General features: G+C 34.2%; 2 protein-coding genes across 2 annotated transcripts; both read right to left on the reverse strand.

The window, feature by feature from the left end:
* Positions 1 to 1,623: 1,623 nt before the first annotated feature.
* LOC129216293 (cytochrome P450 4c3-like) lies at positions 1,624 to 29,704 on the reverse strand. Its single transcript, XM_054850502.1, has 10 exons — positions 29,606 to 29,704; positions 26,923 to 27,008; positions 25,749 to 25,939; positions 16,843 to 16,891; positions 12,226 to 12,352; positions 9,778 to 9,966; positions 6,849 to 7,022; positions 4,205 to 4,271; positions 3,494 to 3,673; positions 1,624 to 1,784 (listed from the first exon to the last, which is right to left on the reverse strand). The coding sequence occupies exons 1-10, from the start codon at positions 29,702 to 29,704 to the stop codon at positions 1,624 to 1,626; spliced, it is 1,323 nt and encodes a 440-aa protein (XP_054706477.1).
* A 3,301-nt stretch (positions 29,705 to 33,005) lies between these two features.
* LOC129235109 (cytochrome P450 4c3-like) lies at positions 33,006 to 56,279 on the reverse strand. Its single transcript, XM_054868797.1, has 11 exons — positions 56,006 to 56,279; positions 54,921 to 55,033; positions 54,357 to 54,442; positions 48,185 to 48,375; positions 46,008 to 46,077; positions 44,151 to 44,277; positions 42,715 to 42,903; positions 41,271 to 41,444; positions 39,261 to 39,327; positions 35,888 to 36,067; positions 33,006 to 33,604 (listed from the first exon to the last, which is right to left on the reverse strand). Exons 1-11 carry the CDS (start codon positions 56,193 to 56,195, stop codon positions 33,444 to 33,446), a joined length of 1,548 nt encoding a protein of 515 aa, XP_054724772.1. The 5' UTR covers positions 56,196 to 56,279; the 3' UTR covers positions 33,006 to 33,443.
* Between the last annotated feature and the right edge of the window lie 15,810 nt (positions 56,280 to 72,089).

Here is a 72,089-nt window from a genome sequence, read left to right on the forward strand (position 1 = left end):
CAAGCAATCAATCTGTTTCGAATATTTGTGAAACATTAATGCCCCAAAAACTTTTCGAAAAATGGAAATGCTAAAAATCCAAATATTTATCTGGTAAAATATTATCCTACTAGATAAAAAACAAACAATTAAAACTGAGTTGGTTAATCATATTGATCAAACTAAGAACACGAATAAATAATTTGCTGATTATAAATAGAAAATGTATTTATCGAAGTAAATTACATCAAAATCAAATTTCGATCTAGATTCATCCAATGACTTTTTTCAAGAGTTTTTTGGTTTTACTTGTACCAACTTAATACCAGCTTTCATATATGTTATAAACAAAGATCTTATTCTTTTGTTCAAACATTTGTAAGTTTTAGGGAGAAGCCCACAAATACTCAACAACATCGAGCATCGCTCAGAATAGCGTTTTTGGAGCTCTAATATCGAAAAATCACTGTCCTTAATGATACAAAATATGGCCTTACAAATTGCATTTTAAGACTTAAGTTAAAGAAAATATTCGTGCAGGGGTCCTTATGCCGCCTTTCTTTAATATCACAAGCAATGGGTTTTGAAAACGACAGTTACAAAAAAATTAAGTTGAATAGCCCTTGAATGTAAAACATTGCTTAATTTTTTTGAACAATCATTTTGAACAATTTTCCTGTGAAATGCTCCAGATCCTCCTATCCATAAAATCTTCAGCGTTTGTCTAAAGTTGCGTTTTTGAAACTTCAACTTCGAAAACTTGCAGGGGGGAAGGAATTGATTTCAATATTTAAAAAATAATAATAATCGATCTGAAACAGTCTCTAAGTTTCCTCCCTTACCATAACGTCAATAAACATGGCCTATAATCGCGTTTTTAAGGCTAAAATTGCGTTTTTTAAAACTAAAGGTTTCAAAATTTTGACCGGACAGCTTTTGACCTTTTTTCCTAACCGATCAAAAAGATTGTTTTTTTTTTTTGAATGAGCCCCCTTAAAACGTTTTTCTAGTTACGTCACTTGCCCGCAGGGACAGAATTCAAGCAAATTTGGTGAGAACTAAACAAAGGAGAAGTGCCTTTTGTTTGAATCTAAATAGTTATATTCTCAGAAATTGTATCTGCTTCAATGATACAAAGGAAACGAATGCTTTGGAGAGGAATATTTTCGTGTACTAGAAAAATAGAGAATGATTGCAATGATTCTCTATTTTGTGTGTCTATGACTGTGTATCTATGATTCACGAAATGAGGGGGCTCCGCAAGGTGACCCTAATTTTATACAATTGGGGCATTTTATACAATGAGGGGCGCCGCAAGTCGCCCCTCGGGAACATGTCGTTTTCGTGTGAATGTCGCCGTGTTCCGTCGAAACGAGGGGCGCCTTGAGGCACCCCTTCATTTCGTGGCGCCCGGGGCGATTGCCCTGCTCGCCCCCCTCTTGGGACGGCTCTGGGTACGAGTTGCTGTTGTTAAATGTATATGAAACTTTTTTAACAATTGTTTTGATCTAAAAGGAAAAATATAAGAGGGTGTAAAATTTGAAAAATCGACTTTCGTTTTTGTTTGGGACACCCTAGTGTATACTCATACAAGAGTCCTTTGAAAGGAACATTTAAAGTTGCTGAATCCAAATGAAGCATATACTATTTCTTGGGAATGAACTTCAGTCTTACAGGATTGGCTGCTCTTAAAGTGAATTCAATAATAAGTTGAAGCTTGTCCCTGGGATCAATGGAACTGACTTCAAAATTTCTTAAGATATTGCTTATTATAATTTTTTCCTCCAGCATAGCAAACTTTTGTCCTGGAAAAAAAAAACATTGAGAAGTTAGAATATTAACTAAGTTTCACTGAAAAATGAACGTTTTTTCTGTGATAAGAATTATATATGCATCGATGTTTTTTTTTTTTTGACAATCTTTTTGTTTAGCAATACTCTTGCATATATGTATACTTTTTGGAAGTAAGGAAAAAATGAGTGCCTAAAACATTATTTAGAAAACGACGAATGCATTTATAATGAGAGAACTTGTGGGTTGTAACATAGTGCACTGCACTTGATCGTTTGCCTTAACTTACTGATGATGTTTGCACTGGATAGCCAACTACAGAATGGTTAAAAAAAAAAAAAAAAGCCCCGTCCTCTGTAAAAAAAAAAAAAAAAAAAAACTCTATCGGTTTTTCCGCTGAACTAGTCAAACCTAAATTTTAGACATGGTTGTTTGAAGGTATATTCTCACGATTGTGATGGTTTAAAAATACACGGAACTCACGGTTATAGTGGGAGAATTTCAAAATTTTCGAAAGGCAACACTTACTTTTCTTCTTGCTCAAATTGATCAGCGTATGGAAAAATCATGCGTGGTATTGTATGAAAAACTTTTGAAATGTCAGGACAGCAAAATTTGTCACACAACTGTGGCAAAAACTTCTCACCATTGTGCATTGTCATACATTATTATCGCTACATTAAGGAATATGTACTAGCGTGCGCTTTTACGCGGATTCATCTGTTTTTATTATTTTCATTTTTTTATTGCATGTCGGTTGAACTCTTAGTGCATGCATGATTATTTCATACCGAAAATCTTTTTGTTGTCAGAGTTGAGGTTCGTTCCAGATGTTAGTACTGTTCCTAGGGAACACACGTAGTGCTTTAAAATGGTTGTTATAACGTGATATGTGATTGAATGGCGTATTCTTATTTAATACCTTTTCCTAGCTGTTCAGCTTTTTTACAATGAGATACGACCTTTTTGGCAAAGTGTATTTTTTAAATACATAATGGATAAGCTAAAAGTATTTTCTATTCACCAAGCCTATTTTATAAATATTCACCTATCTCAAAGGAATTTTAATAAACTTCGAATACATTCCCGGGAGTTCTTGTCGATGTTTTTGGTAACTGTTTATAAATTTGTGCTCGTTTGATTTTGGTCGGAACTGAAACTACATTCGCATTACGTTACATTTGCAGTTGTGCCGGGGAGAGATGACGGATGAACTGGAAGCGGAAACAGGACACTTCATTTTGTATTAAGTAGGATTAGCAAGAACGCGAAACGGTAATTTTTACTTAGAGAAGAAAAAAACCCCTAAAATTTTAGATTCAGTTAACGAGGATTATAACGTATTTCTGAGACATAATCCACAGGCATCGTGTACTTCTAGTTTTTATGATTTTAGCATTGCATTTTAAGCATTTCTCGGTGCTGATATAACTTTGACGAGTAATCTTGTCGATTTATCTTGCAGACTGGTTTTGAACTTTCAATTTTTGTCGCACTCTGCTGGATTCTTTTGTCGGTCTCACGCGTTCTCACTGATCCTACCCGCTAAAAAATGAAGCGTTTTGTTTCCGTTTCCAGTTCATCCACCCTCTCCCCGTGGCATAACTACTAAACTACTGAGTACATTAACAGAATCTATCACAATACATTTTGCATTTAAAATATATGTAATTGTAATAATATTGTTTTCGTTATAGCTTTATTTTCAGTGTTGTTAACTTACCAATGCAATTTCGTGGTCCTGCTGAGAACGGGATGTACGCGTACGGATGTCTGTTGAGAGAATTTTCAGGAAGAAATCTATCTGGATCAAATTTTTCCGGGTTAGGGAAAACTTCCGGATTTCGGTGCAAAACATAGAAGTTCAGATGGAGTGTTGTACCTTTTGGAATTGTGTATCCATCTGTGTATGAAAAAAATAATTTATAAAAGGTGCATTCGATAGTTTCTAGTCATACAGATTTCTTCGTGTTTGTTATGACACTGAAATACACTGCCGTGTTAAGCCCGGAAATTGTATCTGTACTTGTTTACAAAATTAAGTTATTGTTACCAGGTGATTCTTTGCAATGTACTTCACGATGGTCTATTGTCATCTAAAAGTGAGAAACATTTTTTAAAAAGTCTGCAAAAGTGGCATGCGAATCAAATATAAGAAGGGGGAAAACTTTAAAAAACAATTTCTCATTTTGAGCTCGACTGCAGATACCACTTTTGTGCTCAGCACGGAAGTGCAATGCTCAAGCTCTCAGTTAAAGTTAAAAATGGAAATTTTTTTTAGTAGCCAATTCTCGGTAGTAGCAATTTTATCAGTAGCCACTTTCTTTTTTAACACACCTATAATTTGTATAATTAGTATAATTTGTTAATTTTTATAATTAGTATAATTTGTATGAACATGAATGATGTTTGTAAAACACTTGAAATAATTTACCGAAATTGATGTCTTCATTCAAATGTCTTCCAATCATGGGAACAGAAGGAAATAATCTTTGACTTTCCTGAAAGGCAATAAAAATGGCTTAAACTCTTTTTCCCCCACATATCGTCACCTCAGAGCAACAGTACGATATGTAATCCCATAAGTAATAGTACGATATCAGACTGTTGCTTTGAGGCGACGATATATCGCATACGCGCACACACACCATTCTTTCACATAGGTATGGTACAGCAAATCCTTAAAAATACAGTAGTGGTAAACAAAATTGCATCACTCGCACCGCAAAGAAGAGGAATTCCATCCCGACTGCATTCAACACACAGTCAAGCATCCCGTATCCTAGATGATTTGAAGATGTATTTCTGATCAAGAAGTTGGTGGGCTTCACTTTGTGCAAGGAACAGTAAACGCTCAGGTGTATATTGGCATTTTGGAGAAGAAATTGCTTCCTACTATCCGGGATCACTTTACTTTAGTTCCAAACGTCATTTTCCAGGATGATTCTGCTCCGTGCCATAGGGAAAAACTGGTAAGTAACAATTTAAAAACCATTATCCTGCCATGGAGTTAAGTAATTTTTTTTCTCTAAACTCACACGCAGGTTCAGAAATGGAAAAATGAGCATGGGGTCAGCAGTTTGCCTTGGCCCGGAAACAGCCTCGATCTACGTAAACAATTATCGGATTTCTGCTGTTAAATGTTTATTTCATACGTGTTGCAGAATTTCACATACATTCATCGTTAATCGGTCGACCAAAACTTCTCACATAATCCCATTGTTGTGAAAATGCGACGGTGATGCAATTTTTTTTTACCAGCACTGTACGTTGGATACTCAGGTCACAGACATAACGTTTAAACGTAGTAAAATGATTGTCAGAACATTGACAACCATTTAAAACGTTTATGAAACGAAATGCATTACCTGGGTGCGGATGCGGAGGTGACATCCACGCCAATGCTTTTGTTAAATGAATAACCTTTGATTGTTCCATTTTTGTTTTTATTTTATTAGTAGTATTGTCTAATTATTAATAGGTAAACATATTTCGTACAGGTTTGAGATAAATCGCGACTTTTTTTTGTCGTTTTCTTTTTAAACTCTAATTAAATTCATGTGGTATCTCAATTTTATATCATGTATTACCTTGTAAACGAAAAAAAAGTGAGTTGAATTTGCAATTTATTGTAAAAATGTTGTCGATGCTAACCGGTGTTATTTTACAATGGAATCAGGTCTTGTTCACACGAGGCAACATTGTTGAATTAACTTTGGAACGAGCAGTAATCCGGATTTGCATCAGGCAGAACGTGAAGGGATCGCCAGGCATCCTTCACTCTACAATCAACTCATCAGGCACGCCAGGCAATGTGCCGCTACCAGTGGCGGCTCGTGCCTTGAAAAAGTAAGGGAGTTAATTCATGGGTGCACTGGCACTCCCCCCCCCCCCCCCGCCCTTTCCCTGGTTAAAAAAAAGATTTTTCAACAAATATATTTTTAAATATTTAAACTTTCTTAAAATAATTATTTGTATTAAATAAATGAAATTAAATTCATTTTAAACGCAGGACAAGCTACAAAATACTTAAACTACCTAGTAAATCACGAAATATATCAATCTCAATGTTTATGTCCATGATTGCCGGCAGGGTGGTCCACTCCACCTGCCCCTGACTTTCAAAAATAAAACTTAATTAATCAGAAAGGGAAAAGTTACAAAAATGATTAATCTCACGTTTGTGTCGAGCACGCTTTCCGGCGCTGCAGTACGCCTCCCTTGCAGTACCGGTAAGGGGCTGCAAGGGAGGCACTTTCACCCCCTGGCTTTTCAAAATAAATGCATAAATACATTTTTAAAAGCAATATTAATCTAATATTTTTAATAGTAATATTATTTTAATTTTTTATTAAGTAATTATTTTGAATTAGTAAAATTAATTTTATTTTAATCAAGGCCAAATTAGAAAAGTGCAGAAATATTATGATCAGAGAAATGTGTAAAGATGATAAATTAATTAACTTTAACAAAGATAAAAATACATCTCAGTATTCGCTTCAAAATAAATAAAATTAAAATAGATAAATTGAATTTTTAAAAACTAATAATAAATAAATAAAAAAATAGCAAAAAAAAAAAAAATTCTTTGCGATTTACATGCGGGGGTACCTTTCTGCATATGAATCCGCCGTCGCCCATGGACCAGATTCAGAATTTTTATGCAGACAAACGCTGTGAAAAGTACATCGAGCTCAATTCTACCGTTAAAATGCTGTCAGGTTAGGCTTGCCTCAACTATAGTTGATTCAACTCGGCTCCGTTTTAACAGAACTGTGGAACAGCTGCTCGAATAAATTCGGCTTATTAGACAACTTAAAACGTCAGTCAACTAGTAAACAGGCAACTTTTTCGAAAAGTTTGTTCAACTAACTGCCTCGTATGCGTAAAAGGCCTCACAGATTCAGCTGGTTTTGAAATAAAACCAGTTTTCTGCAGAGGTTTTCGATGGATTAAGAAGTATTCCAGGTCACTTTGTAGCGTGGTAGCATCGACCAAGAAGAAGTATCAAATTAAGTACGGAAATTAAAAAAAAAATTGAGTTGGCTTTAATACTAATCGCCTCTTTTATTTTTTACCTTTAAAACGCATTCTAAATACTTCATATTTCGCAGCTCATCTTGCGTAGCTTGTCGATTTTTGTCACTTCCGAATATGTCATGCAGCTCTGCGTCGATCTTTTCCTGAACATGTGGATGCAAGCCAATGCAGTACAGCGCAAAAATAATTCCCATAGCTGTAGTGTCATGGCCCTGAAAAGTTTAAATATAGAGTGTTTGATTAGAATTTTAAACAAGTATAATATATAATGCAGCTCTGGTTAGTTGAGCTGTGACTTCGACTTTGTTTACCTGTTTTTAGGGGAGCTTAGTGAAAAATAGACGTGTTATTGGCTTGGATTTTAGTTTGAATATTTTTGAAAAACTACTAAGAAAGTTTATCAACTCAACTTAGCGCCAATTACCGCTCCCTATTTTTCGAAGCAGAGGTAAACATTGTCAGAGTCGGAGCTCAACTTCTCAGAGCCTCACAATATGAACTTTCAGTATATTTACGAAACTTCATTTGAAAATGCTTAACATTTTCACGGTGTTAAGTACTTAAGAAATTAAAAGCAACATCAATTTGTTTTCTATTATATGCTATAGTTAGTTTATAACTCCTTTCTTTCATTTTACATTTAAAAGTAAAATCTGTGCCAATATAGCTATCGTATTAGAAAAAGTTTCTTCTACTACTTGCACAAAAACGGACACTTTAAGGCTATTCGTGTTAATTTACTAAATGTATGGAACTATCAAGCTGAAAACAAAATCCTCATCTAAATAATAGCCGATGATCGAGTAACCCGCGTGTTTCAACAATGAAACTCGCGCTACGGCATGATAATTTGATAATTTGTTTTGGTAATGTTTAACATGCAGGGAAAGGCTTTATCGTGACAAGGCTGAACTCGATCCGGTAACTTAACTGTTTTACTGGTAAGACTGTCATTTCAGGGGAATTAAGAAACGAAAAGCGGATGAACGTTATCTAATGGAGTTAGGTTTAAAACTTCAACAGTCAAAATATCACCAAACAGGCAATTGCTTCCTTCAAAGGTAGAAGAAGAGAAGCAAACAGAGAGTGTTAGTACTGATATTTGGATCTTGAGTGATAGCCGAAGCTCTATTCAGCATCTGTCTGAATGGTGGAAACAAGGTGACAAAACGACTCTGAACATAATCCAACATCTAAAACACTTGAGTAAATGTCTCACCATTACTTTTCAATGGATACCGTCACATGTGGATGTATTTGGAAATGAGATTGCTGATGGGCTGGCTCGTCAGGGGAGCCGAGAGATTTCTCCTCATAACGGATGCCTTTCTTTTTCAGAAATTGCAACCCGTGTTAAGCAAAGCATCAGTTCCTCTTGGAGACAGCCCCCTATTCATGAATAGTACAAAGCATCCCGCCCTGGTGCTGCTTTACTTCGGGCAAGTAGTAGAGAACATCAAGTCGTCCTAGCCCGACTGAGAAGTGGACCCACTCGAGCACAGCGACATGTGGCTGGTATTAAGGTTTTCCCCTTGTGCCCAAAATGCAATTTGACTCAGGCTGCTCCCGCCCATATTTTCTCTTGCATCGGCTGTGACCTGAATCAGCTGTATTCCGACCCTTCTGCTGTTTTGGAGGGACTTCGTTCGCACGGCTTCATGGACTTGGTATGATGTTTCTGTCTGCCAAGTGGGACAAGCAACAACAACAACAGAGAAGCAATTCTCACCAGTCATACATTGACGGGCAACTTTCTAGTTTTACAGAAAAAGAAGGTATACAATGCAAGAGTATGAGCAAATCATATGAATTCGCAAAAATGGGGAGCAAAGAACTGTTACACATCTTAAATTAAAACATCATTTAAAAGTTTTTTTTTGTTTTTTCTTTTGCAAAAGATGAACTTCGCTCGGAACTTTTCATTTAATTTGAAAAACAACTGGTAATTGTTTTTCTGATCTAAAAAATCATGGGGTGCTCTTCATGCAAATTGTACATGTTATATGCATTCCATGGTAATGAATAGCTAGCAATAAGAAAATTAAGACTGCCTGATTCCTTTACATTAAAGTTAAACTGAAATGAAAGTTAAAATTGGAAATGCGGTTAAAATCGGGCTAAAAGTACTTGTTGCTCCTGTTCTAATTAGTCTGGAAACGTCAAACAAATTTTATTAAGAAAAGAAAAATCTTCGATTTTTGCCGTTATATTAGGGAATTTATGTCAAAATTTTCCTTAAAATTAAAATACATATGTATATTAATTGTGGTTAATTATTGAATGTGATTACAAAATATTGAATTGCTATCATGTGTAAGGACACATGCACTATTTCATCTGAAGCTAAGCAAAAGAAGAGGATTAAAGTTGAATTGAAAAATTCCATTACTCACTATTTATGTGCAGCTTGTGAGTAAAAATGGAAGATACATGGAATTTAAGCTTATTTTGATGCTAGAAATGATGTTTTTTGGTTTACTTTTATTGTTATAAACTAGAAAATCGCTCGTCAAGGTTAACGGGTGAAAATTGCTTCTAGTACATTTGGACGAAGCAATTGCCTGTTTGATGTTTTTTTGATAGTTGAAATTTTTACCCTAACTCCAGTGGATTAACCCTTAACTCCAGTAGATAGCGTTACTTGTTGACCACATTTTCGTTTCTTCATTCTCTTAAAATTGCAGTCTTGCCAGTAAAACAGTTAAGTTACCGGATCCAGTTCAGCGTCGTCAAAATTAAGCATTTCCCTGCCTGTCAAACATTACCGAAAAAATATCAAATTATCGTGATATGGCGAGAGTTTCATTGTTGATGACGTTAGAACGTTGCTCGATCAGTGAATTCGTTATAATATATATGAGGATTTGTGACAATGATTACTGAACGGAGAAACCAACATAGTTTGCTGGTCTTTATGCTTCCATAGTCACGCGTAGAATAACCTAAATAAGAAATCCACTTCGATACCTCAAACATGAAAGTATCCACCTCTTCTCTGATGTCTTCTTCACTCAAACTTTCACCGTCGATGTGGAGATTAAGAAGCAAGTCCATGAATGTTTCTCGCTTTTTTCCGAAGTAACCTTCATCTTTATTCTCATTTTTATTTGCGATAGAACGCTCCTTTAAAAGCCTTTCCTTTTTTTCTTTTATTACCTTAATATAGAAAAGAAACATACAACAATTATGTTAGACAATAAGCAGTTTATGAATATATGTGAGTAGAACTAAATATATTTCACAGGAATGACGAAATAAAATTTTGATTACGGATAATATATCTGCACCTTAGAATGGCAACAATCAATGTCAGATTTTTACCAAATTTAATCTATGAAACTGGGCGACGTTAAATATACTCGTGGTCACAATGTCCTCCAAGTGAAACGATACCTCTGTGGGTGCCAGACCAGAAAGTTATTCGGCTCCTGGCCTGATTCTAAATTCTCAAACTGTCCATAGATGGCACCACCATCTATTGTGTTGTCTTCTGAAGGCAAGGCGCCTGGCACACAGTCCTTCATAGTTTGAGGGCCAAAGGTCCCTTTGATAGTTGATAGTTGAGAATTTATGATAAAAATGTGTTCCAGAATTAGTAAACTTTTTACTCGAATTGTTCGCAAAAGTTTGGTCTAGATAAAACTTCTCTGTTTTAGAGGTTTTTCAAATTTCTAAACGCGGTTTTTGATCTCTCCAAAACTCAAATCAATTCGAACTTTAATAAAACTTAATATTTTTAATGAAGACTTATTTACAAATAATATGTGTTTACACAATGATAAACGAATAATATTTCTTAAATATAACAAGTTGCACCGTATTCGTGAGGGTTCAAGACTTAGAGCAAGAATTAGTACCTGGAGGGAACAAGTTCAATCACTGTGTAAGGAAAAGCTGAGACAAACATCCCAAGCCACATGGTTCAAATACGAGTCATGGGAGGCGCACCCGTTTTGCGTGAAACTAGTGAAAGAAAACTGATTTCTTCCAATACTTTACTTCGAAATACAGGATGTCCGAAAAGTCGTTGGTACACTTCAAAAATTTGTAGAAAGACAACAAATAGTCGTAGGAATGTATGAAAAAAAAAAGTATAATTAAAAGTAATCGCAGTATCGTCACAGCAACAAAATCAAACGTCATGTGAGATGTTCAATCATTTTATTGAACCGAAAGCAATGCCTTTTATTACCAGAGTTCAATGTGTGCACCGAATGTTGCTCGAACCACATCGAAACGGTACTCAAGTTCGTCCCATGTCCAAAAACGGTACACACTCTGGCAACGAAAGGCATTGCTTTCTGTTGTTGTTGTTGTTGTTGTCGTGTACCAATCAAGCTGACTTTTCGGGGGGTGCGCTGCTTCGCTTTTCCAACAGTATCGTAATTTGGTGTGAGGTCCGACTTCCACAGTACACGCATGCCATAAGAAGCCGTTTATAGGGTAGGTAACCATTCACAGCATAACAACGCATTCACACCAAGAAAGGACAAGAACAGGAGAGAGAAAGTTTATCCGTGCTTGAGCCGGGATTCGAACCCGGGACCTCCCTCTCGCAGTGAAACTACTCTTACCCCTAAACAAGCAGGGCGGCTAGCTTTCTGTTCAATAAAATGATTAAACACCTCACATGACGTTTGTTTTTTGTTACTGTGCTGGTACAGCGATTTCATATTACTACACTTTTTTGAGCCATCACATTGCTTATTGTTCTCATTTGACTGTTTTGAATTCCTATGATTTTATTTTCCCTCGGCCTCCCTCTGCAGCACCACCGTCGGCCGGCCCCTCCCGCTGCTGCTCCGCCAGAGAAAACAGTCTCCAGGTTGCGTCCATATCCTGCACTCACGCGCGTAAATACACACACACGCGCGTACATACACATACAGGCGCGTACACACACACACGCGCGTACATACACATACACGCGCGTACATACACACACGCGTACATACACACAGACACAAACATACACATACATACACACATACACATACATACACACACCTACACACATATGCACACACGCACCCACACATACCCACACAATCATGCCTGTACACAAACACACACATGCATGCACGCACACACATACAAACACACACGCCTACATACACACACACACACTCGTGATTGCGAAAAACGTAATTTGAAATCAAGATGTTAAAATTCAAATTATTTTTTTTTCTCTTTTTTTCTTTTCTTTCTTACGAAACTCAAGCTTGAAAATCCAAGCTCAGGCTAGAGTGTTTTTTTCCTTTTAGAAGCATTTTTAAACATTTTGTTATTCTTCCTCATACGACACCTAATGATGTGAAGGATACCATTGGGTGAACCCGTTAAGGGGGATACAGTGAGCATCTATTTCGGAAAATGAAAATATGCGATGACATTGACATTTTCTCTTATATGTACCTTTTCCGTGAAGTCGTGTAAGATTTTAATATCTTTGGCAAAATCCCTTCCCGTTCTGGAGAACTGGAAAATGAAATCTGACTGCAACCACGGGTGAACAATACGTTCAGTAAAAAGGCCTCCCAAGCTGGAAGATATAAATAATGTTTAAATATAATAATGTATAATAAATAATGTTTAATAAATATAAGTAATAATTAATAAAAGGAAATCCAGAAGTTCATAAATAAGAAACTACATAGATGCAGTTTATTTTGTTAGTAGATTTAGTTTCTTTGTTGTAGCTTTTGTAAGAAGAACTGCCTTTGTATGGGTTACAGATAAATAGAATGGCAATAAATAAACATTAAAGATTAGTACAGGCATTAAGGATATCTTCGAGTTACACTGGTTTCATATGAGCGGATTAAAACTTTTTAGAGCATTTGACTATTGAAAAAAAAAAGAACTTGAACTCCCTTGATTATTGACCCTTTAGGTGACACATTGATCAGTAAAGATGAGCTTCCCTGAAACGCTTGATAGCTCGTAACAACAGGGGCGCCCCGAAATAAAACTTTTGGGTGGTAGAAATTCCCAATTTGTTGAATGGAACTACAAATGTTGGCGAATGTGATGATAGTTTTGCCAAATGGAACTCCACCTTTCATCGAATGATGATAATTTTTCCGAATGAAACAAAATTTACCGTCAGACAAAATTTACCAAATAAGGACATTTTTGGATGGTCACTGTGATTTCCTGTAATTAGCCCTGCTTAACCCATAAACGTTGTACGGATCGTTTAGAATATGCAGGAGGCACCACGAGCAGGCGATCTTTCTACGTGCAATATTATAAATGATAGAAATTTGTTGATGTTGTACAGTTCAAAACAGGAGTTCTTAAACAGTTTAGAAAATCGATTTTCTACATTAAAGTTGCCCTACTTTTATCAAAATAATCCACTTGAAATATCATGTCTGAAGTGGCGAACAGTTGCCCCCCTAAATGGCAGGATAGCTTTGAACTGGACTAGCAATTCACTTTTAATGAATTTAATAATTATTATTTTTAAATGTTTGATACTTATACACTAGTTTAGTTAGAAATGTTCCTGAATGTGGCTATTTCTGCCAATAGATATCTAAAAAAAAAAAAAAACCAGTAAAGTATTCCGCTAAAAATTAGTGTAAGACACTTGTTTGATCCCGTGAGTTTACAGTCACTTAGTAATTTATCGAATAAGATGAAATCCGGTAAATATGAAATAATTACTATGGTTTGTTTTGGTGAATTTACGTTAACAGAGTTCGACCGTATATAATGGTGATTTCAATTGCTTAGGTTTTATTTTATATCCTACTGACGAAAGACAACCGTAATCCTCGACCATCAACAAACTGGAATTTTAACCAGTCAGTTGCAATGGTTGTCAAAGAGCACTAAATTCATAGATCTTGAAATAAAATAGATGTGCCTTCTCCCCACTTTTCTCCTCAGAGCGCGCGTCAACATCCCCCGTTGGACATCACGTGATCAAGGGACTCCCCTCTAGGGTGCGTCTTATTTTTAAAGGTGTTAATTTTTCATGAGGCACCCTCTCATTTTGTTCCTTTGGATGAAAAAAAAATTCTCATATATGAAAAATAAAAATTGAATAATATTTAGAGGGTGCTACCATTGCTGCAAAATTTGTCAATTCTCTCTCTTTTTATTTTTTTTAAATTTATTTATTTAGTAGCAATCAGTGAAAAGTTTGTATTGTCACATGGAAGTAACTAAGAGAAAAATTACAATATTGCTGAATGTAAAAGACCGAAAGTGTAAACTTGTGATGTGAATGGCATTACCGAACTTTCAAATGCTTTTTCGACATTATTACATAAAATGACAACCCTGAAATGCTCATTATTTTCTAGTATATATAAGAAATAGGTATTGGTGTTATGTTAAACCCAACCAACCTAATTTCATGTTGATTAAAAATATGTCAAGAGTTGATTTTTACATCATATTTTTCACTATGGATGTAATTTTAATCACTGGTAGCACCCCCTAAATTATGTTCAAATTCTATGAAACTTTTATGTGTGTATTTTTTCATCAAAAGGAAGCAATTAAAGGGGTGCCCCATTAGAAATTCAAAACTTTTTTAAAAAGTGCATTATAAGACACACCCTACTCCCCTCACAAGAAACTGTTTCCCTTATCGAAGAGAATCACTTTGCGCCGCGATCATTTGCACAATTAAGGGAAATTAAAGCATTTAACCCATGGGTTAAATGCTTTAAGCATGGGTTAAACCCCCCTTTAAGCATGGGTTAAATTAAAGCATTTTACCCATTATTAAAGAAAAACGGAACACTCTGTCCCTCACGTAACACCTCATATTTTTCACTAAAAGTAATAATTAAAAAAGGTAACTTTTTTTTTTCATTACGAAATCGCAAATGTATTTGTTGTACTTTTACAAAAAATGTTTTTTGTTACCTTTTTAAGTTATTACTTTTTAATGAAATGCGGGACAAAATGACAGCTTTTTCATGGAATGGTCCATTAGATATTTTCCCATCATAACTTTTGAAGCAGGCGCACAAGCTATTTAAACTTTTTTTCAAGTGCTTTAAATACTGAGTAGAAAAAGACGTCTTCAAAAATCTTAAACAAAAATTGACCATATGAATTTTCTTTTATTTCAATCAAATTTTTCAAATACAGATAAATAGTTTCAATGCGTGCTTTTTCCCACAACTTTTGAAGCCAGTGCAACAATTTAACATAAAACCCGATCTAAAACCATAAACCAATTAGAAATACAAATGTAAATAGTATCGAATATCAACTCAATTAAATAATATTCTAATATTCGCATGCATTTCGCACCAACACTATATTAGCCAAACCAATAACTTTGGTTTGTTCCTAATTTTTAAGCAACTTCAGTGTTTTATCTTAAGTACTCAGAAAATAAATTATTTGCAATTATAAATTACATGAATGGTCATTTGACTTCCGCCCCCTCCCCAATTTTTCTTTTCTTCTTTTTTTTTTCGTCCTACAGACTATGATAATTTTGACAATTTGAACTCGAGGGTGAAGAAAACTAGTGATTATTGTAACTTAGCAATATTAATTTTGTTACTTTCCTACTTATTGGTCCTTGTGAATTATTTTCATTGTTTGAATTGACTGCGCGATACATTCTAACGCTTAAATATTTAGTAACGATTATTTTTATAAACTTTTTAACGAGAAAATCTGCTGCTTCTGTTTCCAACATATGCTTATTTAAACTTAGAAAAACGGAATTTGAAATTTTTCGCATAACTCTTGTGGTCTCATGAGTAACATTATATTTCTTTGTTTTACTCCCAAAACTTTTTCACATTCTCGCTCAGTTGTTCTTCACAAATGTACATATTTCAATGGCTGCAATCTTGCAATAAGTTATCATACTTGAATGTGTCCCAAAATTCTTAAATATTATTAGGTCATTTTTTGATTTGTTGTAGTTAAGACTGCGTTGCAGTCGTCGCAGTTCACAACAGAGTGCACTTGCCGGACAAAAAATCCAGCGTAGTCAGAAACATCATTAATATACTGCGTCATGTTAATTGAGATGATTTCTGAATTTTCCAAATCGTCGTCAAAGGAATCGGAAGAAAAGGCTTTCTTTCAAAGCATTTTTGTTACGCTTAAAATTTAATCTTATCATTTGAAGATTGTCAAAATTAGCGCAATTTGAAGAACTGGACTCTTTAATTTCCGTATGAATGAATAATCTTTTTTCTTTTCTTTTTTTTTTTTTTTGCACTTCGAAATTATCCGACGATTATTGTTGAATCCCCCCCCTCACAACCTGATCGCACTAAAAAAAGTTTCAAGGTGGTCCTTTCCTGAGTAAGCTTATAAGTCATTCCGCAGTTTAGAACTGGAAATTCGGGCACCTACATACTTTTCATATGTTACCAGCACTTTTCATAGAAATTAGGAAACCTAAAAATTCAGTTTTTCGCGGACATACTATAACTAATTTTCCATCGCTTGTTTTTAGTAATTTAATATAATGCTCGGTATCTATAGTAAATTGCTTAAAATATTCTTAATTTCGACTCTGCATGGGGACTTTTTTTGCCTTTAAGAGAAAGAAAGATTTCTGTTACTATGTCTTTATTTTTTAATAAAATTCATCAAACCCTCTTTCGCTAGAAAATCTCAGATTCACACATATAGAGATTTCTCACATAAGTATAATGAAAATCTTCAGACAATCCTAGACTTCTAACGACGCTTCGCATTGTTATATCACTGCTGCCCGAGAAGAGGGAGACACGATGTCCCTTGATCACGTGATTCTCGGAAGAATCATGATGACCCCACTTTCTCCGGGCGAAATGCGCTGCGCTGTAGGAGAAAGACCTATCTATCCCTTTTAAAGATCTATGACTAAATTGCGGCCGTAATCTCGCTTTACTCAATCCCATTTACTTTACTCCTCAGTGCAGACAAAATCGGTAATCTCCTGTTCACTAGGAAACTCTGTGTTCCACACACACATACACATGTAAACGTATAATAGAATATTTATATAAAAAAAAATATTTAAATACTTGCTTGTGAACAGCATTAACATACTCCGAATTGCTTCCTTTTTGGGCCCCAATTGAAACTCCCATCACAGTCTCTATAAAGGTAAGATAATGAGAAACTATTAATTCATCTATTCAAGGGTTCACTTGCTTCTAAATTAATACAGATCAAAGTTCGTAATATCAAATAAAACCATAAGACTTGCAAAGATTAACAGTTCCTGGTATTCATTTTAACCTTGATCCCCCGATGATCGTATGCACCAGATGATTTGATCCTCGGTCGGTGAATACGACCTTATTGTTCACGGCACTACCAGGGTTGCCAGGCTCGGTTAATATTAGCGATTTTGGCTATTTTTGATTACACTTGACTGGGGAAAATTCAAAAGCATTAGCCAAACTGATCCTCATTTCGCATCATATTTAACATACAAAACATGATTAATTCTAAGAAACGTAAAATTTATTGATCAGAATATTTTTAAAGAATATTAAAGGAGTTATTAAAACAATAGATTTGGAAAAGTATTAAAGTATTTAAATCTAGAATCAATAAATCTTTCACATAAAACACAGGAAATGTCTCATAAGTATTTTAGTATGGTTGCGATTGAAGATCTAGAATGGAGAGCGGTTTTTTTAATACAGGTTGACTATTTTTGGCTGATTTTACGAAGCCGTTTAGCTATTTTAATGAATTTTCACCTGGAAACCCTAGGCACTATAGCAAATAAGGACCTCAATCTGCATTTTGATTTGATTCTAACATATTCTCGGAAAACGGCACACATTTTTTAGTTTTCTGTTCATTCTTTCTTTATATTGTTACAAATTCTGTAAATAGTAATCAGAGTAGGAACGTAACCTGTAAATAGTTTCCTGTAATGAATATACAGCCCCTATACGTTCGGCTGAAGTATACGGTCCCCTATTTTTCATTGATTAGGTTTGTGAATGAAAGAAATAAAATAACGGTCTACGATTTTCGAGAAGCCTTTGGAATCTTGTGAAATATTTGAGAGCTCTCTTTTCGGTGTGTATAAAAAGCCGTTACGCATGATAAAAAGTTCAGTTTCGAGTTAGTTTTTGCTTGTGAATCGTTGCAGCAGAACGCTGGAGAGCATTTATTGCTCTGTTTTGTGAAGCCTTTTGAGCTGTATTTTTGCGTATTTGGAAGTAAATACGTGTGTAACCGTTGAGTTTATGGTGTTGAGAGATATTTGCTTAATTGCTGATGATTAATTTAGCAGTTGTTGACGATCTTTCCTGTACATAGTGTAAACAAATTTCCTGTATTTTTCTCACGAACTGTGTCGTCCTTTCAAGAAAGTCGCTCCGGATCCGTTACAATATATTTCTTTATGGACCTTTTCTTTTTAACTTTTTATTCTTCTTTAGACCTGTACTGTTTATAATACACCCAAACCTGTTTTTATGCGGTGGATACGGACCGCATAAAAAATCGCATAAAAAAATTGTACGAAACTTCACTAGTAGCTATAAAAAGTTGTTTTCGCAACAGTTAAAAAATATTTTTTTATACAGTGGATAGAGACCGCATAAAAAAAGTCTCACGTAGAAAATAACCCAAAATTTTATATTTAAAAGAAATCAAAATAAACAAAATGATGATAATTTTGCTGACAAAAACGCATATAAAAACACCGCACAAAAACAGGTTTGGGTGTACTTGTTATTGTTTCGTTATCCATTAGCGTAGTGAAAGTGTCAACCTATAATCTTCAATCGGTCTCAACTCAGTTCTTGTTTCAACCTCACCCGTCTACGATAAGAAAAGCAGACAAGCGAAACAATACAAATGTGACGAAAGCAACAGGTTCTGAACCCAGCATAACCTAAGCCCATAGCTGGGCCCAATACAGCCCAAATATGTAGCGATACAACGGATTACAAGTCATTCCAGTTTCACCGTTTATGAATTGGTTAACAAAATAGAAGTTTTTAGCAGCGATTGCTTATCCACGACGTTTATTTTATAGCAAGAATAGAACAGGCAATAGGGGTACATTGGAAACTTGGCGACCGGTTTACTATCAACTTTGGCGAAATTAGAAAATATCACTTATGTCACCATCATATTTACCCCTAATGCCTTAATTTTACATTTTAGCCTAATTTTACCCCACCCGTCTACGATAATAAGGGCAGGCAAGCAAAATAATACAAACACACGTTTTCTATTCCATTCTTTCTTTATATCGTCGCCTCAGAGCAACACTAAGACATCTAATCCCAGGAATAACACTAAGATATCCTACTGTTGCTCTGAGGCGACGATATGATCTTTCTTTATGAACCTTTTCTTTTTAGCTTTTCATACTTCTTATTCATAAATACCTACTTTTTACTGTTCCGTTATCCATTAGCGGAGTTAAAGTGTCAACCTATAATCTTCAATCGATCTACTCAGTTGATGTTTCCACCCCACCCGTCTACGATAATAAGAGCAGGCAAGCGAAGTAATACAAAAACAAATGTGATGACAGCAACAGTAGTCCAGTCAATAGGTAGAAAAAAACGGGCTTGCCTTACAAAAAATGGGGTCAAAGATTTTATTTTTTAAATTTGTGTATACTAGTGCCAATATGAAAAAACCAAGTTATCCAACACGAAAGACCTTGGAAGAAGTTTTGGGGGCCGAAAACCCCCAAAAATTTGTGACTTTTTGTAGTATTTTCAAAATATCTCAAAAATGGTTAAAATTACAAAAAAACTTCCAATGCAAATGTTAAAGGGGATTAAATTTCCTTCAACTTTTGTCATTACAACATTTTTGTAGCATGAAAAGCAAGCGAGTTACAGCTTCTTGAAAGTCACACTTTTTCTGAACCCCCCCGCGAAGTGCGTGAAAGCGCATCGGATAACGGAGGAAAAAAGGAGAAACGCCGGCAGTCTGACCTTGGAAATCATTTGTCTTTCACAGTTGAGGGTAAATGCCTCCGTTCCCTTTAACTTAAACAAAACACTCCCATTCCATCCCCCCCCCTTTTTTTTCTCCATATGAGATGAATCGACTCAATAGCTACTCATGTTGGTCACTTCAGGGTTTCAGCGAGAGTATGTTTTATCAATTTGTGTGTTCTGTATTATAATTTTTTTCCCTAGAAATGATTACGCCTGACCAAGGTGTTTTTTTTTAATTGTTATAATTATTATTTGCGAAATCAGTTTGCATGAATGCGAAATAAAGATTGTGAAGGAGAAGGGAATAGAAAATCTTCAAAGATGCTGCGCAAAACGGCAAAATGAAGAACATCAGCGTTTTTTGAAGTTCTTAAAAGAAGTGACAATTCACACTGCCTGTCACAAATGCTATATCAATGAGCAATCAATCTCTTCCCTTGAAGTAATGGTTGAACCTAACATGTTAACTAAATTCCTCAAGAAAGAATACTGGCAAATTATAACAACAAGAATTGTCTTATTCAACTTCTTGAGACATATTTCGAAGAGTGGCATTGAAGTCAGGCAGACTCAAGACGATGCCGACTTACTTACTCCTCTTTCAAAGGCAAAAGAAATTGAAAAGGTTGTTATAGTGGGCGAGAGGATATAGATCTGTTGGTGCTGATGACAGCTTTAGGACAGCCTTTCAGCAACTTGTTCTTTTTAAAACCTGGAAGAGGGAATGCTTGTGATTTGTTTTTTTTCCCCACTATATCTTTTAAGTTTGACCCCAGCAATATTCTTTTCATCCATGCGTTTAGTGGGTGTGATACGATTTCGGCAATCTTTGGCCAAGGCAAAATTAAGTTGTACAAAATAGTCAAAAAAAAAAAAAAAACTCCTGAAATTAAGGAAGCTATTGAAGTATTTATGAACCCAATCTGTCATCATGATGCCTTAGCTGCAGCTGGAGAAAACCTTTTACAAATATTATACACAGGTGAAGTAAAGTATTTGAACCTATCTTTGGATACTTTGCAATTTAATCTTTTTATGAAACTAGTATACAGGGCTAAGATAAATCTTGCAGGGCTACCTCCAATGTACGGGGAGGGGGGGGGGGGGATGCTGGACGTTATCACTCATATTGGTTCTACCACCAAAATCAAAGTTGGTTGGGCAACATAATTGAACCAGAGAAATGGGGTTGGGAACGCAGAAAGCAAGGTCTAATGCATGTTGACACGAAAAGAGATTCAGTTACTCAGAATCTTTTGAAGATTGTGCCTTGTACCTGCAAGAAAAATTGTACTGGAGCCTGTTCTTGTCGCAAGGCAGGTTTAAAATGCTCCAGCACGCGCAAACACTGCAGTGGCACAAATTGTGAAAATGTTGCAGAAATTTCATCTTTGGATGAGACTGCTGAAGAAGATGATTTGTTCCAGGAGCTTTTGGAATTACTGCAACAAGGAGATGAACAATTAAAGGACCACAGCTTCTTTCTACCCCCTACAGATTCTGAACCGGGCGAACCTGGACCTTCAAAACGGCTTCGAAGAAGATACACAGCGTATTCTGTTGTCCTTTCTCTATTTGCTTTAAGGTCGAGAGAATCTCTCTGCAATTTAGATCTGTATTATTCTGTCTGTAATTAATCTGTATTAAGCTTCTACATCTTGATTTTTATTTTGAAAGGTAATTCTTTTGGGTTTTTCATGCCTCAAAAAGTCAGTTTCTGCAGAATTTTTTCAAAGTGTTCATTACGTATTACTATTGTACCTTTATTTACGCATTATTATATCTATTGTTTGCTTATTATCACCCTAATATTTATTCATTCACATTTATATTCGAATATTGCATTTTCGCTTGTAATAGAATAGATGGTACGAATTATGTGCTTTAAATGAATGAGAAGATTATGTAATTCAATTACAAACTGCAATATAAATCATATGTTATTGGGGTCTGACTGAAGACTACCTCTGTCAGACTAGAAATATTAGTTCGTGAGCGGTGGGGGAGGGTTTATTATTATTATTGTATCAGAGCATAGGATGCATGACTGTGTTGATTATTTGCTTATTAGCTGCCTAATATTCATTCCTTCACATTAATATTTAAAAATCGCATCTCTGTTTGCAATAATTAGACTAGAATGTACGAATTATATCCCTCAAATGAACGTATATATTGTGTAATCCAGTTACAATTAGCAATATATCATCTAAAATTGGAGTCTGATGAAGACTACCTCTGTCAGATCAGAAAAGTTAGTTCGTGAGCAGTGGGAAAGGGTTTTTTTTTTATTATTGCATCGTCGTATGTGCTTTAAATGAATGTGTATATATGTATTTCAGTTTCATAATACATCGTTTGTTTTTGGAGTCTAGTGGGAACTAATCTGTCAGCCAGAATTGCTACTCTGTGTCCAGGGGGGGGGGGAGCAAGAAACTCAAACTACTCTAACTGTCAATAAATTCTCTGAAACTAAAGTTTCTATTCAAGTTCTAATAGTTATGACGCCTTGCTTTCGGTGCGAAAGCTTTTTTTTTTCGGAGTGGAGGAAAACTGCCTATTTTCAAAGAGCTATAGCAAGCTTGTTATTTGTGCTACAAAAAAGTTGTAAATGCAAAAGTTGTAGGAAATTTTATGTTCTTTAAACTTTACATTTAAAACTTTTTCTAAGTTGAACCATTTCAGAGATATTTTGGAAAAAAACAAAAAAAGTCATAAATTTTTGTGGTTTTTCGGTCCCTAAAAGTTCTTCCGGGGTCTTTCGTGTTGGATAACTTGGTTTTTCCATGTCGGCAACAATATGTACAAATTAAAAAAATAAAATCTTTGACCCCATTTTTTGCAAGGTAAAATGTATCTATTGACTGGACTACAGGTTCTGGGCCCAGCATAACCTAAGGCCCCTATATATACGAGTCGGCGCATCAGCTTAAGATCAGCCATTTTGGACCGGAGCGCATGTTTGAGTGGTTGTCTTTTCTGGCGAGTAATCGCGTTTGGTGATAGTTCACTGCGAGAGATTATTAGCAGCACATGAATAGGGAAGTTCTCGATTTTTCAATTTTATTTTTATATGATAGAGTAACATGTATGAACATCATAGGTGAAAAAAATTTTGCGATACGATAAGTAGATTTTTTTAAATTAAGTTTTAAAGTTCAAGCGATTATGACGTCAAATGGCACAGGAAGTGACGTCATGCTCTCTTCCGCCTCGAAAGAAGCCGAAGGACGTGCAGTTGGCTTCGAAGGCGAAACGTAAGGCTTACCTCCTCGCACTTAACTCCTCGCGTTTCTGGAACATTAAACCTCTCATCCTCTCGGAAATATTCGAATACCATCATTGATGTTACTTGAGGAAGATTATTAGATTGTGCTTTAACGAATTCGGCCTCCATACACTGTTACAACCAGAGGTTCCAGACGAGTGAATATGTTCCCCCTAAGGTGAAAGCATGGGGCCCAAGGGTGCAATACTAGCCAGGAAGTAGAGCAGGGGTGCCAAAACAGCAGACAATCGTAGACAGGGGTGCCAAAACAGCAAGCAATCGCAAACTGACTTGCTAGTGCATGCGCTTCCGGCATACATTCACCATTCAACCACTTCAATATGGCGGATGAATGATAGGTTGCATCTAAGCGTGGCTTCAATGTCTTTCACATTAAATGAATTACACTATTGGATTAAATCTCAACTTTTCTAGGATAATTCTTTAAAATAACAAGTAAGTACAGCTTTTGATCACTTTGTAGGTTTTAGGGCTTTCAAACATAGTTAAAAGTACGTTTAATGCTTTTCAGTTACCGGTAGTTCGTTACGATACCGTAGTACCGTTAGTTGTTGATTTTCAGTTGACCGTTATTGTCGTGAAATTTCCATCATTCAAAACGCTACTAAATATATCTATCATTATTTTCTTGAGTACTCGATAAGCAACATTTAATCACCAAAATAATAACCGCAATTCATCACTAATCAACAAGTGAGAACCTAAATAAAAATGATTCTTGTGCTTCATAGATTACTACACAACAGCGAGTGCAAAAAAATAAAAAGGAAATCTCTCTCCGTCTAGCTTTTTTTTTTTTCTTTTTCGTTCAAGTGTTTGAATCATTTCCTGCTAGCGTTTAATGTTTCGTTAGCGTTAGGAATTTCTTATTTCTTTACGTTTTTCAACTGTCGAAAAATTTCATATGCATTTTATTTTATTGTTACTCTTGATTGAAATTTTTAACGTTCGAGAAAGGATTTTGTTTTTCCGTAACTTTAATATCCCAGAATATTTTTGGCTCTTCATGTAAATAATTCATAAGTACATCTACATTTTACTTTCGGTGCGGTTATTTCTCACAAATAATCATTAACTTAACTATGATATTGAAATAATTACTCCTCTTTAACTTTAAATATATTTGTGACAACTCTTTGATACCAAATAAAGTCTGTAGATATTTATTGTTTTATTCATTTTTAATATTACTTTGTAAAAAAAAAAAACTTATCAGTACGCAGAGTTTTTTCACAAGTTTTTTTTACCGCCCCGAGAGTTATTATAATTATTATTATTTATTTTTAAGAAAAGGATAAAAATTTCACTGATCCGCAATGTTTTTCATTTGCTTTTACCGACCCGTGGGTCAAAAGAGGTTGAGAAACACTGATATAGAGAATGATCAGATGAATTAAAGCAATGAGCACTCCTTAACTATGTTGAAAACTCTGAAATATGATCAAATGCTGTAATTACAAGTTTTAATCATTTCCAGTACTGAATTCATGCAATGTGAAAAGTGTGCAAAACGTAGACTGTCATGAATCAAAACAAAACTATTAAAAAAAACAAAACAAAACACAATTATATTCAAAAAAGCACACAATACGGGGGAGGGGGGAGGAGGATCTACAGTAAGGGTGCCATTTCTCTCTCCGTAGGTTCATTCTTTTCACCCCGGCTGCCTACTTTTTGAAAGGTGCCTGTTTTTCACCCTAGTTAGAGGTGCAATTTCGGCTCCGTAATGGGTGCCGCTGGTGAACAAGCGTTTCACCCTGAAAGGTGCCGAATGCAACCTGTAGTTTTAACAGTGTAGTGTGTTCAAAAGGATTATTAAATTTCTAAAAAATAAAAATATCAGCGCGCTCAAAATGTCCGCAGCGAAAACAAGGGATCTTCGGCGGAAGACTGCCCATTAGTACCCTGTGACGTAAGCTCGTGACGTTTCAGAAGAGCGCATTCTTGCGCGTGGATTTTTAAAAATTCATTAAAAATCAATCACGGTGTTTTAAAATTCGGCGATGGTGAATTTTTTAGTTTTGAGGGTGAATTAACGATATCCAATAGTCAAAATATGAACATTTAATAGGTTGCAACTTCCCTTTGGCAAATTTGGCGAAACCCGAAACTTTGCTGTGGTAATCCTAGCAGTGCAACAATGAAAAATACAATCCAAAATGGCTAAACTTAAGCTGATGCGTCGGCCTATCTATATAGCGGCTCTAGCATAACCTAAGCCCATAGCTGGGCCCAGCACAGCCCAAATAGGTAGCAATCCACCTGATTAGAAGCCATTCCATGCTCACCGTTTATGAATTAGCGAACAAATTGGAAGCTTTCAGTAGCGATTGCCTATCCACGATGTTTATTTTATAGCAAGAATAGAACAGACAATAGAGGTACATTGGCACTTGGCGACTGTTTTAGTATCAACTTTGGCGAAAGTAGAAAATATCACTTATGTCGCCATCATATTTACTCGTAATGCTTTAATTTTACATTTAAACATAATTTTGCATGTTAATTCATTTTTCATATCTTTTTTTGACTGGCATTATATTAAAAGTGATGTAAAAGACAAAATTGTGTTTGATTAGTTTCCATGAAGCATGACGGAAAATACTACGGTTACCATACAGTTGCGGAATGTCGCCAACTAGAAGATCGTTAGTTTCCAATAACGATAAATGCATTATATCGCCAATATACCTCTAATCCTCCCCTTTAAAAGAAAAAAAGGTTTAAGTACTTACCACACACAATATCTAGAGTGCATAGAATAATGTGGGGTTTTATATCAATCCAATCTTCATTTGATATTGATTTAATTTTTTCTATCAGAATCATCGATTGATTGTGGAACACACCCATGTAGTTTTCCAAAATGCGAAAATGTAAAGTAGGAGTTAGAAGACGTCTTCTTGTTTTCCATTTTGATCCATGGCTGGAGGGAAAAAAAAAAAAAAAAAAGAAGAGAGAAATAATTTTATTGAAAAGTGAAAAAATAATTTTATTGAAAAGTGAAATCAGTAATTTATAAATATTTAGGAAAACGAATTGTAATTGTAGAAACGGGAGAAAATCTTAACTTCATAGAGTATTTTCTTATTAGAAGATAATCCAAATTAAGGATGCTTCTAAATTTTTAAAACAACAGCATAAACTGGAAAGTTTTTATTGTCTTTGCAAGCGGGGAAATTTCCATAGAGACGTTTATAGAAGACGAATGTAGCTAATGCACCACTTGTAAACAAAAAGCAAACTGAAATGAACTTCAAAACATTTTTGAATAATGTAGGTATTTTATTATTAGGTTACTAGGTATTAGGAAGAAATGCAATTATTCTTTATACGCTCACACAGTAAAATTACTATTATTGACTCTTAAAATGAAAAAGACATAGAGCTTCTGACACCATTCTTACTTATTCTTAAGTAAAGTGATTCCTTGAAAACAAATATAACCACCGTTTTCCTCCATTACGTCCCAATTTAGAAATGCTGCCCCCTAACTTTCTTTTTTTTCCCCAGTTTTTGACTGACTCGTTCTGAAACTCGTTTTATTTTTATTTGGAGAGAAAGAGAACATTGTATTAACAATTACCATTATTGACTGCTGAGGTGCCAAGTTAAAAAGCATGAACATTCAGATCGATTTGGAAAACTCATGGAGGTATTTCTCCTAAAATAGTTTTAAAAATCATCAAAAACGATATTTTTTCTCCAGGGGTTTTACAATTTTTTCGCTTATCTTACATAAGAATCAGTAAGAATGGTGTTAGAAGTATTTTGAAGTTTTTTTTTTTGTCGTGCAGTGATATTTAACTGCTATGCAAATTCAGTTAATAAAACTTCATATTTTTTGCTGTGTTCAGAACAAAATAAAAACGTTTTCTGGGTCTTCACTAAAAAATTATAAAATCTTACCTGGTTAGTAAACCTAACCCTAGCCACTGTTGCAAAAATCGGTATTCGAACGACTTTTCCAGTGACACATTGCTGCTCAACACAGCCTGAAATAGAACATTAAAAAGAGATTTACCATTTGTTCTATAAACGAAAGCAAAATGTAAGAAATTTCAAAAACATTGATCTTTCCCACAACTTTAAACTTTATTCATCAGAATATCTTAACAGTTTGACCAACTACTACTCGTCCTGGTGGTTTCAGATGAATTACTATCTTTTCTTACTAATTAATAAAGCTGAAAGTCTCTCTGTCTGTCAGGATCTCTGTCGGATCCTTGTCAGGATCTCTGTGACGCGCATAGCGCCTAGACCGTTCTGCTGATTTTCATGAAATTTGGCACAAAGTTAGTTTGTAGCATGGGGGTGTGCACCTCGAAGCGATTTTTCGAAAATTCGATGTGGTTCTTTTTCTATTCCAATTTTAAGAACAAAATTATCATAAGATGGACGAGTAAATTACGAGATTATCATAACGTGGAACCGTAACATGGGCACAAGCCAATTGGCGAGATACGAAATTATCATAACGTGGAGCCGTAACATGGGTACAAGCCAATTGGCGAGAAAATTCACCATACATTATTTGTACATATACAGGCGAACCAAAAGACCTTTTAATTTTTCTATTACGGGCAAAGCCGTGCGGGTACCACTAGTACAAATATAAAAATAGTAAGGCCTTCTACACACGAGGCGGTTAGTTGAATCAACTTTTAGATAAAGTAGCCTGTCAACTAGCTGTCCGGCGTTTTTCGTTGTGTTCACGTGAGGCAACTTAATCGAATCAACTTTTCTTGTAATAAGTCGAATTTATTCGAGCAGCTGTTCAACAACGTTGTTAAAACTGAACCGAATTGATTTGTCACATCCTCATCGTCATCATGGTCGTCGTCATCGTTTTCTCTTCATCATTATTGCTATTGTGCTGCTGTTATTGAGCAACCGTGATTGCTTATTGTTCTCATGTGACTGTCTTTGAGGTCCGGTTCCTTTTTCAGCTTGGACCGCCGGCCTCTGCAGGCACGGCCCCTCTGGTCCTGAACACTTTCCCCCGGAATCTGCTTCTCCTGGTCGGAGGCGTCCATGTCCCGCACACACGCACGCTCACACATACACACTCACACAAATACGCCTTTACACACATATCCACACGCCTACGTGCATACACGCAGGTCTACGCACACATACAAGCTTACACAACACGCACGCGCGCCTACACACGCAACCATACACACATAACCGCCCATGTCCCACACACACACGCACGCTCACACAAACACACTCACACAAACATGCCTTTACACACATATTCACACGCCTACGTGCATACACACAGGTTTACGCACACATACAAGCTTACAAACCACGTACGCGCGCCTACATACGCGCACACACAACTATACACGCATAACCGCCCAGGAGGAGGGGCCATCTTGGGAGGACAGGAGCTGTTTCTAGAAAAATAACTTCAATGAGTAGGGTCCTGTCGCAACTCATGATTGTGAAACACATAATTTGAATTCAAAATTTCAGAATTCAAATTATTATTATTATTTTTTCATCTACGAGAACTAAGCCTAATATAATGCTTTTGATTTGCGTGAATAAATTTCCAGCGTCAGAGTGCAGTAGAACCTCGTTTATTAATATTTTGTTATCATTATCTAAAAAATTATACCTGAATCGTTGCTACATGTTCCTTAAAACTGTTCACAAAACTAATTTTGTTGCAAGACAGGTATAAATTTAAGCGAGACATTGAGGGAGAAATAGAGGGGGCTATTGTACTCCTTCTAAACAGGAAAAAAAAATCATAATTGAGATTTTTTATTCATTGAGACAAGTTTCACTATTGACATTTCTGCAAATATTCCCTGAAATTTGTTTTAAAATCCCAATTAATTCATACTTTACTGCAGTTTTTTTTCACACAGTAAAATAGATGAATTATTTAAAAATATTTAAAAATGAGTTAGAATGAACAATTCTAAATGATTGCTATTGTAAAGTGTATGTAAAAATTCGATCCGATTAAGTGTTCGTATAATTAGAAGCAGTTCTTTACCAGCTATCATTTTCAAGATATTGGTGCTCTAAAAATAAAGATTGAATTTTGAAATAGATACTTTCAAATGAACATTCGTTTATCCATTTCCAAAACTTCAATTGAAAAAGAAAAAAAAATCACTCATGGACTTGGTATATCAGAAAATTCTTACTGTTATTCTATTCTGAGAAGAAAAAAGGTCGACAAAGATCTTGGTACTTAGTACTAACATTTACTTAAAATGAGCACTAAGTTCGTCCGACAATTACAATCGCTCTTAACGATTTGATCGCCTACTGTAGTGACGTCATGTTTCCAGCGCGTTGGCTTTTCTTGTCTAGAAGGCAGTGGCGATTCTACCCCTGGCTTTGAGAAATTAATGTATTCAGATAAAAGTGGGCGTGGTTTTTGTTGATTTTCGATATAATTTTCATTGTATTCGCACCTTTTACGACCCCCGAAAAAATTTGAAATAACGAACCTGTACAAATTGTACTGAAACACAAACTTGAAAGTACGTAGCTAAAAAAATATTTTTATTTTATTCTTTTCAAAGATAAAGATTTAAAAAATGAGGAAAGTAAATGTTCTTACTTCTAATATTTCTGCACGAAATAAATTGACAATTGGCTTCGTGCCAAACCAAAACACTCTTGCTCCAACTTTCATCTCAATTAAAAAGCATCCAATCATTCTCTCAAAAAGATCTGTTCAGTAAAGAGCGAAAACGAACAGAAAATTATTTTTAATCCATTTTTAATAAGAAAATACAATTCACAAAATACATAGATAACCAAGTTGTTAAACATAACCCTGAGGTAAATTAATGAAAGAGAGTTGAACACAAATTTTCTTTGATTTACTGCAGATGATTAAAATAAATAAATCAACAAACAAATAGAAATAAAGTTAAAAATAGCTATATATGGGATTTCCTATTCACAGTAAATAAAATTGAACAGCTTAAAAGCATCCTCATGTGTATATAATAGCGTATTTATTGATTGAGTAACGCTCCTGACGCCATTCACAATGAACCTTGCTCCACGGCGTGATAATTTTATAATTTTTTTTGGTAATATTTGACATGCAGGGAAATGCTTTATTTTGACAAGGCTAAACTGGATCCGGTAACTTAACTTTTTTATTGGTAAGACTGTCATTTTAGGAGAATGAAGAGACAAAAAAGTGGTTAACAATGAAAGCTATCTACTGGAGTTTAGGGTTAATCCACTGGAATTAAGGTTTAAAGTTTCAACCACCAAAATTTCACCAAACATGCAATTGCTTCGTTCAAATGTAGAAGCAATTTTCACCCGTCATACCTTAACGAGTGATTATCTAGTTTGGAAATAATTAAAAAAATATATATATATATGAGGAATGAACGTAATTACAAGGTTTATATTAAAAGGCAATTATAAAATAGCTCACGGGTTTGCGTTTTAGAAAAAGTTTTCAATTTTTAAAACTAAAATGCATGGCAAGAAAGTGAAATTTTTGGTTGGAAGGTTGAAAGTGATTTTTGACCACTACCAATTTACCATCAGGCGAGCGAGGTTTGACCAGTCATGGTCCCACTCGCTTAATTATGGACATACTAGAAACTATTAACGGTTATGCAAGCTAAAATAAAACTTAAATCGAATTATTGGTTTAAATAAATGTTACTTACAAACAGGAGGAAGAAAAGGCAGTTTCTTAGTATACAGTTTCATCATCCAAAGTACGTTTCCAATTAGAAATGTTGGTGGTGTTCCAGGTAGCTCCATTAGCTTTGATACAAATGCACGCCGTTTCCAGTACCATTGAAAGATGAAGAGAAAAAGCAACGCTGCTGCTGTCCACCAGAAAAGCATTTTTAATTATATTCCGTGGCAAAACGTATTGGGGGGGGGGGGGGGGCTGGGGGGGATTCACAGTTTGTGAGACTTTACGTTTTGAAAGGGCGTACGATTGTTGTTACCTTGAATGGTAAAACCCTTTTGCAATACTATGTATCATCTGATACATACAATTTAGAGCGCACTTTTAACACTTGCGATCTAAAATTAACTTCTGATGTTCTAATACGATGATATGAAATCAGTTAAAATAACAAGTATAAAGTAAAGCGTTTTGCCTCTGTAAACTCGTTTTGATGAACAACAAATATTTAATTACAGGATTTTGATAGCAATTTCTGTTCATATGTTTGACATAAAACTTCTCATAAGCTTCTTCCTTTGCAGATAAAAACAAAGGAAGTTGAGATCGTTTGTAAAAGTAGTAAGAAAAAAAAATTACTCATCTGTCATAAAGTTTTATCCATCTCTTAAATATTCGGTAGAATTCGTCAGAAAGACAAACGCGTTGATTGAAAGCTAAAATATCTTGATTATTTTTCTTCTTTAGGAAAAGAGAAAACTATTTCAAACTCTGTCACCATTTAAACTGCGACTGTACCCAACAGTAAAACATCTCAAAACAACTTGAAAAAACAATGGATTGACTCCTACACAAGAATAATAAAAGGAGGTAACATGCACTGCTTCAAGTTTTAATTTATCGTAAAATTTCCTCTGATAATTATTTTCAAGGTTCTTTATTTACTTGTTTTATCAGCTCTCGAGATAAATGTATTTGACAAAGGTTTCAAACGCTTCAGGAATATTATCTCTATTTGGCAGGGCCATTTTAATAGCTTCAAGAAGTTAATTATTAATCTATATTTACAATCGGGTCGTTTCCAAAATTTTAAGAGTATTTTTTCTGAAAGAGCATGCTCAAAAACATAGAATCTGACCATTTTTTAAATAATTCCTTTAAGTTTAATATTTTTAAAAAATTACTTAAACCGGTGCTCTTTCATCGTTTAACGCTTCTGCCGATGACATCACAAATGATGAAATGACATTCAGTGTTGCCATTCATGGTTCAAAATATTTAATTCGCATCTTTACTCACGCGTATTGGCAACGATATGGTTGATAGCAAGCGTAGAGCGCAATTGTAATTCGCTTCTTGATTATCATAACGTGGAAATGCGGTAGAAAGATGCGCCACATAGTGCATCATTTGTGACGTCATAAAGACCACGCCTTGTATGAAGAATCGGACATTTAAAAAAATAATTAAAAAATGACTGTTGGGAAAATGAAAGTGTTTTCTGAGTCCATGTTATTTTTTTTTTTTTTTTGCTTATTCTATCAATTTCAGTGACAAAAAGTACTACTTTTGACTGAAGGAAACAACCCCATTAAAATGATGAATTATTCAGAGCAACTTTAAGCCACTATTTCTTTCACTCACTTCTCTCACTCTGCTTCACTCATATTTTAATATTTTTACTAAAGGGCTCCGCCACCTTTTCGCTTCACTTACCAACTATACTTTTGTATGATGAGTTACAAATAAATAACAATGTTAAAATTGTTCAAGTAACAATAAGAATTTCTGATGCATATTTCGCCGTTACTAATGACCCCGTTTTAAATGTAAACAAACAAGCTTATGGGCAAAATGGTCCCGGAAATGTCCTTTTAGAATAGACCATTACCATTTTTCAATGGTTAAGAAATGTTTTTTTTGTGTGTGTGTGCGCGTGATGTGTGTGTGTTTTGAATGTTTTTTCGCCCATTAGCACATTTGTTTTGCATTGAAAAAAGAATTCCTCGCAACCCCGAAATACATGCCAGCAATTTTAACCCGAATGTATGCAGTTTTAACGTCGTTATTTTCTATACATCAAGTGATTTTTTAAAGTCATTTTATGTTCTACTTTTGTTTGAAAAGAATTAAAAAAAAAAAAAAGTCGAAAACTTTTCCATGAATTTCAGAACTGCAGGCCAGAAAATTTGCCCTAGATAATTGTAAGTATTTGTAATATCGCTTTTTGTCTTTCGACTTGTTTCAAAACAAATGTAAAAACAATGAAAGACTTCTTAAAATTAAAAACTGTTTTGAAATAAAGCCACATAGTTATTTGACAGGAAACAATAAATACATTAAAATACTTTAATAAAAACTCTACAACAATAAGATGTGTTGCAGTTACTGCACTGTAACAGATCTTCATATTTGCATGAAAAAGTATTAAATGCATGCCTCAGCGTATAGTTGAGTTATTACCATAACAATGCTTAACCTCTTGTTAGAGGTTCAAAGAAATGGAGAGGGGCAATTAGGTCAGATTTGAGTTGGAATACTTTTGCAAAACTTCAACAAAGCTAACTCAACCCAGCTCAGCACCAATTACTAGCCTCTATTACCCCAAAAAGAGACGTATTAGTATTAGTAACGGTCATACTCTTCTCTATTACCCAGCCCATACATTGTAAAGGACATGTCTCAACTTATCCGATATAAGTATGTACTGTTAGGTTCATTTATTACAAAGTCTTTCAAAATGCAATCACAAAATGCTTTCACGTTGCACATCTTTAAACATCTTTCATGTCCTTGGTATGAATTTCATTTTCACTGCCTGAGCTGGCCTTAAAGTGAATTCCACTTTGGTGTGGAAACGATCTCTAGGATCAAGAGATACAATGGAGTAGTTACGGAGGATGTTGCTTATGATCACTTTCTCTTCCAGCATTGCGAATTTCTGTCCTGTAGAAGAAATGGAGTAAAAGAAATCAGTTCCCAGAAATGTAACTCATAAGTAACCCTACACAACGTTACTTACCGATCGGAATAAAACTTATTACATAGCTAGAATACTTAAAAATATTGTATCCATTTTTTGCATTTTTTATTGGCAATAATTACTTTTAATGGGATGAAATACACCCTGCCCATATTAAAAGATTCAATATAATCCCCCTTTAATAAGTTTTAACGACACAAAGTCAAGTATTCATTAAAATTTCGAAAGCATTTTATTTTACAATAAAAAAAAACAACTAAAGTTGACGTTTTGTAGGATTTTTCTGAAACATTATTTTATATTCATTCGAAATGGTTCAATGCAAGGAATGGTTTATCCCTATAAGCAGTGTTTTAAGAAAAATCCCAAAACACGTTAATTTTAGATTTTTTTTACTAAGATTTTTTTTTGGAAATTTTATCATTACTTGAACATTTTTAGGTAAAATTAAAAATAGAAGAATATATTGCAGCCTCTGATATTCTAATAACTTAATATTTAGGGCTTAATTTCACCAAGTTAAAAGTGTTTATAGTCGATAAAGACAGGGGTTCAATTTTCTTAAGTGTTCTTTCGATGTGCAAAGTTTTATTTTGATCGATGAATGACACTTAAATAGGGTTACTAGTTAGTGAAATGGGTGTCTTGATTGAATAAAAGATAAATTCATATGTTACAAAGTTTTGAATTAATCATAAATCTTATTTATGCAATTGAGTTTAGTTCAAATTTGAAGCAAAGGAAATATTATGATATTTTGATTTAAGACTAAATTTTTGAGTTTTGAAGCAAAAAAATTGTTTTAAAAGTGGCATAAATACTTCAGTTTCTTTCATTTTTCTTAAAAAAGTTTAAAATTCTTCTTTTTTGATCGAAAAAAGACTAACATTAATCATGTCCCTGCTCCCAAAATTCAACTTTATCCGCCTTCGATTTTCGTCTCTGGCTACACCACTGTGAAGAGCTTAGAAGGAAAAGATGTTACGTTGCAAATAAGTAAACTAAAAAAAAATCGTTTTCAAGCTTTTGGCATTAAAAAAAAATATATATATATTAATAGTGTTAGTAAACAAAGGTTGCTACTGTAAATCCTTGGAATTTTTTTCTGATATTTTCAATCCCCAGTTATTTCAATGTTTTCTAATTTAACTTCTTGAAGTTGATCAAAATTTCTGCACCGCAAAAAATAGTGAATTCGAACATCCAACGAAAAAGAGAAACACTATATTCAAAAGAGACTATAATATATTAATTCAATGCAAAAATCTGCGTGTCTGAAAATACTGCGGTCAGCCATCTGTTGTTACCATGATTACAGCGTTCGTGGATACTTTCCCTCACCTTCAGAGGCATGTCTAAATTACAGAAGTGGAGGTAAATGCTGCTGTCTTCCATTGATCGGGGTTAAAAATAGGATTCCTGCTATTACGGGGGGCCTTATTTCACAAGAGTCATTTTCTTAGAAATTAACTCGCACGAGCGTCCTTCTGGAAGGTCTCTGTGGTCTCCTAAATTATTTTCTAGAAACATTTGGACACATATTGCAATTTTGCAGTTTTTTTTTTAAATTGTTCTTTAATGATTCCGAATGTTTCTTCTCATTAGATGTAGTAGGTATGATGCATGCAAGATTCTCAACACTCCTATACTTCTGCAAAATTTGGAGTTCCATTTGGTAAATTGAATGTCCCTCTCTTCCAAAAATTTAGATTTGGGGCTTTCCTGCCTAATCGCCACAGGAGGGGGGGGGGGGGTCTTCTAAGTGGAATTACTAACAAAAATAATAACAACATCAAAATTACGGATATCAAGCCCAGTGGCTCAGTGGTAGCGTTTCGCGTGACCACGCCTTATCCCCGGGTTCGATTCTCGACTTGGAAACGGTTTTGCTCAGTCTTTCATTCAGTGAGTTTCTTCATTGGGTCGATAAAATGAGTACCAAGCGTGCTTGAGGACTAAACCCTTTAGGTTCCGCGTTCGGTTCACCTCCTATCTGGAGCATTTGTCTTTCACCACAGAACCCATGGTCTCGTAAACTCAGATGGGCTTAATATGCCTTGGCTCCCCATGGGCTGTTGAGCCAATGATTTTTGTTTGATGTAACAAGCTAGAATTTGTACGCGAAAAAGAAAAAGAAGCGTTGCCAAAGCACAAACATTTTCAATTTTTGACACGCAAGAATTTTTAATGTAGTTCTCTCTCAGAATTTTAAAGATCAATGCAGTACAAGGGATAAAAACACTTACCAATGCAATTTCGTGGACCAGCTGAGAAAGGAATATATGCATATGGATGTCTTTCAATCGTGTTTTGGGCTAAAAACCTTTCTGGATCGAATATTTCTGGCTCAGGAAACACTTCGGAATTTCTATGTAAGGCGATGATGTTTATATGTATTGTCGTTCCACGGGGGATAGTCAATCCTTCTAAAAACAATTTTTAAAAAAAGTTAGGGGAAAGAGTAAAAGTAAAACGCACAAGAAGAGGGTTTGTTTTGTATGAAGTATGATTTATAAAGAAAGATTACAAATTTTTCCACAAGGTCCTTTGCTACCCTTTGCGAAACTACAGTGCTGGTAAAAAAATTGCATCATCCTCGCATTTTCACAACAATAGGATTATGTGAGAAGTTTTGGTCGACCGATTAACGATGAATGTATGTGAAATTCTGCAAAACTTATGAAATAAACATTTAACAGCAGGAATCCGATAATTGTTTGCGTAGATCGGGGCTGTTTGCCGGTCAAGGCAAACTGTTGACCCCATGCTCATTTTTCCATTTCTGAACCTGCGTGTGAGTTTAGAGAAAAAAATTACTTAACCCCATGTCAATTTAAGTCTAATGGTAGGAAAAAGGTTTTTAAATTGTTACTTACCAGTTTTACCCTATGGCACGGGGCAGAATCAACCTGGAAAATGACGTCTGAAACTGAAGTAAAGTGATCCCGGATAGTAGGAAGCAATTTCTCCTCCAAAATGCCAATATACACCTGAGCGTTTACTGTTCCTTGTACAAAGAGAATCCCACCAATTCCTTGATCAAAAATACATCCCCAAATCATCTGGGATACGGGATGCTTGACTGTGTGTTGAATGAAATCGGGATGATATTCCTCTTCTTTGCGGCGCGAATGATGCACGTTTTTTTACCACTACTGTACGAGTCAATGAATTCAGAATATTGGCTTTAGTCTTAAATAATTTCTATAGAAAATGTAGGCAGGAGAAAGGGGGCACATGTGAACGTGGTATGTTTTACTAGAATAATGTCAAGCAAAAAAATCTTGGAAAATTCTCAAGTAATAGAAGTATCCGTCCTACCTCTTGGCTAAACATTTAGAGCGATGAGCCATTTTATGTTTTTGTGGTAGCAACTTCTTTGTTTTAGCAGGTGTTATAAGTAATTTTATCACTGCCTTCTTCATGTACAAACCTGTTTAAAGCTGATTAATAACTTAATTATTCGAAATCATTGCACGAACATTCAAGTAAATTTATGGCAATATTTAAATTTTTTAAATAAATTAAGAGTTCTTTATTTTTGCAAGTTAGTTCAATGGTAGATGATGGGCACTTGTAGGCACAATATCTAGGGGCACATGTGAACAGTTTCCATATCCTCTCCATAATTTTAATGTGTTAGTGTAGGATATTATAAGAGTTGAAAATGTATAAGTATTTAATTGAATTTTTCTATAATCAGTTTGTAAATTTATTTTTAATTATTATCATTATTTTTATTAAATATTTATTTATTTATTCTTATCATCCTTTCTTCTATAAAACTTTCGCTATTAAATAGTAGATCAAAAACGTAGTGTCATATAATTCTCAAAGAAGTAAAAACGCGTAAAATATTTTCATTTAATTAGAAACTGAAATTTAAAATATTTTCAAAAAAACATCGTCATTCTCTTTGTGAAGCTTGAAAGCAATACTATATAACAAACATAATTATTACATTATAAAATATTTTATGTACTTTTAAGTTTTTTTCATGCTTATCCATTGATCAGGATAGGCTACGAGACTTTAAAATTTGACAATGAGCAGATTTATGTATTTGGGAAAAAATGTTTTCTTAATAACATAATTACATTGCAATTTAAACTGACACAGTATAGTTACAAACCCTTCAAAGTAATTTTTAGATAGATATTTGTTGTATATTAAAGAGTTTTTCGTTGTAATATGATGCTTGTCCTGCCTTTATTAATCCTTTCATGTATTCCCCAGTCTTGTTCACAAGTGCCCCCCTAAAGGACCCCCCGTAAATAATTGACGAAAAGTTTTTTTAAAAAACAAAATTAAGTAAAGAAATATTTAAAAAAAAATCTCAAAACATTCCATGACGCAAAGAAAAGACTTCATTCATTTGAGCATTTTTGTGCTGAGAAACAAATAATACTTTTTTGAAAAGTAAAGAAATGAAAGGAAAATGATCTCATGTGCCCCCCCCCCTTTTCCCTACATGGTTGAAAAAAATAACGTTGGCATACTTTTGGCCTCTCTATAGGATAAAAACATGCAGAATGTATAACATGCAAAGTTAAAAAAAAAAAAGGAGCGAGACTGCAGTACTACTAGAAAATCTTTATTAAACTGAACTTCCATAAAGTTTTCTCATAAAGATACTGCTTATTCTTAAGTAACGTTGTCGTTGTCATTTAAGAAGGAGCCGTATCGTTACTAGAAAATTTTAAAGAATCCAAGTTTCTTGGGATTTTCTGCTAAAAATGCAGTTTTTTAGGGTAAATTAGTTTAGTAATAGATAAAATACTAGAAAAGTTTAAAGAATCCAAGTTTCTTAATAGTTTTCTAGTAGTATTGCAGTTTTGTTAGGATAAAATAGTTTAGTAATAGACACAGAAAAAATACTTCGCGAGCACAGTACATGTGCCATGCCACACAATCAGCATTGAATGCTGTTTCATTATAGGAATTTTCTCCTTCTGGAAAAATAATTGACACGAGATCTTAGCCTACATTGAGCGTCTGAGAAGTCTGGAGTGAAATCTGGGCAACCGAATCGTAGCGCTACCTCTTAGAAGCCAGTAGGGCAACAAACTGAACTTTAAACTGTGCGCAATAGTAAAAAACTTTAACTACCTTTGAAACTCCTTAATTTTGACCAGAAAAAATTGTGGATACTTATTTTACTTCTGTTTTTCCGCTTCGCTAGTACTATCAACCTTAATGACTCGAATGCTAAAATAGAATTGGATTGATGCAAAAGAATCCTTATATTTTCTAAGATATAGATAAATTAGCTCAAGGTCTCAATAATACAACAGAGCATCCGCCGATTGACAATTTGCAGCAGAGACCCACTCAAATGTTACCAAGCAATTTTGATCACTCGCCAAGATACTGCTTACTTAAGGATTTCTGAAACTGTTGCGCTATCTATTACTTTCTGTGTCTATTTCTTTAGTATCTTTTTTTAAAATCTACATGTTGTTGTTATAAAAAAAAAAAAAGAAAAAAAAAAGAAATTGCTGTGACATTTGTAGCAATTTTGATTGAAAATATTTATTGGTTTTATTACATTTTTTAAAAATTTGATTAGTATAATTTCAAATGTAATTGAAAGTGAAATTGCAGTATCAATCAAATTACCATAGGTTACATCTTCATCCAACTTCCTTCCTATTATTGGAACAGAAGGGAAAATCCTCTGGCTTTCCTGAAATTTTGTATAGAGATAAGACTCTCGATTTCAGAATTTTTATGAGTATGAATAGTGAAATGAATAAATAAAAAAAGCGAGGGAAAGAGAGAGAAATAGAGAGAGAGAGAGCGAAACAGTGTGAGAGAGAGACTGAGAAAGAAGAGAGAGAGAGAGAGACTGAGAAAGAAGAGTGAGAGAGAGACTGAGAAAGAAGAGAGATAGACTGATAAAGAAGAGAGAGAGAGACTGAGAAAGAAGAGAGAGAGAGACTGAGAAAGAAGAGTGAGGGAGAGACTGAGAAAGAAGAGTGAGAGAGAGACTGAGAAAGAAGAGAGATTGACTGAGAAAGTAGAGAGAGAGAGCCTGAGAAAGAAGTAAGAGAGAGACTGAGAAAGAAGAGAGAGAGAGACTGAGAAAGAAGAAAAGAAGAGAGAGAGAGAGACTGAGAAAGAAGAGAGAGAGAAAAGAGAGAGAGAGAAAGAAGAGAGAGAGATATTGCAAGACATTTTACAATAAAAGCATTAACATATTTAAAGAATAAATAAAAATAAATGATAAAAATATTTACATTAAGAAGACAATGTTAAATTTTTAGTTTTCTTTCATTTATGTTGCAGATACTAATGATTTCTGCTGATATTGAGACTGATCTCTCTCAAGCCACGATGACCATCCGACAAAATAATTTTTTTCTTCTTTTTTAATGGGGCTGCGTTAGGCACCTTAGCCATTATCAGAACAAGTGCCATCCCCCGATATGGCATCCATCTTGTTTAGTCTTTCATGTGCCACCCTAAGGCGTGGATATCAATAACACAGATAATTTTGACATCCAATTGCCGCCAGATGGAGGCACGTGGGTTTTCTCTTCGATGCGAAATTGCTCTGGGGGTTTAATTTTGCCGAGGGAATTCAAAACCAAACGAACACCTAAGGGATCTTTTACATGCCTAATAATAATACGACATGGGGGCTGACGATTTTCTGTTTCTCTCGCCAGCGTCTTGCCACCACGCCACCCAGCCGACACAATATAAATTATAATTGGGTTATAAATACTTGTTATTATACCATACTTCAAACATAAAAGCTCTCCGAATTTCATCTGGGTCGTAAAAAGAACAAGTAATTGAAAATTACGGAATTTAGAGGATATTTTTTCAGTTATAAACATTATCGACAATGAGATAAATGGATGTAGTGCTTGAGAGTAATGGTAAAGATGGGAGAAGATACATGGATGGGAGAAGGTTGTCACTTGTTTGGCTAAGTAAAAAATAAAAAAAAGAAACTGGCGAAAACCATTGAATCTGTAAAAAAAAAAAGAAAAAAAAAGAAAAAAAAAAGAAGAATTTTCTTCAACAGGTGTACTAAATATGTCCTGAACATGCATTGGCGTACAATATGATTGTTGTTATTAATATTGATAAGATTGTTATAATATTGTTGTTATTAATATTGATAAGTTATTAATATTGATTTAAGAATTAGAAGATATGTGGTTGTCACTTGTTTGGCTAAGTAAAAAAAAAAAAAAGAAACCGGCGGAAACCATTGAATTTGTCAAGGAAAAAAAACGAATTTGAAAAAGAATTTTCGTCAACAGGTGTACAGAATATGTCCTGAACATGCATTGGCATACAATATTAATTGTTGTTATTAATATTGTTTTATCAATTTTGATATGAAAAACGAGTATATGTCAAACGTTTCATATAATTAAATTTAAAGAACACATATGTCTTACGAGCATCTGCAAGTTTTAGAGGCTTTAAATGCGTTTTTTAACCGTGATTGTTAGAACTATCTATTAATTCCAAATCCTCTGAAATAGACAATTTCTCATCTAGTAAAACACAACAACCCGAATGTAATTTCAAAAAATTCACGCGTTTAAGTGCTCTTAACTTTAAGATTTTATGACTAGAAAGATCGAAAAACAGAAGTTAAAGAATTACCTTCAGAGCACATTCTAAATATTTCATGTTTCGTAAATCATCGTAACTTGCTGGTCGTTCTTTATCGTTGGAAAAAATGTCGTCAATTTCAAGTTGTATCTTTTCCTGGATTTTCGGGTTAAGACCGATGCAATACAATGCAAATGTGATCCCAACAGCCGTAGTGTCGTGACCCTGTAAACGAATGCATCACAACATGAACTTGGAAATAGGTTGAACATCCATTAGTTACAGTAAAAGCAATGGTGTTGACAGAGAAAGATGTCCAGGTTAATTTGGTTGCTCACTTTTAACCCCGTGTAAGCTATTTTAACATCGAATAAAATAGCTCACACAGAGGGATTTCCAAACTTTCCGGTTCGCAGCATCCTTTGAAGAATTACAGGTTTCTCATGGAACCGTAGTCTCGATCTAGTACATAGTGAATATTGATCCTGTGGATATTTCGCGGCACCCCTCGCCTCTCCTTGCGGCAACTAGTGTGCCGCGGCATCCACTTTGGGAACCCCTTGCTTACAACATTATGTGATTCAGTCAAATTAAAGGTGTTGCTTTAAAATTCAAGTTCTTTATTTTTTATGGACGCAATTGCGAAAAATTTTTAACTATTGAAGCTATTTACACTAATTGTGAGCAAACAGCAAAAAATTTCTCACTTAACTGAGAGAATATTTTATAAGTTGTCTTCATTCACATTCTTATGGGCATTGAATTTTCATCTTCAGATTTTATGAAAAGCTGTTTTCCTAATTGTTTTCATTTTTCTTTCTTTCTCTACAAAACAACAATGCGCAAAAATATCAGTTCAATTTAAATTGCAAGTAAATACCGAAAGTCAGGCTACGACATCCAGATACTGCAGTTTCCTCTTTGTTTTTGGCTCATCAGTCTGAAATAGCCATAATCGAGATAGAGACATATGAGGTAGTGAGAAGCAAAGGGATGCAAGTGGCAAAATTAAAAATTTGGAGACAACCAGTACAAATGGTAGGTGAACCCCTCCTCTGTCTTAGGGCAAGAGATAGTACTAGTAGCCCTGGTAGGTGCTGCTGTATAGCATGATTTAGAAAAAAATTTAAAGTCTACCTAGGACGTAATCTTTATACGCGTTTTACTCAAAACTTAGAAATGTTCATTTGCATCCCTTTGCTTCTCACTACCTCATATGTCCTCTCGGTGAATCTGAGATAATACATTTGTTAACTTATGGCTATTCTAGACTAATGAACTCAAAACAAGAGAGAAACTGCAGTCTCTGATTGTCATAACCGGGCAGTCAGCATTTGCCTGTAGTTCTAGTCCCGGCTTAGGACGATAACTTACAACTTGAAATAACACTTGATCAGGTTGCTAAAAGAAGTAATGCAAGGTAGAAACACACTTTGCTTTATTGAGCAAGCAAACCTAATTACATTTGAATAAGTACTGAAAATGTGGGGCTCACCTCGAACATAAAAGTGTCTACTTCTTCCCGAATGTCTCCTTCTGTCAAATGCTCTCCATCAATATGCAGATCCAGTAACAGATCCATAAATGTTTTCCTTTCCTTTGTGTAAAATTCCTCATCATTTTCTTTGTCCTTTAATTGATGCTGTTTTTTCCTTAGAAGTTTTTCTTTCTTCTCTTTTATTACCTGTGACAAAAATTAAGACTATACAGTGTGAATTTGATCTAATCTGCCGAAAAAAAGTGATTGTTATAAGAGCCCAAGTGGAGCGTAGAACCGCCCATTATCGTCTAATTCGTAACCTGATTCGAGTTATGGTGGATAGAAACCAAATGAGTCAATAAGCAAATTCCTGAGATTAAGACCTATTTATGAAATTCCTGGGAAATCTACATGCAAAATAAGTACATATTTGAAAAAAAAAATAATAAAATAAAATAAAACAGACAAAATTCTATAAAGTGAAAAAAAAAATCATCAAGATAGTTGCATTTTTCAGCGAGTTACAAGCTTTGAAACATCTGAAATGCTAAAAATTGAATATTACACCGAACTGTGTAAACGGCATTTTCAAAAGCAATCGTTTGGGCAACAACCACTGAAATTTACTGAAAACTAGTCCACCTCACTATCTTTCAAATGATATCACAGTAAATCACATTGGGTTTCAAGTTCGGCAGAAATTAACCCTTTCGTTTAGAAGACTAAAATCAGCGTGTGTCAAAAAAGAAACTAGTAAACGTGTCACAGCCCTTTAAGTACAAAATTCCTCTGCAAATTTTTCCTTCAGTTTTGAATATATATATATATATATATATATATATATATATATATATATATATATATATATATATATATATATAATGATAAGATGAATATGTTTTCTCTCCTTGCTGTTTGTCAAAGGATGGTCAGACGTAGGGGAGACTCACTCAGCTCTCTTGGATTCTGGTTGTATTTTTTCAGTTTTCGTTTAATATCGCAGAAACTATTTTTTGAGGGGTAAAACAATTTATAATGAATTAAAGAGCACAAAATTACCTTTAAAAAGGTACTTTTATTTTTATTGTAACTGTTATAGGTGCAGAGATATTTAATTTCAAAGTTCACGAATGTTGATCCAGAGCCTTTCGCAGACCAGAAAATCAAGAAAAGTGGGGAAAATAATAACTTTTCCAAAAAATCACCTGACTTTGAAATTCAATCTCTCCGCTCTTCTTATAGCTATACAATAAAAATAACAATGCATTTTTTAAAGGTAATTTTATGTCCTTTAATTCATCCATAAATTGTTTTAACGTATCACAGACATTTCGAGTCACCCTTTGCCTCGCCCTGTGCCATCCTAAGGTGACACAAAACAACTTTGGGAACACCTGTATTGTACCCTAGAAGAAGAGTAGAAATTATTAGCAGTGACTATAAATGCTTACAGTTTGAGTGAAATTGTGCAATATTTTGATATCCTTAGCAAAACCTCTGCCTTTCCTCGTCAGACGAAATAAGAAATCTGTCCACAGCCAAGGTTGAACGATTCTTTGATTAAATAAGTGACCTAAACTAAATAAACACAGTATTTGAATGACATGTCAGAATGTGTGTGTATTACACACACACACACACATTATGTATATATATATATATATATATATATATATATATATATATATATATATATATCCTATCTATACATAATAAAAATATATGATCCATTTTCACAAACAATTTTTGAAGTGCTTGAAATATCTCGATGTTAATTTTACTGGCTTAAGAATAACTAACTTAAAGAACATATCTATCTCTCGGAAGATTTACTATCCTCAGAAGAATTAATAAATATAATACAGGTAATAACAATTTCAAAACTTATGCAGGCTTCTGCATATAAACCTCCCGTATTTGGAGAGGGCGTTGTGCGAGTTGTGGTGAGAATAGGTTGGTGGAAGTGGTATCGAAATAGCATTATAAATGCCACTTCCAGTATTAGAAATGGTATGACGCGGTGAACGTCGATGTGTTGTGGAGAAGTATATTCATAAAGGCGGCTTTTTAAATTGCTACTCAGCCATAATTTCGCACAGTGCATCGCAAGTTATACATCACTTGTGTAAGGTTACACCACAGTTGTCTGAAAGATTACAGAGAAATTGTTGGAAAGGTTACACTTTAGCAAAAATTAAGCTGCCATCTGACTTTCTTGGATATTTACTCATTTTAATGTGTAAGTTGACTTATACTTTAAGTTAACTATTCGGTGTTTTAAATTATTCAAACATATTAAATGATCAAATAATAATTTCTATATGCTCTAAATTGAAAGTATAAAAAAAACTAGTAAGTTTCAATACTTGAAATTTCATCATAACAGTATTTAAGAAAAAGCAATTTCATGCTAGAGACTCCTTGTTTTTTTGTCTTCTTTACAGCTTTTGCTTTCAATCATTCGTTTATTCAATATTTATCAAGTTTATGCCTTTTCACAACCAATATACACCAATTAACTTCACGCCAATTCGAACGTAATCTTTAAGTTAAGACATTTATATAGCACTAAGAGTGGAAATAACACCGAGGACCCCTGAGTGAGATCGAACCCGCAACGGTAGTCTCACAGACAGCACTTACCGCTCGCACACGAAGCCCCTTGTTCGTTTCGCTAATTAGAATTCAAGAGCACTGCGTCGATGCTGATCTTGACGCACGCGCTTTTAATTCTATCTCAGTTTTTAAATCTTAATTTGACTTTGTAATTATTCACTCTTAGCAAGTTTTCAACTTTTTCCAGTTTTGGAAAACTTTATTGATTGTATTTAAAATGTTTGTCATGTGAAATTTATATCAATACTTTCTTCAATTTATAATTCAAAAATATGTAATCATTTATGTTCAAAATGTTTCTGCAATGATGTTTTCAAAATTTAAAATAAACGTTAGTTACTCCACATCTCCCACCTAAACGGAGAAAGTCTTCAAACCATTCGGGGAAGAGGTGGAAGAGTCTCTCTCTTGATTTTTAAAGTAGTTTTGACAACAGGTGGGACTTTACACAAACCATAGTGCAGGGTTCTTCCCACAATTTGAGTTTAAAAAAAAAATGATGCAACGTTACACCCATTAATCCTGATAATCTTACGCAAATGTTTTAAAGTAAATCTAACGCACATTAAAACTCACAAAGGTTTAGATTTCAAGAGCTCGAGTAACGTTTTACTACATATTTTATAAGGAGAAAATCTTAGGATATCAAAAATTTATTACATTTGGGGTAAAATTATGCGATGATATCTTACTTGTGAATTGCCTGCACATATTCCGAATTGCTGCCACCTTGAGCACCAATATGAACACCCATCACTGTTTCTGAAAATGAAATGCAAAAATTGACAAAAGACAATTCTAACTCCCACATTTACTTTTTATATTTGGGGGACATCATCTACTATTGGGTCACAAGTAATATTTAAGTCAGCTTTGGCTTCCTTTCAACATTGTAACAGACAGATTAAATATGATAGCCTAGAGCAGTGGTTCTCAACCGATGGTCGGAAGAGCTGGTATCGGTTCGCATTTTTTTTTTCTTTTTATCGATCCTTATTGGTTTTTGCTAGTCTTCGTTAAAAAAAAAAGAAGCTTACTCAAACAATAATAATTAAAAAAAGTAATAATATCTTATACGATTCTTTACATGAATTTTGTGATGTATTTCTATGATTTTTCTCAAATATTTATTTCCTTATGCATACATAATTAATTATAACAATAATTACTTATCACTACCCTTAAACATTTTGTGACAGTTCCTTTATGCTTGTTATTTTTATTTTTTAATTGTTATTATTACTTCATTAAAACCGAGTTGATGTGTACATCACATGACTTCTTTTTACACCAATTTAAAGGAATTTCCCCATTATTGGCAATTTTAATGTGATTCAATAGTTAATTCTCCAAATATCACCAACAATGGCCAAATTGAAACCAAAATTTAAAAAAAAAAGTTCCCAAGTTGGCGAGAAAACTTGGCGATCAAAAGGTTGGCGATATATTGCCGAGTGTTTGATAAATTATAACACCACTTGAGTTTGCATTGAAATTGACACTGATCCCCCCCCCCCCAAAAAAAGGTGTAAAAGATCCCCTTTGGAACATCCGAATGCAACCAAAAAGAGAGGTGCACAACTAGATCCCACTAAGAGTCTACGTACAAAATATCAACTTTCTAGGACATACCGTTCATGAGTTATGCGACATACATCCGCACATCTGCACATACGCACATACATACATACGTACATACGGACGTCACGAGAAAAGTCGTGTAATTAACTCTGGGAATGTCAAAAGGGATATTTCGGGTGTCCATACGTTCTTAGGCACTTATCCGCAAGTGGTCGGATTGAAAAAAAAATCAACATTAATTCGGGGTGAGCAAAATGAAAAGTAAGACCAAATTTTGAGGGAAAATTTTTTTGCGATTACAATACTTTCTTTTTTGTAAAAGGAAGTTAAAAATACTGGTCTGCGAAATTTTTTCTTACCTTTCTAGCGGTCCCCGTGTTTTTTTTTTTTTTTTTTTGTAAAAAAAAAAAAAAAAAAAAAAAATAAAAGATAAAAGAAAATAAAATCCCTCACCGGGCCGGAATTCTTTTCAAAAGATTTTGCCGGTCTGTAGATCAAAATTAGTTGAAAAATGTTATTCTAGAGCAGTAATCGGCAACTGGAGGAACCACGGTCCAGGTTAGGACCGCAGAAGATCAAAAACTGGATCACCAAAAATGTTTTGAAAGTCATAATTACTGAAATAAATTATTAAAAAACCTTTTATGGAGGCATTAATACCTTTAGGGTTATTTCGATACATTTTAGTTATGTTTATTAATAAGTCTTACTACTAATTACTAGAAGTTAACATTTTGTCTTCACAGTATTTTTTTCAGTTTGATACATTCAAATAAATGATTTCTTTATTATAATAGGAGCTGTGGCTATTTGTTGTGTTTCTCTGAACAATATCTTTCATCCTATTTCTGAATTTTCTTCTGTTTAAAAACTAACTTTATGGTGCCACACACTGTGCATACACGTATATTTCTTTCATACATTTATGTTAGAATTTCCTTCTTACTTTATCAAAAAAGTCCTTTAAAAAAGAATGTAAGTAAATCGTAACTTCTAACAAACATGCATGAGGAGACGTACAATTTTGTTTTTAGTAAATCCATAGTCAATTCAAGATTTTGGATATCGGACGAATGGTGTGCAGAAAATGCAATCAGGATGCTTCCGTTTAAATGGGTGCTAAGTAGTTATGGGTTGAAGCAAATACTGAAAAATCGTCTTTTTAATCGCGGGTTCTTTATTGCTGCAGTATTGACGTTTAAATGCATCATTTTCTACTACAATATTAAATTCAAATTTGTACGTTTTAGAAATTTATTTTAACAAAGAAAACATAATGGTCACGTACCACAAACAGCATCTAAGGTGCAAAGAACAATTAAGGGTGTGATGTCGACATATTCCTGCTTTGCCATGCTGTGCAATTTCTTAACCAAAACCATTGACTGATCATGGAAAACAGGCAAAAAGTTCTCAAGAATTCGAAAATGGAAGGATGGAGTAAGAAGTTTTCTTCTTGATTTCCATTTGGCGTCAGTGCTGCAAAAAGTTACTTAAAGCTGTGAATCGTAGAATAAGTAGCGATACGTCCGCCATTTTGGAGCTACACGGGCGCTTTTATCCTATCTCTGCTATAATGAAGTATCGTGTTTTGCCTCTTAATTGTGGTGCTTCTTGAATGTGGATTAACATGGAGTCAATATAAAACCACAATCAAGAAACAAAACACACTACTTCAGCATAGAAGACATAGGAAGAAAGCATAGTTTAGATCCAAGATGGCGGACATGTCGCTTCTTTTTCAATGATTCGTGTTACGGACAGATAACACAGAAAAAAAAAACATGCTTTTTCTCTTTGGTGTCCAGAGGTTAAGAACTGATTCTACCCATATTTGGAATACTGAATCGAAGTATGAAATTTGTTTTTCTCTATTAGCTCTACATTTTTAGATCAGTGCTGTTGTAATTCCCAAAATGCGCAGTTTTAACCAGTGGCGGATTGGTTGAAAAAATCGGCCCTGGCATTAGGAGATGTAGCGGCCCCTTAGATCTTATAGATATTAAATTTTACCTAACGATTGGGATATCACTTAAATATGAGGAAATCATTCTTAACAAGTAAATATGTTTTATTTAAACAAAATTTAACAGATAGGAACACTTCTGCGCTTTCATGGTGAACAAATTGATACAGTATTAGCTGAACAATATTTTCGGGGAAAATTGTGATTGTAATTGTCCATTTAAGTATTTTCATAATGCCCGGAACTTGATTGAATATTTCCGCACTGCTTGGCTAGTATGTCCTTTTCTTGGCAGTCATAATTAGTAACTTAATTGCCCTGTTTTATGAAACTGATCTAGCGATGTTCATAGGTGAAAGACTATGGCCGTCTTAGAACGTGACGATGGTCACTCGACACAAACATACATAACTGGGCTCTGTCATAAACATTCCCTTTTTATACTGCCATAACATGACGACCCTCAGACTCGATGCGAGGTCAAAAACCTGGTGGGAGAGGTCGGGTACGAGTTTGGCAGCCCTTTAATTTTTTTTCAAACGCATGTATCAATACAAAGACAGAGAGTGGACTTAGCTTTCTGGCTTCTGGGAGTCATTTAATTATTTGCAATAGAAACTTAATGGAAAGATTAACATTAAATCTGAAATAAGGGGGTCCGTTTTTTTTTTCGAAAATTTTCGAAACTGTAGTCTTAAAAACTCAATTTTAGATGACATTTGGTGATGTTAGGGGAGCGTAAGTTCAGGTTTTCTCCTGCTGGAATTTTTCGGAAGTAGAAATCCAAAAACAGAATTTTAAATTATATTCGAGTATATGGTATGAAGAGCGGTTCCGGGGACTCTCCTCTGAAATTTTAAAAAAAATATTAGCTCTGAAAATGCAGTTTTAGAAGATCTTTGGTGATTTTAAGTCGATATAGATTCTGACGCCATTCACCAGAAAATTTTCAAATTGAAGTCTTTAAAGCCTTTTTGGTAAAGACTAGAGCACCGGCAGTTACTCGAAAGTTAAGTTCCAGAAACGAAATTTTTGCTGACCCTCAGTGATGTTATGAAAAGGAAATTTCAGGAGGCTCACCCCGGGAAATTTTCGAAATTGAAGCACTAAAAACGAGTTTGAAAACGTTCTTCATTGATGATGATGCCGAGAGAGAAAGGAGGAGAAGGGGCACTTTCCCAGAAAATTTTTGATACTGTTAATTTAAAACACAGTTTTAGACCATCTTTGGGAATGTTAAAAAAATGGGAGAGGTTCGAGTACTTTAATCCAACAACTTTTCGAAACTGGAATTCCATGTTATGGCTGGAGTGGATTCGGATGTTCTCTTATGAAGTTATTCAAAATTAAAACCCCAAAATTTAAATTTTACACGATCTTCGATGATATTAGGAGGGGGAGATTCTGGGGACCACCGGAATTCTTTCGACATTGGTTTTAATCAACTTATATTCTGTTTAAACTGAGGGGCCCGAAACCGTGAGTTTTTACAGCGTACAGAATACTTTGTTTCGTCAAAAAATGTTTGAAACTCACATTTCGGCGGCCTTTAGGCTTTGATTTGACAATCTTAATAATGTAGTCTTTCATGCTCCACAATGGTATTTTAAGTTTGCATTTTTTTAAAAAATAATTTTACGGAAAAAAATATTTTGTCACTTTTATTCCAATTGTTATAAATAGGGTCGCCGAGAGCAAAAGCATATCCAGGAAAAAAATGACATAGGTCAATTTTTTCACAGGCCCCCTTCTACACCTTTCACCATTAGGATATTTTACTCTCTACACGAGTTGAATTCCGAGCCGGGCCTCTATTCTCCAACTAAGCTGACATGACTTCACGTCGGCCCTTATTGTAAGTTGCATTTTATAGCAATTGTGAATTGTCATTTATAAATAAAAGCGTCAAAGAGACTAAAAGTATTTTAACTTTTTACGACCGCTAAGGTTTCTCTGTTTTTTATTTATTTATTTTTTTTTTAAATTTCTTCATTTATTTTTTTATTATACCACTAAAAATATATTGGCAGCCCCAGGGCCCGAATAACTAAAAGTAAAGCCCTAGACCCACATCAATTTGGAGGCCCCCCGAAGACTATGCAGTGTTAGATTTACATTTTTAAAGCACAAATGCACTTTTGGAGGCCTCTTTGTCTAATCACACAACTATGTATAAATCACTTATGTGCATTTATGAATACCCTTTGGGCGCCCTCATAATCGTGACCAAGTAAATTCGTTACTGGCAGAATGATTAAAAATTCCCCTTTAAAGAAGTTTTTTTCTAATTAATAAGTCATATTTTTATTTTTTAAAAAAATACATGTATTTTTCGTATCGTTGCAATACTATGCATAATTCTTTTAAAAAGTTGGGGCCTCTTAGGAACATGAGGCCCTGTGTGGTAATCAGACCCTGGGTAGCCCCATTTCAGAACTCCCCCCCCCCTTCTTGGTGACGGCCCTGCCTCCCTCCACCCGCAAGCTTTAGCCCATGCGTAAAGAGGAGCTGAGGTTGTGTTTTGCGAATTTGCGTTATTCTAAACACATGCACGCAAAATTTACATTTTGCTGTTAGTAGACAGGCCCGAAAGACTTTGCTGTAAGTTGATCGGCCCGAAGCATGACCGGCCCACCGGGCAAATGCCCGGTTACCCGCCGGCTGTATCCGCCACTGGTTTTAACTTCATTTTGTGCAATTTTAAAGCATGTATAGGCTTCTGAAACAAGAATTGCTTCTGGCATATTTGTCTTATTGTCAATCTACAGTGAGTTTACATAAAGGAAAATTCACTAGATAGTGTAAGAATCTGGCAAGTTTAGTAACAACGCTTCAACATGTTAAAGACAACTTGTGTGTTCTTGTCTTGCATATGTTCGCTTCATGCGATGTATGACAAATTGAATCTTAGTACATAATATTTTCAGGACCCAACCAGTCCTGATACGGGAGGACTCTAGATTTCGAGACCCTCTGTAGTGAAACCCTGTAAACAACTATTCACTAAGAAACAAGAGTGACGATTGCCGGGTATGTTGAGGTGTTCAACCATTCGTTCAAAATATTTGTTAGGACTCGAGACATCCAACACCTTACTAACACACAAGAAAATGTAAATAAATAAAGGATAAAACCTATTAATTTTCTTTCATTTTCTTAAATAGTAGAATAGAGTAATTTTAGTCATTTTGGGGCTATTAAAATTGGAGGCCAGAGGTCATCGCCTCTGGCCTCCTATAGGTAATCAGGCTCTGAATATTTGTATAGTGTAATATTAACAAAAATTCCATGTTTTATGCTGTGTTTATTCTATGGATTTAGCATTAACTCGTATCATGTGTATTTCACTAAAATGTTATAGAAATTTGAGCTTCTAGGCAAAAACTAATGTCATATTTTACATCAGGCACAGAAATCATACGAAAGCAGTTTCCAGTTATACGATACCAAAGTGACTATTCCACTGTGTAGTCTACTTAGAGCTACATGAGGCAGTGAGAAGCAAAGTGATTTTAGTGCCAAAATTAAAAATTTGGACATAAGTAGTACAAGTGCAAGGTAAACTTTTCCTCTGTTTTTAGGCAAGAGATAGTACTGTAGCCCAATGTTGCTATACAACATGATTTAGAAAAACTTTTCAATGAAAACTCAACAAGGACCAGAACCTGTTTTACTCAAAACTTGAAATTGTCCACTTACTTCCCTTTGCTTCTCACTGCCTTATGTGTTCTATGAAAATTGCGTGCACGTTTTTTCGAAGTAAAATTGGACTCCTTCTTTAGTGCGTAATAAATGGATTGATGTGAGCAAAAAAAATACTGCGTTTAGAAAAAAGTAGTATGATACTGATTTTCGCTTGAAGTAACAGAGCTACTCGATTAAACGAAGTGCCAGCTGACACGAGATTTGCATTGGAGTTGGGGCTTTTGAGAAAAATGCATATTTTCCACTTTGATCAATGTTTCGTCTTCGGTGGCAATGTCGAAATGAGATTTAAATTGAATTTTCCTTTTACTAAAATAAATTCTAGTAAAAAAATGGGATTCATATAATTGCTTAAGCTTTTTGATACACGGTATTGGGTTACAAGTGAGGCATTTTTCATGGTTCAATTAAAAATATCTCTCTTTTGTTTTGCCGTTGCTCGAAATCTCCTGCTTTAGTTGCACATGAGTTTGGTTCAGTGTTTTTGAGAAGCGGGCCGTGGTGGTCTGACCGGTAAGGCATTGGACTTGTGACCGGAGGGTCCTGGGCTCGATCCTATTCAGTCGAAGTTCCACCGTCTTCATTAATGGTGATTGGAGGATATTAAATATGCTAGTGGTCACAAAGTCCTTCAAGTGAAACGATACCTCTGGGGGTACTGGACCAAGGATTGCTCGGGTTTTGGTCTGGATCAAAAAAATCAGTGCTGTCTTCAGGGTCCATTCAACTACTTAAACCACAAATAGTGGTAGGTACGAGGGACCCTGGAGCGAAAAGTAAAATGCATTTGCAAGAGGGCTGAGGTGGCCTGCTTGGTAAGGCATCGGACTTATAACCGGAGAATTTTGGGTTCGATCCTAGCCAGTCGAAGATTCGAACTAATTAGAACTAGATTAGAACCAATAGTGAAGAAGTCTTCACTATTGGTGACTGGGGGACGTTAAATATGCTTGTGGTCACGAAGTCCTTCAAGTGAAACTATACCTCTGAGGGGTGCTAGACAAAGGATTGCTCGGTTTCTGATCTGGATCAAAAAAAAAAAAAAAATCAGAGCCGTCTTTAGGGTTCCATCCAACTGGTTAAATCACAAATAATGGTAGGTACAGGGCACCCTTTAGTGAAAAGTGAAACATTTTTGTAAGAAATGAATTTTAGGGACGCATTTCTATTTTAGTACGAAAACGAACATAAATAAGTACAAGAATTAGGGCTGTTACGATGTTAGAGGATCACCCCTTAAGTTCTGCGGAGGTCACCGCGACCTCCCCAAAATCTGAGTGACGATTCAGCATATTTGTAAATATGCTGTGATATTGCAATTGTTTTTTAGTTTCTTTCTTTTTCTCAATTCCAATTGTCTCTCCTCACTTGATGAATGTATTTGTGCAGGCTGATATTTTACCATTCGATAAAATTTGAACCACGCATTCAGAAAATCAGAATTTTCCCTCCCAAAAATTTTAGTTGGTCACAAGCCTCTGATAAAAATTTGGGGCGCGAAAGTAAAAGTGAGATTTCTTCTTGGGCCATTAGGCAGTTCCCACCTCTGATAGCGATAGCACTCTACTAAGTAATGTAATTCAGTTTGTAAAACAGACGAAACATAGATGGATGCAACGAAATTTTGCCTCAAACTCGAAATTTCTGACGGATAAACGTATAGTGTATTCTTTGGAAACCTATTTTCAAATTCTTTATACATATGAATCTCTTTCTTTCATTTTCTTGTTAAGAATAATAGCTAAATATATTAAACCTAGTTATTTTAATAAAAATAGTTGCATCTCACCTCGTCAGTAGTCCTCTCCCAAGCCACTGATGAAGAAAGTTGTACTCGAAAGACTTTTCCAAAGAATAGTTGCTGCTGAGAATAACCTGAACCAATTTAAAAATGTGTGGTTTATTGGAAATCGTACACAAAAGTTATAGGTTTGAATTTGACAAATAGGAAAACAGAGTAAGTGAAAATTGATTTTCATGGCGGGAGAATAAAAATGTACCATTAATTGTAATTCAGAACAACTTTCCAAGGTCGTATTCAGGATTAAAGTCTGTATTCAGAACTAAGACATAAATTACCAAAGATAAATTTTTTTAATTTCCAAATTATAGCTTTATATTGAACCTAATGAAGAATACATTTGGCCAAAAGACTAATACCTAAAATAATCTTGATAATCCCTGAAAGCGTTTTCATGGCTGCCAATTTCAAAAAAATGAATTGTCAAAATTTGTTCAGTTAAAAACAAACAAACGTGAGTGTAAAAAATACAAGATAAAATAGGTGATATATTAAAAGCTTTTTGCTTATACGTTAGAAATTCAAGAATAATAGCTAAAATAGTGTTCTTACTTCTAGAACTTCCGGTTTAAATACACTGACAATTGGTGTCATTCCAAACCAAAAAGCGTGCATTCCAGTCTTTTTGTAAACCAACGCAACTCCGATTATTCTTTCCATTATATCTAAATAAAGAAAAAGCAGGCAGAATGAGAAACTTGTAAAATTAAATTAAATTGTGAGTCCATTTCCTAGCAAAAATCACTAAGGAAACATTTTCTCCGATGGCCTTTATTAAAAGTAAAAAAAAAATTTAGCATACTTTTTAAAAATAAGCAGGGTAAACTTCCCTTCATTCAACCAAACGTAACAGATGCATATGATGATCATGTCGAACACTACAAACGGAACTAGTATCTAAAATGATACAAACTACTGGATGATATTCCAATGTTTTGAAGTACGCGAATTTCTTTAATTCCTGTTTCAAATTCCCAGTAACTGACAATATAACTAAATGTTGTGAGAAAAACGTTGGAGTTGCAAGGAACTTGTGTAAGTATTCCTTAGAGCACATCGTTTTAGGTAACATTCTCAAAAATAACGAATTCACTGATCGAGTAACGCTCTGATGTCATCAACGATGAAACTGGTGCCATAGCATGATAATTTGATAGCATTTTTAGGTAATGTTTGACATGCAGGGAAAGGCTTTATTTTGACAAGGCTGAACTGGATCCTGTAACTTAACTGTTTTACTGGTAAAACTGCAATTTTAGGAGAATGAAAAAACGAAAAAGGGGTCCACAAGTAACGCTATCTACTGGAGTTTAGGGTTAATCCACTGGAGTTAGGGTTAAAATATCATCTATCAAAATATCACCAAACAGGCAATCGTACAAATGTAGAAGCAATTTTTACTCGTTATACCTTGACGGGCGATTTTCTGGTTGTACAATAAAGACAAAATAATTTTGTTTTAAAAAAGCGAAAGGCCCAAGAAAATAGAAAATGTCATTCTAATATTTAATATCATTTCAGTGTAATGTGTTATGAAAGTTGGGGTTTTCGGCAATATCCTTTCGTTGAAGTCGAAAGATGAATTTGCAGTTAGTCGCTGTCTAAAATAATAATTAAGTTATCAAAAAGGTACTTACATACTCCTGGGTGATATTCCAACTTTTTGGCGTACAAGCTCAAAACCCATTTTAGATTTCCAAACAGAAAAAACGGTGGAGTTCCAGGGAACTTGCGCAATGGTGCCTGCTGGATACGGCGTTTAAGATACCATTGTATAATGACAACAAAAATAGACAATGTTAGCACCCAAATGACAGAAAATGTCATTGTGTTACTCAGCACTTTGGAATAGCTTTTATTTCAAAAGTACTAGGATTGGTCCGGTCATTCGTTAGCTTTTTTTTTTTTACCTCTGTGTTCAATAAACCCTGAAAAAAATATTTTAAGTTGTAAAAATACAATTTTTAAGATACATGATCAATAACTTATTTAGGAATAGTCAAAAAATGAAAGTTTTTATAAGAGAATTAAAAACTGTTTAGAAGCTAACAGAGGGAGTTCTTCACCGTTGCATAAAATGGTTCATGATAACTGCAACGGACGGGTGAGCAAGTAGAATAAGAAGAAAGCGATATTACGGTAAAACCTTATTACAAAATGGATACCAATACAACTAAATTTCCGCTTCAACGAAATTAAGTTTTAGTCCCAATGTAATTGCTGATGCTTTGCTTGAATTCCATGACAATGAATTTCTCGTTACAGCGAACAAAATTTATGGTCCTTTTAAGTTCGTTGCGACGATATTTCACTGTATATGCTCTCTATGTGTCTCTTTTTGTGTATATTCAATTTTATTTGTTTATGGCATATACCCCAAAAAGAAAATCATGAATCTTTCATTTTATTTAATGACTAGTGGTACCCGCACGGCTTCGCCCGTAATAGCAAATTAAAAGGTCTTTTGGTTCGCCTGTATATTTACAAATGATGTGTAGTGAATTTTCTCGCCAATTGGCTTGTTCCCACGTTACGGTTCCACGTTATGATAATTTCGTAATTTATTCGTTCATCTTATGATATTTTTTTTTCTTAAAATTGGAATAGAAAAAGAACAAAATCGAATTTTCGAAAAATCGCTTCAAGGTGCACACCCCCATGCTACATACTAACTTTGTGCCAAATTTCATGAAAATCGGCCGAACGGTCTAGGCGCTATGCGCGTCACAGACATCCTACAGACATCCTACAGATTTCCTACAGACATCCAGACATCCAGACATCCTCCGGACAGAGAGACTTTCAGCTTTATTATTAGTAAAGATAAAGCCTACTCTGTTTGCCACTAACCAGCTGTATGCTGGGTCTTTAACTCTCATTTTATCACTTTTGGTGATTTTTTTTTCAACAGAAAAGTTATTGATACAAACAAGATTTTTTTGTCATAGGACTACTGTATATTTGTCCCTTTATAGTCTTGCTGACATTGCTAATTTAAAGTATTTTATTAAAAAAAAAATCCGTTGGCCCATCAATAAGAAAACTAATTTTTAATTTAGTGTGATTCTTATACCCGTAGTCATATAATTTTAAATATGCTAAGCGAGTATACCATTCATATTTTTGTACAGCAATAAACATCGCAAACCTATTAACACGATTAGAGAATAAGTGTTAAAATTAAGTAAATACTGCTTTTAAGCATAAAATAATGATCCAGACTTACTCAATTTTCTTACAATGGAAGCAAAATGTCCACGGTTGTTGGAGAAATACTCCTGAATTAAAGAAATTCATCTCATAAAATGTTACGTGATTCGCTCAAACATTTTTCATGGCAAAACACAAAACAATAGCATAATATTGGGAGTAAAGAGAAATTTGAATATTGAGTAAAATATGTAATTTTATTTTCACACATCCACAAATATTTGATTGGAGATTCTTTGAAGAGTAGATAAATTTAGTTAAATTCGTACCAAGTCAATAATATTGTATGACGCATCCCTCTCTCTCCTATAGATGGCAGTGAATGATTCTCTTTCCCTCTTCAGCAGAACTTGTTATCTTATCAAAATATGAGATCGAAATGTAGATATGCATAGATGTACTCTAACTTAAGTTGTTTTGTTGCATTTTTCGTAAACATTTATTTATCATTTTCAGACTATTTTCAAAAGGAAAATATTAACTGTAGCTGTATTTGAATATCGTGATTTTAGGGATTTAATGTTTGACGCACTGACATTGAAAAAGATGCCAATCCAAATAAAATTTTAAAACTTTTTTGACTAATAAAAATTAATATGATAATCTCACTAATAATTTAATAGTGTATATAAATATCTGTAAGTGTTTTCAGTTTCTTAAAATAAATGATTGCTTAGCATGAATACTGTGTGATTCTACAGTAGAATTTGATTTCTCTAACATAAAGCTTTTTCAATGTCATCGCTTTATTTAAGGTATCCGACTGCATCAAAATCGGCATTTTCGATGAAATTTTTGAAAAAGATTTATGATTCCGTTTTGAAGTCTGATTCATTGGCTTTGTAAAACTATTACTTTTTACTACATGTGAATTACAACTAGAGTTTCAGCTAAATTATTAGAGTCGTAATCAAAACGTTAGACCGGAAGATGCATTTATAAATGCGTTTTCTGAAGAATGATATTTTTGAAGAAAACTGCGTACTGTAACAATGATACAGCAAAAAGTTATTCAAATATTGATGTAAAATTTTCTGAGATAGTTTTTTGCAATATGCTTGCTTTTTTCCTCAAAAAATTAAACTGAATTTTAGAAATAAGTAATATTTTTATGTGCAGAAGTTTAAACTAAGACATTTTTTTTTAAAGCAACTTTGTTCAGCTGCATTTCAAAACTATTTTGAAAAACAAGTAATCTTTTGCAGCAAAACACACATAAGTGTCATAAAAATGTGTTCTTACGATGCTTTATGTATGATCAGAACCTAATTTGGTCCGTAGCTGTTAGCGCAAGACATATAAAAACTATTTTTCTTCAAATTTGTCCAATTTTTTTTAAACATAACATTTTAAAAGCTTGCTTTTACATTTTTAATAGTTTTAAAAAAATATGCAGCTGAAAAAAGAGCATTAAAAATATCCATTTTTTTTAAATGCCTTCGAACACAATCGGATACTTTGACAGAACCAGCTGAATCCCATTTTTCTATTCTTTGATCAACAGGTTTTTTTTAACCTAATATTTCTTGAAAAGTAAGAGAAAAAATATAGAACAAATAAAAACATGAAAGAATCTGCGAATCCCTAAAAAGTACGGCTAAAGATAAAAGGTAATCAAATTTAATTGATTAAAATTGAAGAAAAAAAAAGGAAAAGAATTCAAGTTTCTCTGCGATGTGAAAAAAGTATCCCAAGGGAATAAAATATACAAGAAGTAAGGAAGAAAGTAAGTAAATAAGGAAGTATACAAGGGTTTCGTTAGATCCAAAACAAATTTTCTTGTACGGGAGATTTTATTGTATATTTTGTTTAGACAACTCAGATTCATGTTTTATTCTTCATTGAAACAATTTTGAAGAAATAAAAATATATAACAGCAAATTATGTAGCGTAAAAATACAATTCTAAAAACCAGTTGAGTGTAAAAACAGCGTAAGTCCAAGTTACATTTTAAATTTTCCTGAGACCAAATTTAAGAGAAAAAAATTAAGAGAAACACAACAACAAAATTTTTGCACGACAGCAACACAAGTGCAGGTTATGAAAGAGGGAAAAAAATGTTTTGAAAGCTTAAAATGTTGTGTAGCGTTTTCCTCTCCCCTGTAAAATTTTAAATTCTTGACTTACCTAGTTTTTTCACTCACCGATTCAATTGTGTTTGAGAAAAAAGAAACAGGTAACGACGAAAAAGGAGATTTTAAGTTTTTTTTTTGCAACTGAAAAAAAAAATCGTTTTTCTCAACTGGTCTACACCGTACAATTCGTCATGACGTGCAGCGATTCTTCATTTGCGCATGTCTATAATTTCATCTTTTTGGCATACGCCTCTTGACACACATTCCTTTGTCCACACGGCCGTTTCCGTAACTTCAAAATTTCCTCAAAAATGTGATTCTTGTGAAAAATCAATCAGCTTCAAACAGAAACCGGCATCTTTATAAATAAGTTTACATGAAAAACTGATGCAGAAGTCAATGGAAAATTAGTTTCATCGGTTAATTTTAACAGATACGAATTAAGAACGTACCTCTTAAGACAAAAAAAAAAAAAAAAAAAAAAAAAAAAAAAAAAAAAAAACATGCTTCTTACAACCAAAACAGAGCTAATGACTGACTACAATTACCTAGAAGGGAGTTTAACACTGGATCATGTAAGGAGAAACACCTGCAATAAGTATCACTGTCATGAATCCCTTTCTCTTTCTCTTTCATATAAGGACATATTTCTGCGGTCCATGTATTTTTCTCTACTTTGCTGTGATTTTCGATATGGATTAAAAAAAAAAAAAAAGAAATATAATTATATCAGAGTTCCGAATTAGCTATCAAATTGATTCGTCCGTTCGTTTTTTTAAATATGACTTGCCATCGGTTTCCACAACGTACCGAATACTTTTGTGTGTTCTTCAAAAACTGTTTGAATCTTACATTTCGGCGGGTCTTTAGTTACACGTTTCCATCGGGCATCGGCCATTTGAAACAACAATAACACTACCCAACATCAAAAATACATCCGGCTGAAAAATAAATAGTTCCGAAGTATTTTGCCTCGCTAAAAACCAAAATCACTTTAAAAAGTTGAGATTAGCTCTAGTTTTCAAGATACTACAATGCTTAACTTCCACTAATGCTCTTTTTCTTCCCGACAGATAGACGCCCTTCCCATGGGATTGACTGTCTCTGGTTGGGATAGAAAATCTCACAACAGAATCCTCAAATGGACTTCAAGAAATTTTTATTCTGGGGAAAAAACACCCAAAATGAGCCTCTAGTTCATAGACTAATAATAAGAGTAGACCGAGCTATGGCAACCCTTTTGCTGCTCATAAACCAAACCATGTGACTGGTGGATATCCTAGCAACAGCGGGCGTTGATCGTAGCAGACGATCAACGCTCGAGAGAAATAAAATAAATAGAATTGATGGAACACGGAAGAATGATCTTTTATGGAGTCCGATTTGTAAATTTGTTATTCTAAGTTGTAAATATTTTTTTATACAGTGAGTTTTTCGTTTAGATAGTACTGTGCATTTTCTTTAGTCAATTTCAATAACTCTCTAAGCAATTAAAGATGTAAGCGCACAAAAAGAATCGGCAAACGGTAAGATTTTTACCTACAATTTCAATTTAAGATACCGATTAGTACATTTTTGCGTTAACGCAAAACGTTTACGCCATTACGTTTACGCCAACGCTGACGTAGCAGTTCCAAATGAAATAAAAGTTACTGAAAACTGTGATCAGAAACCAATTACTAATGTCAAAATAATGCATAACTAAAAGAAAAACAGTTCAATCTCTGCACCTAGAAAAAAATTATAATGAAAACACATTACGTCTTAAAATACATGTCGAGTGCCAGACTAGAGATAATGTTGCCATCTAGCAACCTTGCTGCCAAAGTTTTCGCCAAGCCTCCCACTAGTCACATGATGTATCCATGAACCAATTTTTTCATCAGCAAGTCTGGGAAAGCTCGGTCTACTCTTATTATTAGTCTATGCTCTAGTTAAATCCACTCATTTCTGCTTCTACTCATGTTCATTCTTCTGGAAATTTTGAACAACTTTATGAAAGCCGTTAACAAAGATGGTTTTCCATTATCTTAGAAGGAATTGTACAAAATATATTGAAGCTAAACTTAAGGGGGAATTTTTAACTGCCCTCCAAGCACGCACAATTATGAAGATCACTGTTTTTGATATAAAATTTAGGAGGGGAAGAGAAAAAAATCAGCAGAGAAGACGAGAGCTATAAAACAATTGGTCAAATAACTCCTACAGAGACTTTATGACGATTGATGCAGTGTCTGAAACTTCTGAACTCTGAAACTTCATTTCCTCCACTCCTCCAGGATATTTGCCATAAAAAATATGGAGCTGTGAGCGATGAGCACGGGAAAGGGTTTCACCAAAATATATATGCAATGGATCGCAGATACAGTAGTGGTAAAAAAAAATTGCATCACCCGCTCCGCAAAGAAGAGGAATATCGTCCCGACTGCATTCAAAACGCAGTCAAGCATCCCGTATCCCAGATAATTTGAGGATGTATTTCTGATCAAGGATTTGGTGGGCTTCATTTCGTTCAAGGAACAGTAAACGCTCAGGTGTATATTGGCATTTTGAAGGAGAAATTGCTTCCTACTATTCGTGATCACTTTACTTCAGTTCCAAACGTCATTTTCCAGGATGATTCTGCTCCGTGATATAGGACAAAACTGTTAAGTAACAATTTAAAACCTTTATCCTGCCATTAGACTTGAATTGACATGGGGTTAAGTAATTTTTTTTCTTTAAACTCACACGCAGGTTCAGAAATGGAAAAATGAGCATGGGGTCAGCAGTTTGCCTTGGCCCGGAAACAGATCCGATCTACGTAAACAATTATCGGATTCCTGCTGTTAAATGTTTATTTCATAAGTTTTGCAGAATTTCACATACATTCATCGTTAATCGATCGACAAAAACTTCTCACATAATCCCATTGTTGTGAAAATGCGAGGGTGATGCAATTTTTTTACCAGCACTGTATTAGGGCTATTAAGCTGATTTAATGCTTTGCCAAATCCTGCTGGACTATTAAAAGAAATGAACCTTCTTTGATGTGCACGAAGCTACCGAAAATAAAGCATTTACAGTAATAGGTTAAAAGCAACCTCTGCTTTCTGAAAAACAACAATTCTTTAACGAAACAAGACCTATTTAATTACATTTATTGCACAGGATATTTTTTTTCTTTATATTTACCTTGGAATCAATGAGAGATTGCTATACACCTTACTTCTGTGGGCTTTTCTGTTTCTTGAAAACGAGAGCTAATTAAAAAAAAAAAATCATTTACATATTCGTTTTTTTTCTGTCTAAAATTAGTAAGAATTGACTAATTAGAACCAGGATGCAGACAAAGGGTTCTTTTTTGTTGCTTAGTATAATCGGCCATCAGCTATATAAGCCGTCTTTGAACACTCGGCAAAAAATTACCATCGGTACCCTTTTATTCTATGCATATATGAACTGTTAACTCCCGAATATCCGCGTCCTTTCACACTAGATAAGAAAAAAATAATAATAATTCACAATGATTAGCTAAAAAATGGATAAATGCACACATTTTCCTTAACACTTTGTGGTCTATGCCCGAGCGTCATTCGGTTGCCGTTTTTGGTGATGTTAACTCCCGAGATTCTCTCGGGGTCCAATATAAACTCTCTTAGCGATAAAAGTGCGAGTTATATACGTTTCTAGCCTTTTTAGATATTATCTACGAACCTTTTACTTTCAGAAAAAAATTATAGATAGCACCACCAGGCAGAAATAACTACATGAAAAGTGATAGAATTGGAGTTTAAGTTCGAGTTCTTGCTTTGAAATGCACCATACAAAAGCAAATTTTATCAAATAAAGTTTATTTACAAATTAAACCTATTTTCAGATATTTGTTCAAGATTTAGGTACGTTTTTAATTCAGTCTGTGTTAACTTTTATGATTAAAAATGATGTTTTCCGATGCGGAACTTTTTTTTTAGTTTCAAACATGCTTTTTTTGATAATTTCTTACTAAAAATTGATTTTTATTTCATTCAAAAAGATCCTTTATTACGAAAAAAAAAACCATCTTAAAGTATGTAATACAAAAAAATTACCAAAATACACATCTTCCAAGTATTTTTTAAAAATAATGCAAAGCGCTAAAAAACCCCAGTCTGGAGGGAGATATGCGGTCGAAATAGCTCAGACCTGAAAGTGTTTCTTAATAAGTGCAAAATATATTATCAGACATTCCCTATTTATTTCTCCCTCATCCCATTCCAATGACATTAAACCTTCAAAGATCAAAGTCACCCAATTCTGACATGTTGAAACCTGATTTTTAGATCTACACTAGTAACTGCTTCAGATCCACAATACTTACTGATTTTTAGATCTACCGTACTTAGTGAAATCTATACCACTTAGCGCGTAAATGAGTGACCGATTTAATCTTGAAAAAATTATTCTCCTATCCCCTGCCTTTTCGGTGTAACCTAGTTTTATTTGTTATAGTTGATCTGTTGGCATGCTTTGCTCGCGTAAGTGTGTAATGTGTTTGCAATGATGAGCTATCCTATTTTAGTTTTCTCGTGCATTTTTTACATAGACTGTTATCGTTTTAGCTATAATTTGAATGTGTGAGAGTGTTATTGATCTTTTACAGCCATTGCATGTACACTAGCAACAATTTTTAATATCACATCTAATTTCACTATATCACATTTTATGCACAACTAGATGCGTTGCCCGGTCTACTTTGAAAACAAAAATTGTGTCAAGTGACGTATATTCAACAATCAGGCATAAATAAAAGAAAAAAAAACCCTCATGCAAAATTTTCCCTCCAAACAATGACGACAGATATTAAAATACTTTTAAGAAATCAAAATAAAATGAGAAAGATGGATTTAAAAAGCGTAACCATGGAAACACAAAATAAAATAAGCTTAAGAATTGAAAATGAGAAAGGTGGAAATGAACAATGGATTAAAAAAGCGTTACCGTAGAAACGTAAAATAAAATGGTTAAAAACTTGAATAGAGAACAGATTTTTGAACTTAATTTAATTCGCTTGTAGCTTTTTTTCTAATGAAGATAGAGAGTTAAGCTTTCCACCATAAGTCGAATTAGATCTGGAGTAAAAAAATCAGCTATTTCGAATGGTGTCAAAAAGAAAACCGTGGGACAATTCCTTCGCTTTTTATTGATAGATTTAATGAAGAAAGTAGTGCCTAAATTTCAGCAAAGCCTAAACAAGTTCGAGCTAAAAAAGCAAATTAATCCCGCCGTAAGTAATTTAGAGTATTGGAACAAAATGCGTAGAACGCGGGAAATTCTTCTCTTTTCAACGATATGTAATATTAGTATGTGCAAGTAATTTTTCACTCCCATATTCGGGAATTAACGTGAAAATTGGGCCTAAATTAGAATAAAAAAGAACTATTCATGGAATTTTTTTCGAATTGGCCTGCAAACCTTCTCAGAGCTTTAAGGAACAAATTGTGTAAATTTCAGTGAAATCGGCCGGGTAGTTCTCGAGTTTTGCGAGTTCAAACTCACAGACGCTTTTTGGAGACTTCATTTTATACTATGTTGGGGTGAGATACAATCATTTTTAAGTAGAAGACAATTTTCATCTTCTTTACCCCTCATTTTAGGGCCATTCCACGGAAAACGGTGACGCTTCATAAACAACCTTGTGCGAATGAATGGAATCAAGTTGGGAATTTTTAATTTTCGAATTTTTTAGGTTGTTCAAACTTTGTTTATAACAGCTGTTTAGCCTAGCACTTGATTAGTCACTATACCCTCACGTTTTTTTGGTCATAAATATTGTGTTTTGTTTAAGTGTTATAAATTTCTACATATTTTTGCTTATCTTTTTGTTAGCATGGATATTTCTCCACGGAAGAGGCAGACCATTATGACATTGAGTGAAAATCTGATTGCATAAAAAAAAAATGATTTGTGCTTTGTTAAAAACAATCAAGAATTCAAAGAAAAGCGCAAAACTCTAGTTGACTCTAATGCCCAGTAGAGTGAAAATGGTGCTGGACAAAAGAAGGGCGGGGAGGGGGTGGAATACGAAGTGGTGATTTTAAAATTTTACAATTAAATGATGTTAATAAATGTGATATTTTGTAAAAAAAAGTTGACTTGATTCCATTAATCCACACAAGGGTGTATGTTACTAAAAACTGCTTTAAAATATTAATGAACAAATTCTTTCTGCTTAACAAATTACAAACTTATGTGTGATATCTTAAGCAAAAAATTTGTCATTACCCTTTAAAATTATTACCTTTTCATGAAATAAATGAACCGTCACGTACGGGACTAAGGGTTGACTTTTTCATGAAATGGCCCTTTAAACCCTTTTTCTGGATTACCCGCAGTACCTGTGCCACTCAATTCCGCAATGAGTACAGCATCATCTCTAATAAAATTTAATCCATATAAATAAAATAAAGAATATATATGTGGTAATATATGTGCGTATGTTCCCTATACAAATGCACAGTTTACGTCGGATCTCGACCAAATTTGGCAGAGATGTACTTGGGCCCCCGAGAAGAAAAATAAGGGGGGGGGGGGGGGGTTCGAATGCCAAAAAATAACCGAATCATTCGAATTTTACTTTTAGGACCCGAAAATGGCGCTTTCTAAAATATGAGGGCGAAAATATGCTGGCGAAAATTAGAATAAAATATCCATCGAAACCCCTGATGAAAAGCATCAGATAATTTTTTTCCAATGTTCCAAAGTAATTAGAACGTGAATTATAGCTGTTTTCAACTAATTTCTTGCTAAAATGCGGTAAGCCTTCAATGAGAAATCCATTGTTAAGCAATGCTTTTGGGTCATTCCATGCGAAATGAGCAAATCAGCTGTGGCTGACATGTCACAGATTTCAATGAAAATTTTTATTTAGGTAATTCATGCATATCTATGAGGGAATGCAAAGTATGAAAGTTTAAAAACTGTTTGTTGCTTTGTTACTGGCATTAGAAGTTGATGCTTACGCTAAGCCTAAATTTTCAGAGTTCATGGCAGCCAGTTTGAGACTCAATAACTCCGTAAGTTATAAACGCACACTTAAAAAATAAATATTTTCACATTCTATAAACAAATTTCTATTAGGAAAGAGAAAAGTCAAATTTATTGAGAGCTTTTTTTTTGAATCTGGGACATTAACAAAGATTGAAAACTTGCCAATTTACTTCAGATTTCAAATCACTCTCTAGTTCTTTTAATGAAAACATAACAACAAAAATGATTCAGATTGAAAAACTATCTATAATTATCTGCTCTAATTTAATACTTATTTTTGAATTCCTTGATAATGAAATCGTACTTTAAAAAATAAAAAAATTCCGAAAGTTTCAGTTTTTCTTCTATTTCAGATGTGTGTTTGAACATAAGGGAATGCTCTTAATTTACTCAATTTTTTTTTACGTAAGATAGTGAAGTGTTTTTTATAAAATACTAAATTTTAATCATTGGAATCGGCGTATTTTTGTTACAAGAGTAACTTGAACTAAGGTAAAATTTTATTAGTTACTGCTATTTATTGTAAGCTCAGCAAGACTTAACCATTTATTTCGTTATTTTCTCAAAATTATGTATATGAAGTACTTGCTGAAATGTTTCTTTAATTATTGTGAAATTTATAATATTCCAGTATGCATAATTAAATATACTGTGTGATCGAAAGTAGAATTTTCTTCTCCACCTGTGCTATAGGAAAAAATACCTCTAAAGTTTCTAGAAAACCTATCTTGTCAGCATGACTAAAAGAACATACTGAGTTAAAAGATTAAGACAGAGGACCATCTCGTCTAATTCCCAATAGCATTTCAGATTGGGCTATGAGTTTGAGGAAATTTGTTTTATCCATGAATAAGTATATTTGACGAAATACACCCATAAATTTCAACCGTCCTGCTGTGACTTTTTTTTTAACGAAAGGATTCCTAAGGTAGCGAAACTCGTATATATGTTATAGCTTTTTTTTCCAGAATAAAAATTGTCAGTTAAACAACATCTGTCACAATGAATCTAATTTTCAATGGAATGCAGATGACTTTTCTTTCTACTATTAACGGCAAAAGTGCATATTATGGCATTCATGAAACTATCAAACTATTACCAGTCAGAATAAATTTGCATACGACATGCAATAATCCAGTAATAAACTGCAATATATTTTCTCCATCTCTCGGCTACAAGTTCAAATATTAGATATTTTTTTGTGTCATCAATAAAAATTACCAATCTTGAAAGTTAGGTTCAATAATAATTTAATGAAGTACTCATAGATATTTTGGAGTGATGAAATTATCATCGTTTCATCTCAATGAACAATTGAACACCTATAAATTCCTTGTTTCACATTTATCTCAGTCATCAATGAAAGGAGCATATGTTTGAAGAAAAGGAGTTCAGAAATCAAGTTTAAACCCAATGTCAATAATTTCTTTTTTTCTTTTTTTTTGTTACACATATAGCAACTATTGCTAGGTAATGTTTTTCTGCACATTGATTTTATGCGTCTATATTTTTTCAGATAAGTTAGTGAATCCACAAGGACCGTCACTATAATACACATGGCCTATTAAAGATGATGCTTGTCTGGAAGTTTTTGAAATATATTAATGAAAAGTATTATTAATGTCTTCAACTGGATTTTCGTACAAAAAATGAGCCACAAATTTTTAGCTAGTTTGAAAGAATTTTTAGAGAGGAAAAAAAAAAACTTTTTTTTGTTGCATTTGTTGGATTTATTATTATAATTCCTTAAGATATAAATTTTATCAACTATTTTTTTTTTTATAAATTTCACATTATGCCAGTACATTTTTTTTAAAAAATCGAAATGAATGTATAATTGCTTTTGCATCATTTAATCATTTATCTAGTTCTTTGGATTTTCGTAATTTTACATAAAACACAGAGAAAATGCTACTGTTCCATTTTTTTTTAAGCTTAGAAATCAAAAACTAATTTCGAATTTCTTTAAGCAAGTAGCAGAAATACTGTTCTATATTTCTTCAAAATTTGAAAGTTGTCGAAAGTTTCCCTCATTTAAATTTTTGAGCCTATGTGAAGGGGAAAATCTCCATTTTACAAAATGTCACTCTGTTTTTAAAACACGGTTAAAAGTCAACTATATTAAATTTGAAAAAGTTGCTGAAAGCAGATGAATTGCACTACTCTACAGATTAAAACAATCAGTAGACCCTCGTTTTACGCGGGGGTTACGTTCCACGGAAATGCCGCGTAAATGGAAGCCGCGTAAATTGAGACCTAATAAAAGTGTTAAAATAGGGGTTCGGTTCCGTAGATAACAAAATACTTCATTATAGTGATGAATAATTGTATAATAAGTTTAATGTGTACTTATATCGACTTTTATGCACAATATGCATGAAGAATAAAAGTTAATTTCGTGTTCTGTTTATAAAGAGGAGCTGGCTATAATAGTCTTTTGGCAGTCAATAAGAGCTTTTCTCTCTGTCAATAAGAGTTCTGTAATGTCTTTGCAGAGCATTAACGCAGCTTGGATCACTGGCGTTATTTCCATGATAGAATCTTCCTTCACTAACAAATCAGAAATATTTCGTTTGTCTAGGAATGGCTCAAAATTTTCAATGTGAACGTTTTTGGTTGTACGTCACCGACGTCGGTATTTTCGTTAGTTTTGGCCTCCTTTGTCACCCCTAAAAGCTCTTCTTCCAGTAAGTTCTGAACTGTGTGAATTTAATAACTTTTCTTCTGGAAAGAGTTCAGGAACCAATCGCATAAAATGTCCCCTGTAGCCCAAGCTCGATTATTAGCGCGCCAAAATGCAGTTGATTACGCGTAATCTGCAATCTTTAGGAGTTTGGATTTTGAAAGGAGGGAAAATTTTATTTGTTTGCATTGCCACATCCGCGTAAAGCCGAAACTCATCCGCGTGAAATAAAATAAAGGTGTCAAATCTGAAACCGCGTATAATCGGAATCGCGTAAAATCAACTCTCGTAAAATGAGGGTCTATTGTATAACTTTTATGTTTACATTAAATAATTAGTAACTTACAAGTCTTCAAAAATTCTACATTTAGCATTTATGAGAATGCTGTTCAATTTGACCAATTTTCAATCGCATGTAACTGCTAAAATAAAAAATATTAAGCCAAAATATTTTAGATGTTTTTATATAATAGGCATAAAAGGAATCTCTCTGTATAGCAAATTTCATAAAAATCTGTTACTATGCGGCCACCACTTTTTTGTCATTTTTGCTTATTTCGTATGGAATGACCCTTTTATTTAAATTTGTAGCGCGAAGAAAATCATTGAGAAGAAGAATCTGTTTTTATCTTGTATTCTCGAATATGAACAAATAAAATTCTGGCTTTTATTTTGAGGCTTTTCCTGTAATCGGGAGATATAACATTTTTACATTTTTGATTATTTTTCAGCCATCTTTTGGGAAATTTTTCAGATTTTTTTTGGTTCAAGCCTGATGAACATGCGTCACTTGACATAACTTTTATTTTCGAGGTGGACCGTGCAAAGCCGGGCGATCTAGCTAGTTAAATTACAAAAATCGCCAAAATATAACTAAACTTTACCTGTATCCATGAATTCAGAAACTTCGCTGTACCTTTTTATCATGTCATTCATCTGAACAGGAAGACGACAGCGCGCAGGTGTATGTGACGATGTGAAAGCCTCCCGATCGTCAAGTTATTCCGCCTCTGTTTACACGATAAATGACGTGCCGGGTAAATTAAGAGCCTCTAAACACGCCGCGAAAGTTAATATTTAATGAATTAGACGTACAAATGTTTCTAAAAGTCAAATATAAAGCGATTAACTACTGTTGGTCACGGTAGTATTAACGACGTTCATTCATTAACTAGATAAGGGAAACTATTAATATTAAATGAATGAAAGTAGATAGCTATGCTAAAGGCAGGAGTTTTTATTTGAGTTTGTAAGTTCAGGAGTGTGTTCTGTTCGCTTTGAGTTTTGATACAAGTTAGAAAGTCTGCTATTCATTCCACATACTACTCTAACTAATCTAAATGCATGGATATGGGCTAGAGGGGAGGGGAGAAGATTCGTGGTTTGAAAAGGATAGTAAGTGGCTTTAATTATCAAAAAGATCATTATGTTTGTTGCCGCAATAAATATTTATCAGTAGTTCCTCCAGAACTCAACGTGCTTTTTTTTTCCTTTATTCCTACGTTTCTTAAATTTTTTTAATTGGTTGAATCTTTTTTAATGCCCATTTTTTTCGCGGAAACATTAGTTTTTTTCTTCACTAGTAGGGCAGTTCCACAGAAAAATGGTCATTTTGCCCTGCACGTGACAGTTTATAAATTTCATACAAAATTGTACTACTGTATAAAGAAATAATGAACAAAATTTTGTTGTTTTAAGTGATCACAAACAGGCAAAAGAGAACATACCCCAACCTAGTTCATGCAAAAAATACATATCCACCTAGTTCAAGCAAAGAAGAACACATCTAATATTTAAAGTTAAATAATTAGCACATTTCTATCAAAACATGATGTAAAATATTAACACTGACAAGGTACAAACTGAACAATATTTAAAACTTTTTGTTGGTGTAAAGTCCAAAGTTATATAAATACACCCAAACCTGTTTTTATGCAGTGGATAGGAACCGCATAAAAAATGTCTCGCATAGAAAATTTCCCAAAAAACTTTCAAAATTGTTAATCTTAAATCGAAATCAAAATTAACCAAGTGATAATTTTTACCGAGTGGGACAAAATTTCCCGAGAAAGCAAATTTTTCGGAGGCCATAGTGACATGAGTGTGTGTTTAACTAACTTTGCTCTTTTGAGCATAACCTTCTATTTTGTTAAGCTTCATTCCAGATTGCTGCATCCCCTTTCACCCTACCATCCCACTTTCCAAAAAAAAAAAAAAAAAAATAGGCTGCAAATGAAGTATGGTTCTATTCAGTGATGTTCCCATCAATTTTTATGAGGGTGTGCTCCTAGTAATCCATTATGCACAATATGTGTATGCATCATATACATATTATGTCTAAAATTGTTTGAGATTATACGGCGTATATGGAGTATACTCCTGATTCTATTGGTCTGTTTAAGTTTTACCGACTTTTAGTGTTTGTGATTCCCCCAACCCCCAACCATTTGTAAGCCTCAGCCACTCCGATGTTTGGCAGCGTTTGTTATGCTTATTACTCTTGCGTACAAGCTTTTTCTTTTCTTTTTTTTTTTAATTTTGAAAACAGTTTTGAAAAAAAAAAAAAAAAAAAAGTGGTGGTGCGAAAGGGGGGGGGGGAGTATCAATTTACAAGTTCCTGCTAATTCATTTTTAGGCATTGTCATGTTTCTTTCTACTCATTTGACCATCAGCAGCAAGAGAATACCGTATTTAATTAAATAGAATCTGAAATGTATCATTATTTTTTAAGTCCAATTTCATTCA

This window comes from Uloborus diversus, chromosome 2, assembly GCF_026930045.1.
Source record: "Uloborus diversus isolate 005 chromosome 2, Udiv.v.3.1, whole genome shotgun sequence".
Classification (NCBI taxonomy): Eukaryota; Metazoa; Arthropoda; class Arachnida; order Araneae; family Uloboridae; genus Uloborus; species Uloborus diversus.

What these genes read in the sequence shown, in the direction of transcription:
- LOC129216293 (XM_054850502.1), bottom strand. Translation starts at nt 29,704, where the DNA reads ATGATTGGATGCTTTTTAATTGAGATGAAAGTTGGAGCAAGAGTGTTT. An exon ending in TGGATACTTTCATGTTTGAG is followed by an intron (nt 7,023 to 9,777) that starts GTATCGAAGTGG and finishes TAAACTTTTCAG; the next exon opens with GGCCATGACACTACAGCTAT. An exon ending in GAATGAAGACATCAATTTCG is followed by an intron (nt 3,674 to 4,204) that starts GTAAATTATTTC and finishes TTTCATACACAG; the next exon opens with ATGGATACACAATTCCAAAA.
- LOC129235109 (XM_054868797.1), bottom strand. Translation starts at nt 56,195, where the DNA reads ATGACATTTTCTGTCATTTGGGTGCTAACATTGTCTATTTTTGTTGTC. An exon ending in GGGAGAGGACTACTGACGAG is followed by an intron (nt 48,376 to 54,356) that starts GTGAGATGCAAC and finishes AACTTTTTGCAG; the next exon opens with CACTGACGCCAAATGGAAAT. An exon ending in TAGACACTTTTATGTTCGAG is followed by an intron (nt 41,445 to 42,714) that starts GTGAGCCCCACA and finishes ATTCGTTTACAG; the next exon opens with GGTCACGACACTACGGCTGT.